The sequence below is a fragment of the Nicotiana attenuata genome, unplaced genomic scaffold (assembly GCF_001879085.1).
Source record: "Nicotiana attenuata strain UT unplaced genomic scaffold, NIATTr2, whole genome shotgun sequence".
In the NCBI taxonomy this organism is placed as follows: Eukaryota; Viridiplantae; Streptophyta; class Magnoliopsida; order Solanales; family Solanaceae; genus Nicotiana; species Nicotiana attenuata.
Window position 1 is genome coordinate 539,049 of NW_017670394.1, and position 72,089 is coordinate 611,137.

General features: G+C 40.0%; 3 protein-coding genes across 3 annotated transcripts; 2 read left to right on the forward strand and 1 right to left on the reverse strand.

The window, feature by feature from the left end:
- Positions 1 to 16,165: 16,165 nt before the first annotated feature.
- LOC109238788 lies at positions 16,166 to 19,974 on the reverse strand. Its single transcript, XM_019405266.1, has 6 exons — positions 19,686 to 19,974; positions 18,466 to 19,182; positions 18,026 to 18,313; positions 17,637 to 17,910; positions 16,631 to 17,549; positions 16,166 to 16,546 (listed from the first exon to the last, which is right to left on the reverse strand). Exons 1-6 carry the CDS (start codon positions 19,972 to 19,974, stop codon positions 16,166 to 16,168), a joined length of 2,868 nt encoding a protein of 955 aa, XP_019260811.1.
- Positions 19,975 to 35,199: 15,225 nt separating this feature from the next.
- On the forward strand, positions 35,200 to 36,330 carry LOC109238789 (uncharacterized mitochondrial protein AtMg00810-like). Its single transcript, XM_019405267.1, has 2 exons — positions 35,200 to 35,298; positions 35,764 to 36,330. Exons 1-2 carry the CDS (start codon positions 35,200 to 35,202, stop codon positions 36,328 to 36,330), a joined length of 666 nt encoding a protein of 221 aa, XP_019260812.1.
- Positions 36,331 to 37,807: 1,477 nt separating this feature from the next.
- On the forward strand, positions 37,808 to 39,148 carry LOC109238790. The gene is made up of 3 exons (XM_019405268.1): positions 37,808 to 37,973; positions 38,769 to 38,897; positions 38,961 to 39,148. Exons 1-3 carry the CDS (start codon positions 37,808 to 37,810, stop codon positions 39,146 to 39,148), a joined length of 483 nt encoding a protein of 160 aa, XP_019260813.1.
- Positions 39,149 to 72,089: the final 32,941 nt, after the last annotated feature.

The following is a 72,089-nucleotide window of genomic DNA, read 5'->3' on the forward strand; positions in this document are numbered from 1 at the left end:
TGGTTACAAGGTTAAGGTAACTTGTACTGGCACCCTTTCCCTCTCTTCTGATATATCTCTTCCAGATGTTTTGCTTATACCTTCGTTTTATTACAATTTGATCTCTCTTTCTGAATTATTGATTCATCTTTAGTAGTTATGCCTTATTCTCTCCTTTTGCTTGCATCTTGTTGCATGAGTCTTTTCTTAAGAAGCCACTGGTTCTTGGTAGACTTCAAAAGGGGTTATACCTCTTGCATTCAGACAATCTTTCACCTATTGATTCCTGTGATTCTTCACTTGTAAATACCATAACTGCCATCATTAATGATTCTAATAAGAGCAGTTTTCAATCTAGTTCTGCCAATTCGTTAATTGATGTTTCTGGAAATGATTTACCTTCTGCTTTATCTTTAATATTAAGTCATATGCCTTTTCCTAAAATGAAATCAGTTCCTTTCCTATCTGATAAGCTACCTAAGAAGCAAACCTTTATGTGCCCAATATGTCCCATGGCAAGGCAGCAGAGGCTACCTTTTTCTGAAAGCAGCATTCGTTCTTCCACTCCTTTCCAACTAGTGCATGTTGATCTTTGGGGACCATACCATACCCATACTTATAATGGATTTAAATACTTTATTACCTTTGTAGATGACATTACCAGGGCAACCTGGACCCATCTTTTATCCTCTAAGGCAAATGCTTTTACTATACTCAAAACTTTCATACATATGGTTTAGACTCAGTTTGGCTGTCCTGTTAAAATTATTAGGTCTGATAATGCCTTTGAGTTGGGCAGTAGTTCTGTAGCCATTTCTTTTTTTTCTTCTCATGGGATATTACACCAAATTTCTTGTCCACACACACCTCAACAAAATAGTGTATTGGAGAGGAATCACAAACACTTATTAGAAACTGCCCGAGTCCAAATTGCCAGTCAAATATTGGTGTGAATGTATCTTAACTGCCACTTGATAAACAGGTTCCCTTCCCCTTTATTGGATAACAGATCCCCTTTTGAGCTCTTATATGGTGTTCCTCCTTCTGTCACTCACTTGAAAACATTTGGATGCTTAGCTTTTGTTGCTGTGCCAAAACCTTATAGAGATAAGTTTAAATCTAGGAACATCTCTTCTGTGTTCATTGGATACAGTCCTGGGAAGAAAGCTTATAAACGCCTTAACCTTTCTTCTTCAGCCATATTTCACTCGAGAGATGTAGTTTTTCATGAACATCTTTTTCCTTTTTCAGATCCATCTTCTGTTCATTTGTTTCCTCCTTCTATCTCTCCCTGGGATATCCCTTCTTCCTATGCTTCTCCCTCTGCTATACCTTCTTCTTCTGTTTCTACTCCTGTCCCTATTTCAAATCATATACCTTGCACCGAGACTCCTTCTTCTGCATCCCTCTCTAATATTTTACCTCCCCTTAGGAAATCCACTGGAGTTCATACCACTCCTGCTTACTTGAAAGACTATGTATGCACCTCTGTGTCTAAGTCTAAGACCTCTCTCTCCTCTGATGACTTTTGTTTGCTAGAACCTCAATTCTATCATCAGGCAGCTTCTAATACCAATTGGCAGGATGTTATGATGAAAGAGTTTCAGGATCTAGAGGCCAATAACACTTGGGACATTGTCCCACTTCCTCCTGGGGAAAAGGCCATCCCTTGAAAATGGGTGTATAAAATCAAACAGAAAGCTAATGGTTCTCTTGAGAGGTATAAAGCTAGGTTGGTCATTAGGGGAGACAGTCAAACAGAGGGTGTTGATTTTACTGAAACATTTTCTCCTGTAGTGAAACTTACCACTATTAGATGTTTACTTTCTGTGGCTATTAAACGAAATTGGATGGTTTTTCAGTTAGATGTTAATAACGCATTCTTGCATGGGGACTTGGATGAGGAGGTCTTCATGAAGATTCCTCAGGGGCTTTCTGTTGCTAGTTCTACTTCTTCCACCTTAGTCTTTAATTTGAATAAGTCTCTTTATGGACTTAGGTAGGCTTCACGTCAGTGGTATGCTAAGTTGTCTTTAGCACTTCAGTCTAAAGATTTTCTTCCTAGCCTAAATGATTACTCTTTGTTTGCAAAATTAGCGAATGGTGTAATTGCTGTTTATATTGACGATATTCTGGTTGCTGGGGATGATTTGGCTGAAATTACTAGTCTTAAACATTTTCTTGATGCTGCATTCAAGATCAAAGATCTTGGGAAAATTCACTACTTTCTTGGTTTGGAAATTGTTCGGCAGTTTTCTGGGTTTTTCATCAGCCAGCATAAATTTAGTTTGGATTTACTTTCTGAGTTTCATTATTCTGATGTTTCTCCTGTGGTAGCACCTCTTGATCCTCATATTAAGTTATCTGTTGATTGGTCACGCCCAACTCTAGTCCTAAAAAGGATAAGCGCTCACTGCAAATATAATCCGGTCTAAAAGTCCGGAGTCGAATCCCATAGAGAACTAAGGCTTAGCTATATCTGTTTAATATCACTAAAAATACAAGCTCGAACAATTCCTAAGTTATAATATTAAGATTTTTATGTCTAACTAATTAACTAACAAATTAAAGAAGTAAACTAAAAACTAGGGATACTAAGGGTTGGAGAAAAGATTAGGAGGTCTAGAGTCATGATTTCCCTAATTGTCAGAATCCTTCCCGCTACGTCTTCTATAATTTCGCCTAAGTATTCTCTACCGATCGTGAGTACTCTGAGTATCGTAGCTCTCTCTCGAGCAACTATCACAATTTACTAGATGTATTCTCTCGAACTATACTAGCTAGCACTAATTCACTGTTCACTATGATCGCACCAAGGTTTCGTTATCTCTAATCCCGCCTTTAAACCCTCCGTATTGATCTCTCAAATACGTTAGGAGTGATGTTATTCAACAACTACCTAAATATGTACTCTCTCTCTAGCAGTACACACTAAATAGGCACAGTCAATCGATGGCCATTTAATCAACAGCAACAAACACGTAGTTAAACAAGTAGAGAAATCCAACGGCTCAATTATATAAAAACATAACAAGAATTCATCCTCCAAAAGGTTCCATCAAAACCCTAGATAACAAATTAGTTATTCATAAAAGTAGATGAAAACACAATACTCAAATTCATAACCAACAATGGAAATAGGAAGAAGGAAATGAAAAACTCGTGGAAGAATTCTCCGCCTTGCTCCTAATGTGTTCTTGCCTCCTTAGGTCGAATCCCGATCTCCTTAGGTCTAAATTATGTCAAAAGTATGTCCAACCCTCTCAAAATACCATTTTTTCATGTATATATACCAAGTAGGGCCGGGCCCAAACAATTATACCTTCTTCTACGCGAAAAAGGACAATTTTTCGGGTCTGGACGCTCGCGGTCGCGGTCCGGGCGCGGTATTTTCACAGTGCACTGCCTCAGTCCGCGTCCAGGTCCGCGGTCTCGGTTTCGACCGCATTTTTCACCCTGTTCCGTTTGAAATTTGAAAAAATGTAAAACATGAAAGTTGTAGCCCTTTGAGTTACTTTCCAACCATATATTGTGGAGCCCAAATGGAGTTCTGAGCAAAAAGTTATGTGTATTTTACTAGACAGTGCGCAATACGCCTACTCGATTCTTCGTTCGTTATAACTATCATCCGTTGATCCCCGAACACGATCCCGGCTTAATTCCTTGAGCTTTTACTCAGACTTCAAATCTCTAAATCAGTTGAATTCATTCCATAGCATCCACATAGATCGGAATCACTCCTACAAGGCATAAAACACACAATTAGTGCAAAATACTAGCGGTGAAAGCTCAAACTCAATTAAAGTGCAGTAAATTAGAGTGTAATAAGCGACTAAAATACGTAATTATAGTCTATCATCACTGATGTGGGTGAGTTGTTACCTGATGCTTCCCTCTACAGAAGACTTGTGGGTAAACTGAACTATCTTCAACGCACTAGGCCTGATTTATCCTACACAGTCCAACACCTAAGACAATTTATGTCTTCTCCTCGAGTTCCTCATTTGGATGCAGCCTTCCATGTGTTGAGGTATCTTTCTGGAACACGTAATTTGGGGTTGTTTCTCTCTGCTAATTCTGATTTTTCTCTGAAAGGCTTTTGTGATTCTGATTGGGCTGGTTGTGCTAATTCGAGGAGGTCTGTTAGTGGGTTTATCCTTTTTCTTGGTGGTTGTCCTGTCTTTTGGAAATCCAAGGAACAACCTACTATTGCTTTGTCCTATGCTGAGGCAGAATATAGGGCATTGTGTCTAGTAGTTGCCGAGATATCCTGGTTGTTAAGACTCCTTGGTGAACTTGGTGTTACTGCCCTTACTCCTATTGATGTTTACTGTGATAACCAAGCAGTTGTCCATATTGCTAAGAACTCGGTGTTCCACGAGCGCACTAAACACATAAAAGTGGATTGCCACTTTGTGAGGAATGCTTTGTCTGCTGGAGTTATTAGTCTTGATTCCATTTCTACCACTGCTCAATTAGCTGATATTCTCACCAAGTCTTTGCTAGGTGTTCAGTTGCAACATTTCATCTCCAAGCTTGGAATGGACTCCCCTTCCAGCTTGAGGGGGGAGCTATTGAATAGAGGTTCAAAGCTGGACGAGCTATTGAATCACCACCATCAATTCCTAATGCATAAATCATACTCTCTATACCATTATATGTTGCAGGAAGGGAGAGTAAATAAATGTATCAGCAAGAACTCCATCCTTAAAAATTATATTGATATCAAAGGGCGATCTAACATATTCTCAAACCAAATTGGTGCTACTTAGGCACACAGCTACATAGCTTGTGCACCTCTTTGAAATCGTAACAAGATTAATCTATCCAACAAGCTATAATAGCTCCATGAACAATGAAATACTTGGTCCTTCAACAAAACCTCTTCCTTGACAAACAAACCAGGATATAGTTGTCACTAATCAACAAGAACAAAAATATTATTTCATTTGTATCTTCTTTTACTTTTTAATTGGTTACTTTATCTATGTTAAGAAAATCCTTGTACCTCACTCAACTCCAGAAGCTTGCTCAGGGGTGAGAATTGCAAAAAAATCATATAAAGAGACAACAGTTTATTGATCTCTCATCATCTCTTGCACGCACATGCCTAGTTAACTGGGGAGTGGACAACATAACATGGGGCCCATCATTCAGTAAACCAAGAAGATAAAAGGGTTTGGCTCAAATATGATGTAAAGAAAAGGACCTCGAGCCTAACTCAATCTAAAAAATAATAGACAAAATAATAGCTCAGGATGCAGCTATCTTGTAATTTTCATGAGGTGAGGATTATCCATGACCATATAATAGACAACAACTCATTCTCTCAACCAATGTGGGAAAATCTAACAATTTACAAATTCTATCACTATCATCATTTGGGCTTTTTTTTTGTGATAAGTAAAGATTTTATTTAACTGGTACCAAGATGGTACAGAAGAAAATTACAAGATAGCTGCAGCTCTTAATTAGTTCATCCTACATATTGCCCCCTAGTAAGTGCAAAATATCTACATACTGATCCATTTTATCCTAAGTTGCTCCGACAAGGCAGTTTAGGTACCGCACCCGTGTCGACATGACACTAGTATGGGTGTGGGTATGGGATCCATACCGAATCTGGTCAAATAATTTTGGATACTTTGACCACGACGGAAGGAAAAATTCAAGACGATATACAATTTGATTCCCGAAATCAGAACCAAAACTAGGGTAAATATGAAGAAAATAACATACCTTACCTAGAAGATTAATCCTTTACTTATCTACAACTTGAGAATAAAAATAAAAATCCACACTCTACAAGCTATACGTAAGTATTTCACAATTTTTCTATAATTTAGAGATATTTTTATTTTTTTGAACTATTTTTAGCCGGATTCCCGCACCCGTAATCGTACTAGGATCCATATCCCCGAATCTTAAAATTTACATATTGAAGGATCCGACCTCTAGATCCGTACCCATGTCAGACGCCGGCACCCTGTGATTGCCATATTTCCAACAAGTTGCATATCTTCTGTGGTAACACCAAATATATGCCCATTATGCTCAAGAAAAGTTTCAAGTATTGCCTTGAGAATATAGTTGGTGGAGCTGTAGAAGGTTGAACTGGACTAGGTGGTGGCACTGGAGCTATAGGTGGTGGAACTGGACTAGGTGGTGGCACTGGACTAGGTGATGGCACTGAAGCTATAGGTGGTGGAGCTGCAACTAGAGTTGTAGGTGGTGGAGCTGCAACTGGAGCTATGGAGGAAGATAAATGGGAGATAGTGACTGAAACTCCAAAAGACGGAAATGGTAGCACCTTAAAAATATCTAAGTGATTACCTGTACCTGTGAAGTATGATTGGGTTTCAAAGAAGGTAACATCAGCAGACATAAGATACCGCTGGAGGTCAGGAGAATAGCATCGATATCCGTTTTGCGTTCTCGAGTAACCCAGAAATATGCACTTAAGAGCACGAGGAGCTAACTTATCTTTTCCTGAAGTAAGGTTATGAACAAAACACGTACTCCCAAAGACACAGGGTGGAAGAGAGAACAAAGGTAAGTGGGGAATCAGGACAGAGAATGGAACTTGATTCTGGATAGCTGAAGATGGCATACGATTAATAAGATAGCAAGATATAAGAACTGCATCCCTCCAAAAACGCAGCGGAACATGAGATTGTATGAGTAGGGTACAAGCAGTTTCAATAATATGTCTATTCTTTCTTTCTGCTACCCATTTTGTTGGAATGTGTATGGACAAGATGTTTAATGAATAATCCCATGGGAGTTCATAAACTGCTGAAATGGGGAAGACAAATACTCTAGGGCATTATCACTACGAAATGTGCGGATAGAAACCCCAAATTGATTTTGAATCTCAGTGTGGAAGGTCTGGGAAATAGAAAACAACTCAGATCAATTTTTTTATCAAAAATATCCAAGTGCACCTGAAATAATCATCAATGAAACTGACAAAGTAGTGGAATCCCAAGGTAGAACTGACCCGACTAGGACCCCAAACATCTGAATGGACTAAAGTAAAAGGTGACTCTGCTCGATTATCAAGACGCCGCGGAAAATGGGAGCGGGTATGCTTATCGAGCTGACATGACTTACACTCTAGAGTGGACAAGTGAGATAAGTCAGGTACCATTTTACAATTCTACATAAATAATACATGTATAAGTTATGAGTCAATCTGTGTATTATTTTATGCGGGGTTGAAGATGGAATAACTAATACATGTATTAGTAATACATGGATAAAATACTAAAATGACAAATTTACCCCTATCAATTTAACACAAATCATTGCCATTTTCTCCGGTAAACTTTTCACTACTGTTTTCTCCAGCAAATAACAATCTTGTGCTATGATGTTTTTGAATTACTAAATAAAGTGTATAACAGTAAGAGCAAAAAATTTAACCAAACCACAAGAAAGAATTATATACACTACAATTAGTATGACCTTTTTTTGTGAATTTCACTTGCATTACTTAAGGACTAATCCCTGCATAACTAATACATGCATAACTAATCCCTCCATTACTTATTCCTGCATAATTAATACCTGCATAACTAATAAATGTATAACTAATAACTAATACCTGCATAATTCTAACCGGCAATAAATTAACGACCCCTAAGTACTGTATATCACATGAGCCACTATTACAATATAATATGCCATCTGGAATTTTCTCTTTTTTATTTTAAGAAATAAAACAAGGAGAAATATAAAATGTTTTGATACAACTCCTTGGGTTAATTGGTCTATGTCGAGTCAGCATATCTTCACTATTACTGTTACAGCAACGCAAAGTTCTTTTGACTATCATCATTATCACTACTGCAACACCGATTTTTACTTTTTCTATGTAAGTAATAACTTAGAAACTTAGCGGACGTTTGGACATAAGAATTGTAAAAATCCAAACAAAAGTGAAAAAAAATTTCAAGTGAAAATGGTATTTAAAAATTAGAGTTGTGTTTGGACATGAATATAATTTTGGGTTGTTTTTGAAGTTTTGTGAGTGATCTAAGTGAAAATTTTGAAAAATAACTTTTTGGAGTTTTTCAAATTTTCGAAAAATTCCAAAATGCATCTTCAAGTGAAAATTGAAAATTTTATGTACAAATGCTGATTTCGAAAAAAAGTGAAGAATTTTCGAAAGAAAGAAAAAATTTTCTTATGTCCAAACGGACTCTTATTTGTACTTGGATAGCAATGGGAAACTTTAATTAATTTGTACATGTATTATGGACTTTCGATTGAGATATGCAAATACAGGTATAATTAATTAAGGTTTTTTTCTTGTGGGTTTATTTATGTTCATCAACTGATTAAACACTGCAGAGGAAATTATGTTCATCAACTAATAATTAAACACTGCATGCAGAGGAAATATATAGTTAGAAAATGGGAACTGTCTTCCCAAACTGAACAGAGAGCAAAAATAGAAAGGGGAAGGAGAAAGGAAGAAAGTGACTTGGGTTGGGTTTGTTTCAGATTATCGGAATAAAATATATTCTGCGAGTGGGACAAATGACGATTGACCCAAGGAAATATCATGTACTAGAACTTTTTTTGAGTTTCTACTTTCTAATTTCAATGAAATGTTTGACATTTATTCTTATTATATGGCACTTACAGTTTGTTCGGAGGGTTGTTACGTATCGTTTTATAATGTATCGTATCATATTGTATTGTACTGTACTATATCGTTTGATGAATACAATGTTTGGATGGATTGTGTCGTTTTGCCATCGTTTCATAGTATCATACACCAGTAATATAATAAATAAACTTGTAATATTATAAGGAAAAATTATGATACGGTATATAAAAAGGTAGGGTAAATGATAAAATAAAATTATACAATAATAATGAAGGGTGAGATTGAGAGAAAAACACAAGGAAACGACGCGACCACACCAAATCGGTCGTTACATAAAGTGGCACATTTCATCGTTACGTAACGACAGATTTAACGATACGATACAATAAAATTTAAGTAAAAATCAAAACAAACATTGTATTTAAAGTAACAATACGACACGATACTGTAGGTAACAATCATCCAAACAAGCTGTAGAATTCTAAGGGGAAACTTATCTATATTATTATCATTAAAGGTGATAGGTTTATATTTAATTAAGTATTTTTTAAATTAATGAATGTAGATTCATATATTATACTACAAAAAGTTAATAAAGAGAAAGATATTATTCGAGTAGGAATAGAGAAATATTTGAGGGTAGTGGAACAGGGATGTATAGATGTTCTAGAAGGAATAATATATACCTGCTTTATTACGATACATTCAGAGAAAATTATTTTGTGTTATTTAGCATAAAAAGGTTGAATATGTGAAAGGGATCAATTTGATGGGGCCATTAGAGAGATGTGTGTGCCCTCTATATTATCTTTTGAAAATCAAAGGACTAATTGAAATTACGAAGCCGTCAAAGAGTAATAGCAAAATGCCATAGTCCTGGTCCTCCTGGATAATAAAGTATAACAAACTCCATATGGTCTTCACTCCTTGCTCTTTTTTCCCCTCAAATTTCTTACGTCTTTTGACAAATGGTGTACAAAAAGAGCTTTTGTGCGTTTGATTATTGTTTATGATTAAGTCTGAAATTGATAACAAATATTTGTATTGATATTCATATACTAATATCTATGAAGGGCAGCCTTGGCATAACTGGTAAAATTGTTACGGGTTTAATCCGTGGAAATTAAACAGGCTCTTGCAGAAATGTAAGGTAAATTGCGTACAATAGACCCTTGTGGCCCGGCTCTTCTCTGGACCCTGCGCATAGCGAACGCTTAGTGCACCAGGCTGCCCATTCAGATAGATTTTTATTGAAAAAGGTTAGTTGAACCATCCCTTTAATTCCTCTGTAACAACAAATTTTCGCGTCGAGAAAAATAAATAATCAAGACTGGAAAATTGCTTAACAAATGTAGTAGTATTTGATTTCAATAAATGAAAGTGTTACAATCTCTATGGTATTCCTCTGATTCTTCAAGAATGTAAAGTATCTTAATGAGCTTGACTTTGATTTGATTCAAGGGCTTGTAAAGCTTGATCTTGAATCTCCTCCTTGAACTTGAATTTGGGTTTGATCGCGAACAAGTAATTTGATCTTGAACGCCTTGGTATTTGATTTGGCTTCGTTCTTGATCTTGAACTTGAACTTGAACTTGTAGCTTGAGTGCTTGAGCTTGTAGCTTGTAGAGAAATTTGCGGTGTTTGATCCACGAGCTCTCTGCTTGCTTCTTGTTATAACTTCTGGTGTCTTCTAGCTTTATGAAGACCTCTATTTATAGTTGTAGGGGGTGGTGTGGCTCTGCGATTTGATTGGTCCGTTTGAACCGACCAATACCATCTTGACATTTGACATGATTTAATTGCCTCATTTATTTGGCTTGGATTGCCACATCACTTGACACATGGCATAATTTCATTGGCTCATTTATTTGGCTTGGATTACCGCATCACTTGACACATGGCATGATTTCATTGGCTCATATATTTGTCTTGGATTGCCACATCACTTGACATGTGGCATGAGCCTGGGCTTTAAGACGGGCTACTAGCCATTTGGACTTTGGGCTAAGGAAGTGGGCTTATCATTTAATTTGTAGTCCAATTAAATGGACTAGCCCAACACATATATTGGCTTTTAATAATTAGCCCAATTTACTAGCCACAATATTTGTTTGGACTAATGTCTTGAATATGATATAACTTGAAGGCTTCTTTTGTAGAATTTGTTTCCAATGGGTTTACTGGCTTTGCTGTGAGAGCCGTAAAAATTGCACGGGGCGCCTTATTTGGGCGCCCCTTTTTAACTTGTAGCCGCTTTGCCTTTTTGTTTGCATCCGTACTCACTTTTTAAAAAACTTCAGCTTCCCTTTATAACTGGGAAACTTCAACTCTAGAGCTGAAGTTTCCGGGTTACTAAACAAAAACTTCAGCTCTAGAGCTGAAGTTTTTATTTTATAACTAGCAAACTTTAGCTCTAGAGCTGAAGTTTTTATTTTATAACTGGCAAACTTCAGCTCTAGAGCTGAAGTTTTTATTTTATAACTTGAAAACTTCAGCTCTAGAGCTGAAGTTTTCGGGTTACTAAACAAAAACTTCAGCTTTAGAGCTGAAGATTTTATTTTTTAACTGGAAAACTTCAGCTGAAGTTTTTATTTTATAACTTGAAAACTTCAGCTCTAGAGCTGAAGTTTTTATTTTTTAACTGGAAAACTTCAGCTCTAAAGCTGAAGTTTTTATTTTATAACTTGAGCTGAAGTTTTCGGGTTACTAAACAAAAACTTCAGCTCTAGAGCTGAAGTTTTTATTTTATAACTAGCAAACTTCAGCTCTAGAGCTGAAGTTTCCCGGTTACTAAACAAAAACTTATAAAATAAAACTTCAGCTCTAGAGCTGAAGTTTTTATTTTATAACTGGCAAACTTCAGCTCTAGAGCTGAAGTTTGCGAGTTAAAAAAAAAACTTCAGCTCTAGAGCTGAACTTCAGGCCCGGCTACTAAATGCTGAAGTTTTGTGTAATTGCCTTTGCTACTTCAGCCCCGTGTGCTGAAGTTATGTGAAAAAGCGGGTACGCTTGCAATTTTTTTTGCAAAGCGGGCACAGGTTAAAATGTGGCACAAAAAGCGAGTATAGATGCAAATGCCCGTGAGAGCCGCATTTCAAAAACCCATGTGATATATAATTTTAAAGAATTTATTTGCAAAGTCCTTATATATTTTAAATGCATAATGTAAAAGTTTCCAAGGCAAATACACTCTAACTTCCTTTTTTTTTTTTTTGGCCCGTAGGAATTAGTAAAATTGTGAGTACTAGACATGGTTATTCGACCAATAAGTTGAGCCTCCATATTTGATGGTAATTTCAAAAAAATTTAAGCATCAAAACTCTCATGGATTGCCACGCTTGATTAAATTTTGATAAACTACAGTAATAACCAAATAAGTAGGACACTTATCCTTAGAGATTGGATAGGAATAGGATTATCACATGCTTATTAGAAAAAGATATTCATCTTAGACTGACCTACTCTATTTGGGATACTGCTACTACCCATGTATGGGCTCTATATAAACAAGAGACATTGGCATCAAAATTCACAATACCGGTACTTTTTGCAAACTGGGGAAGAGTAAGGAGTTCTCTGCATATTTTTTCCAGAAGGTAGTCATCTCCTTTTATATTCTTCATAGCTATGAAGGAACTTGAATATTTCTTGTGTTATTTGCCCAGAAAATAAGTACGATATATTCTTTTTTTCAAGTAAGGAGAAGTACGATCTCGCTTCTTTTGCTCTCGTACTAATCCCTCTCTCTTTTTATAGCATATTTTGCATCGCATAGCTTTATCAATTGCAGACTTCTGTTTTTTTTCTTCTTAATCCATGCACTGATTGCTTGCTTGGGCCATTTATGAACTTATCCATGCATATTTTCAAAAAAAATTCTCACTGCCAATGACTAACGAATTGTAAAATTCACTGCAACTTTTCTTTAATTCAATGTGCTCTTCTTTTCATACATGTGCTACTCGTAGTAACCCAAAGTAGCAGAAGTATTATAAGACCATCAATATTATAAGACTAGTAAATTACTTTTCACATATTTCTCCTGGAGTCTTTAATAGAATTGACTTGATTGTCTTTAGATGAAATACTTTTGCTATGATTCCATCTTTGATCCATGTAATAGCTTTTCACACTAACTTAACCAGTTGCTCTTGAACTTCAAATAGGCTTAGCTTATGTAAGTCATTTTCATGTATTCTCATACTGATTCTCGCAAGTTGTACTCATATTTCACTCAAATGCTTCCTCTCTCTTTTTTTTTTGAGATATATTTTTGTACTTATATAGCTAGAGTCCATCTAAGCCAAAGATTCTCTTTTTTTTTTTTTGAAGACCATTACGCCGTCTAAGCCAAAGATTTTTACTTTGTTTACACCGTCTGAGCCAAAGGTTTTATTTTACCTAAAGCAAAGACCATTACACCGTCTGAGCCAAAGGTTTTATTTTACCTAAAGCAAAGACCATTACACCGTCTGAGCCAAAGGTTTTGTTTTACCTAAAGCAAAGACCATTACACCGTCTGAGCCAAAGACTTTACTTTGTCTGAAGCGAAGACCATTGCACCGTCTGAGCCAAAGATTTACTTTATTTAAACATTTGACTTTAATTTATTCGAGGCGAAGACCATTACACCGTCTAAGCCAAAGATTTTACTTTTATCTGAGGCAAAGTCCATTGCACCATCTGAGCCAAAGATTTCTTTATCTGAGGTGTAGATCATTACACCGTCTGAGGCCAAAATTTACTTTGTCTGAGGTGAAGACCATTACACCGTTTGAGCCAAAGATTTTACTTTGTCTTAGGTGAAGATCATTACACGTCAAGAAATTGACTTTATCTTGTTTGAAGATTTAACTTCATTTTATCTGAGGCATAGACCATTACACCGTCTAAGCCAAAGATTTTACTTTATCTTAGGCAAAGATCATTACACTGTCTAAGCCAAAGATTTATTATCTGAAGCGAGGACCATTACACCGTCTGAGCTAAAGACTTCATTTTATTTGAAGCGAAGACCATTACACCGTCTAAGCTAATGACTTCATCTTGTTTGAAGATTTAACTTCATTTTATCTGAGGCATAGAACATTACACCATCTAAGCCAAAGACTTCATTTTATTTGAAAATTTGACTTCTTTATATATGGCAAAGACCATTACATCATCTAAGACAAAGATTTTACTTTTATCTGAGGCAAAGACCATTACATCGTCTGGGCCAAAGATTTATTTTGTCTGAAGCGAAGACCATTACACCGTCTGAGCTAAAGATTTTATTTTATTTGAAAACTTGACTTTCTTTATCTATGGCAAAAACTATTACATCATCTAAGCCAAAGACTTTACTTTTTATCTGAGGCAAAGACCATTACACTGTCTGAGCCAAAGATTTATTTTGCAAAGGCGAAGACAACCATCCAGGCTGAAGACTTTACTTTGTTCGAGGCTAAGACCATTACACCGTCTAAGCTGAAGACTATACTTTGTCCAAGGCGAAGACAACCCTCTAGGCTGAAGACTTTACTTTGTCCGAGGATAATACCATAACACCATCTAAGCTGAAGACTATAGTTTGTCCAAGACGAAGACCAGCAAAGTCCATTATACAATCTAACTTGAAGATTTTACTTAACCACCAAAAGATTTGACCTTTTGGCGCAAAGGAATGAAAACTCGTCCTCATTTCGAGATACATGAATCAGAGATTGTATGAAGCATGATTTATTTGTTTCAAAAAGCTGACCACCAAGAATATCTCTTCAACTTCAATCTTCACAGGTAATTTTATGATCTCCTTTATATAGATATGTTTCTCCTTTTTTTTTTGCAGGTAGAAGAAGAAATCAATTCCAAAGATACTACTTTAGTAAAGATAACCTCACGGTCGAAGAATCTTTTTTTCTGCAACATAAATCAAGTCGTGCAAGCCAAAATTTCAAATACTTCCAGTTTAAGAGTTGAAGATATATTAAAACCTTCCTTTAAATGATTCAAGATATAAATATTTAAAGATGGTGCAGACTATATCAAAGGCTTTTACCATACACTTGGAGATATACTAAAGCTTCCAACTAAAGAATTGAAGGCTATATCAATTTGAAGACTTCAAGACTATTATGGGGGCTTCTTATTGGCTTTCAATTGAAGAATTGGTGCTCGGAAGAATTAAACTTACACATTTTAACTTGAAGACATGGCAGACTTAAAGGCTTCTACTTGAAGACTTGACAGATTTGAAGACTTAGTGGATTTGAAGACTTTAACTTGATGATTCAGCTTGAAGGTTAAAGTATAATAGTTAAACTTGAAGATGTAGCCACTTTGAAGAATTCAACTTGAAGACGTGGTAGACTTGGATAGTTGAAGACTTAGCGGACGAGAAGAATTTAACTCAACTTCAACTTGAAAATTTAGCATGCAAAGACTTCAAATCAATGATAGAAAATATGAAGAATTCAACTTGGCGACTTGGCAAACTTGAAGAATTCAGCTAAAAGACATGACGGTCTTGAAAATATTGCAGCCTGCTAAAGACTATAATTGTCTTGAAGATACCAATCTCGGTGAAGAGGATCAAGTCATTCTGTAGTTTATAACGAGTGAGCTTCTTTTTTTTTAATACTTTATGGATTTGATGACTTGGCGCACTTGAATACTGCAACTTTAAGACCTAGCAGGCTTGAATACTTCAAATTGATGATGTAATAGACTTGACAAAATCAACTTGACTTAGAATTGGAGCCTTCAACTTGAATATTTAGCCTCTTATTAAAGAAACTACAATCATTCCATCAAAGACCTCAATTTGACATGGAGGGCTTGCCCCCATTGACCCATCAAGATAAGACAGAGAGTTCAAACGAAAGAATACATGTACACCTAATTTTCAAGTGTTAATCAAGTGAATTATATTCCGTCGTACCTCATTTGAATAATGCCTTGGGATATATATATATATAATTTTTTTAACTCATATGACTGAACTTAGAATGAAACTCTAAGCTGCCTACATACCTCGGTGAAGAGGATCAAGTCATTCCGTAGTTTGAAATGGGAGAGTTTTTTTTTTTTGCGTCCTAACTTTTGCCTAGGCCGCCTCTTTCGAGGTTTTCAACCTAGCGGACTTTTTTTTTTGGATGTCCTAACTATTGCCTAAGCCGCCTCTTTCGAGGTTTTCAACCTAGCGGACTTCTTTTTTGGACCGTGCATAGTTTATACTCTTGCGGGCAGGAATAACATGCAGTTTATGCTCATGCGTTAAGGAGCACAGCGACTTGCAATTTAAGCTCGTGTTTTGAGGAGCTTTGCAACTTGAAGATTTTGCTCGAATTTGAAAAACTTTTCGATTTGAAGTCCTTGCCCGACTTTGAAGAGCTTTCGCCTTGAGTCTTTGCTCGAATTTGAAGAGCTTTACGTCTAAAAGATTTAGTTCAAAATTGGGGAGCTTTGGTACATACAATATATACTCATGTGCCGGGAAGCATTATAACTTGCAGTTTAGGCTCGTGCGTTGAGGAGCATTATAACTTGCAGTTTAGGCTCATGCGTTGAGGAGCATATTTGTTTTCTTCAAGGATAGTATCTCTTCATGAATTTCCCGTTGATGGGGCCAATCCGTAAACCTTCCGAGTCAACTATCTTGTAAGCGCCACTTGAGTATACCTCTTGTACGATATATGGTCCATCCCACTTAGCAGAGAATTTGCCGCCAGATCGACGAGAGGTAATAATAGGCCTTTTGACTACAAGAACTTGGTCACCCACTTGGAAAGATCTAAGGCGTACCCTCTTGTTAAAAGATCGAGACAAGCGAGCTTGATAACATTCAAGGCTTTGTTGAGCTTCTAGCCTCTTTTCATCAAGAGCTTCCAATTCTTCAAGGCGTAACCGAGCATTTTCTTCATCAGTAAGTCCTTCTTGAATGGCAAGCCGCAACGATTGGATTTGACGCTCAAGTGGAAGGACCGCTTCAACTCCATAAACAAGTGAATAAGGAGTCGCTTACGTTGGTGTGCGATATGTAGTCCTGTATGCCCAAAGAGCTTCTTCCATCCTTTCATGCCAATCTCTCTTAGACTTAGAAACAACCTTTTTCAACAAGTTGCAGAGTGTCTTGTTAAATGCTTCAGCAAGTCCATTGGCAGCAGCATAATACATGGAGGAATTGCGTTGCTTGAAGCCAAAAAGATCACATATTTTATTCATCAACTTGTTATCAAATGGCTTACCATTGTGCGTCAATATATATCGCGGAATGCCAAATCGATAGATAATATTGACTCGGATGAAGTTAGCCAAAATGTATAGATGTCCACCAGAAGACTTTGGCAATGGACCAACAACATCCAAACCCCAAGCATCAAATGGCCAAGAAGCAACAGTTGGGTGTAATACTTCAGGTGGTTGATGTATGAAGTTAGCATGGAATTGGCAAGCTTTACACCTCCAAGCGTAATCCAAACAATCTTTCACCATGGTTGGCCAATCCCCCGTTCTTTTTATGTGGAAATGAAGTTTTGGCCCAGATTGATGCGCACCACATACTCCAGAGTGTTCTTCTTGCAAGGCTTGAAGGGATTCGTCAGTCCCCAAATAACGTAGGAGCACTCCATCAAATGATCGTCTGTAGAGTGTATTCTTGTAATAAAGAAAACGAGGGGCTCTCCTTCGGATTTCCATTTTCCTTAGAGGATTTTCTGGCAATATACCGTAACAAAGATAATCGATTAATGGTTGTCTCCAGTCTTCAATTTCAACCTCAAGAACGGAAGCAATATGCTCAACTTCGCTTTTTTCTCCCTCATAGTCATTTGGTGGAGGAACTACCCATCTTTGGCAAACAGCGACTTGTGTCTGATCAGGCAAAGATAATGTAGAAGCTAAGGCTGCTAATGCATCAGCTCTCTTATTTTCCTTTCTTGGCACGTGTTGAATAGTTACCTCTCTAAGCCAACTTACCAATCTTTGAGCATATTAGTGATATGGCACCAACTCTGGCTTCTTGACCTCATAGCTACCCAGAATATGATTGATCACTAACTTGGAATCTCCAAAAACTTGTAATTGCAATTGTTTGATATCCATAGCCATTTCAAGCCCAAGTATGAGCGCTTGATATTCAACAACATTATTGGAGCACCGTTGTGTCAGAGTGAAAGAATAGGGCAAAACTTCTCCTTGAGAAGTGATAAACACTATTCCAGTGCCAGCTTCTTCACGATGTGCAGCGCCATCAAAATACATCTTCCAAGGAGGTTGAATTTCTATGACCATTGCATCTTCATCAGGAAATTCATCAGACAACTCCCAATCATCTGGAATAATGGTCAGCTAGGAAGTCTGCTAATACTTGTCCTTTTACTGCCTTTTGAGGAACATACACAATTTCAAATTGTTGAAACTGGAGGTACCACCTCGCTAATCGATCACTTAGGACTGGTTTAGACATGACAAACTTGATAGGGTTCGCTCTTGAGACGAGTCGCACAACGTAAGCTTGGAAGTAATGCTTCAGCTTTTGAATAGAGAAGACAAGTGCCAAACATAACTTCTCAATAGGCGAATACTTGAGCTCATTTGGCGTCATCATCCTACTCAAGTAATAAAGCGCATTTTCTTTGCCTTCATTGTTTCCTTGAGCGAGAAGCGCTCCTACTGACCTTTCCTGTGCTGAAATGTATAATATTAATGGCTTTCCAGGTATGGGGGCTGCCAGTACTGGAGGTTTCATCAGATATGACTTAATGCTTTCAAAAGCATTTCTGCAAGCTTGGTCCCATTCAAAAGGAACCCCTTTCTTCATGAGGCGACTAAATGGTTGGCATCTCCAGCCAAATTCGAAATAAATCTTCTAAGATATCCCAACTTACCCTGCAAGCTTTTTAATTCATGAATATCTTTAGGCTCGGGCATTTTCAAGATAGCATCCACCTTATCTTGATCAATTTCGATACCTCGATGTCGAACAATAAAACCGAGGAACTTCCCAGAGGTAACTCCAAAAGCGCACTTCAACGGATTCATTCTGAGTTGGTATCTCCGAAGCCGTTCAAATACCATCCTCAAATCTTGCAAGTGATCATCTTTCTTCCTTGACTTTACCACCAAGTCGTCAACATAACACTCCACATTTTTATGAAGCATGTCATCAAAAATATTTTGCATGGCACGTTGATATGTAGCACCAGCATTCTTCAAACCAAAAGGCATTACCTTGTAGCAGTATATACCTTTAGGGGTGTGAAAGGCAGTAAGTTCTTCGTCCTTCGGTGACATGCGAATTTGATTATATCTAGATGAACCATCCATGAAAGACATCGCCTCGTATCCAGTTGTTGCATCAATCATGAGCTCAGGGATAGGATGAGGAAATTCATCCTTAGGACAAGCGTTATTTAGGTCCCTAAAGTCAACACAAACTCGGATTTGGCCATTCTTCTTTCTTACAGGGACGATGCTTGAAATCCATGTAGGATATTTAACTTCACGAACAAAACCAGCCTCAATAAGATTGTTAACTTCGGTTTCAATCAAGGGAACCAGTTTAGGTCTGAAGCGACGTTGTACTTGCTTCACAGGACGAGCACCTCATTTGGGAGCAAGATGATGAACAGCCACATTGGGGTCTAAACCTGGCATTTCTTTGTAGCTCCAAGCAAATACGTCTTTGAACTCTTTAAGTAGCTCAATATATTTGCTCTCTTCATCACCAGTTAGAGAGGCACTTACATATGTGGTCTTTGGATCTTAAACTACTCCGAGATTGACTTCTTTTAGTGCATCAACCGTTGTCTTCACCCCTTCTTCAAGCTCTGGTGGTGCATCTTTAGCGTCTTCATCCTCTTGAGGATCACCATCATTGAAAGATATGTGAGGACATACATGAATATCAAGGCACTTTTCCTCGATTTCCGTATAGGGTGAAGCATTTTGTTCATCACGAATGGTGATATGATATAATGACCCCACACTTTCTTCATCTTTTCCTCCCGTTCCTTAGTGTGGACTATAGTATGAGCCTTTGCTTTGAGGACCTCTCCGCATGAAACTACAATTTTTGTCTCTCGCCTCATTCTAGAAGGAATCAGACCTGGGTAGTCTGTGGTCAAAATCTCCCTTTTAAGGGAGAAAGGTGCTCCAATCCTTCCATTACTTCCATGGCGCTTGTTTTCCTTCTTCAGCAATCCCAACCTATCAAAGACTAAGGTCGTTGGTTTCGCAAGTCGGTCAAACACAGAAGGCTTGTAATTAAGCGTCGTAGACACTTCTTTAGCAGTAATGTAGTTACAACGTGCCCTTTTAATGGAGATACGGATTGGCGGGGGTTGTTTGTAACCCAATCCTTCACGTGATTGCTTCAGTGGGTACCCTTTCTCCATCATCATCTTTTGAATAGGGTTTGAAGCTTCAGGCGGGAGCTTTCACGACTTGGATGGTTCGTTGGGATCATATCCAGCTTTTGCTAACAACTTGTAGTCGTTTGGGTCAAAGCCCTCATATGTGCGCTTTGTGGGAAGTGCTAGATTTAGAAGCGAATTGTGGCTTAATGATTTGACAAACCCTTTAAGAAACTTTGTTGATGACTTAATTGCATCCATTCGCTTGATAGGAAGGGTCAAGTCTCCTAACACCTTACCTTGTAGCTCAGAAGATGGATCTTCGACCTTCCTTGCCTTTGGGACATAACGAAGAACAGGAGTCACTTTCTTACTTGAAGATGCCTTATTCATCTTGTTCCTATCATGAAGCACCTGATCTTTTTCAACTGTAATCTTTTCCTTGCTAGTTGTGACATCAACCTTCTTTACAACACTTTTGGTCAACATCACATCATCAACCTTAACCTCCTTTGAGACGTAATTCTTTAAGTAGAATTTTGCATCGGCAAAGTATGATTCAGCCTCGGTAAAGGGCTTATCATCAGCAACTATCTTCTTTTCGACCCCACCTTCGTAGTATTTCGAGCACTGATGGTAGGTGGATGAAACCACTTTGTTTTCATGTATCCATGGCCTTCCTAACAAGATATTATATGAGGTCTTTGCATCAATCACGTGCATCCATGCACTCGAATGCAAATCTCCTATATTTATTTCCAATTTGATAGCCCCTATAGCTCTTTGCCCCCCTTGATTGAATCCTTGAATCATCAAATGACCTTCACATAGTTCATCTATCGGTATGCCCAGCTCTTTGACAGTACGAATTGGGAGAATATTGACACCAGACCCATCATCGATCAAGATTCTACTTATTCTCTGTTCTCGCACAAAGCCAACCATAAATAGGGGGCGATTATGGTATGTTTCACCAAGCAAAAGATCATCATTAGTAAATGTCATTTTTGCATCACAAACGTCCACTTCTTCAGAATTCCCAGTGAGTTTTTCAGGCAAGGGAGGTGGCAGCAACGAGCAAGGGAGGTGGCAACAACGATGGATCCTCCTTCTTTGTCTCTTCTTCATCTATCTTACAACATGAGGCCTTGATATATTCACAGGAAGCTCGCGGGTGTAGCCAGCTTGGCAGGAATTCCTCCAATGTCACTGGAATACGTAGCCTTTGATAGTGATTCTCCGCCATTTTTGCTTTCTTCCAGTTCTTCTTTATCATTTTCTTCTTGGGTCTTTTCACCATTTTTACCCGAGTCAACTGCTTATTTAACTCCCTTTGTGAATTTGTCTTGCAGCGTCTCCGCCGAGTAACAAGAATCCAAACTTCATCATCAGTTTGATCATCACATGATTCACTTTTCTCTTGAGATCTTTCCTCCACTATTAGTTTATACGCCATAGGGAGAAGCAATGGTTTGCTCACATCGATAGGTTCAAACACCAAATTTAATCATATTTGGTGATGATGTAGTTTGGATGTCATCACATTCATGTACTTAGACAAAATTTCAAAGGACAATGGGATCAAGTGAACCAACAACGAAAGAGACTTGATTCGAACTATCTTTCTCATCCTCAAGCAAGATTTTTCCTTCAGCGGCCAAGTCCATGACTTTCTCCTTGAAGACAAAGCACTTTTCAATAGGGTGGCCAATCAACCGATGGTACTTGCAATAATTTGGATCATTAGTCTTTCCAGCTTCGTCTGGCCGCTTCATTTCGGGTAACTCAATGAGTTTCAACTCAAGGTGTTCTTCAAAAATTTCTGGGACATCGGAGTCCAAGAATGGATATTCTTTCGCTTGCATTTCCTTCAGAGTTAAGTTTCGGCCAACTTTATCTTGTAAGGATGTTGTCTTCACACTTTGCTTCTTACTCACTTTTGTAGTGACCTTTAATGGCGAGGCATTATCATTCATTGATTCCTTGCTCTCAGAATTCGGCAAAAACTTACCTCCTTTCTTTATTTCTTGTTTATCCTGCACTTTGCGAGGTTCATAAACAGGTGGCCCTTGATTTCCACTTAAAGACATACTTAGCTCCATATTACGAGCACGTGTAGCCAATTCTTCAAAAGACTTAAGCTTGATACCCTGCAGGATGTAGCGAAGTCCCCAATGCATTCCTTGGATACACATTTCTATTCCAGAAGCTTCACTAAGTCTGTCTTTACAATTGAGGCTCGCATTCCTCCATCGATTGATGAAATCGACAACTGGTTCATCCTTCCATTGACGCGTATTTGTGAGTTCAACCATGCTTACGGTTCGCCTTGTGCTATAGAAGCGGTTGAGAAATTCATGTTCAAGTTGCTTCCAGCTATCGATGAAACCAGCCTCGAGATCAGTATACCAATCAAAAGCATTTCTTTTTAAGGAACAGACAAACTGCTTGACAAGATAATCTCCATAGGTTCCAGCGTTATTACAAGTTTCAACGAAGTGTGCAATGTGTTGCTTCGGATTTCCTTTACCATCAAATTGTTGAAACTTTGGGGGTTGATAACCTGCAGGCATCTTCAAACTATCAATTCTCGCAGTGTATGGCTTTGCATATGCGAGAGAAGACTTGGCAGCAACATCGTACTTATCTTTGATGGTTCCCATAATGAAGTCTTTCAATTGGTCAATGGGAATAACCCCGTCAGATGAAATTTGAAATTCTTTAGGAGTCATTGTCTGCCTTGCAGATGAGTCTCCCTTATCTTGCATGAGCTTTCCAGGTGCATGACTTGAATCTCCCTCCATCATGCTTTCAACTCTATCTGTCAACTTGACAATTTGATTATCTTGATCTTGCATATGCTTCGTTAACCCTTCAATTGCCTTTGTTAAATTTGCGAGTTGTTCTTCAACAGTTGAGGTATTAGTCACCATTGATTGGATAACCGTTGTGGATGGTGGAGCAAAGCACGAATTTTCTCTTACACCATACTTTGAGTGGAATAACTCACGTGGAGTGCTTGGAGCAAATCCAGTGATCAAGACATCATGATCACCCTGTGTGATGATGTTCTTAGATCTAGAAGGGCTAAGTAGAGCTAATGTCTTTTCAACAATTTCAGCAATGTTCGCTCCTTCTTCCAATTCAGTTGGAAAGGATATTGCCCCCTTTGAGGATTGAAAATCAAAGATAGGAACCGATGCAGACGGCATTTGAAATGCTTTTTGTCCCAGCAAGTTTGCTTTATTCCTAGTGACAGGTCATACGCTTTCCACAGTAGCATCCAGCAAGTTTTCCACATCAGATGAAAACTTGGAATCCGTAGCCTTAGCAGTAGTGAGTTTGAAGTTGATCTTCTTAGGAGCCATTTCTGTGTTCTCGAAATTTGGTAATTTGAAGAGATGAGAGGTAGAGATGGTCCCACTGGGCGTGCCAGAAATTTGTAACAACAAATTTTCGAGTCGAGAAAAATAAATAATCAAGACTGGAAAATTGCGTAACAAATGTAGTATTTGATTTCAATAAATAAAAGTGTTACAATCTCTATGGTATTCCTCTGATTATTCAAGAATGTAAAGTATCTTAATGAGCTTGACTTTGATTTGATTCAATGGCTTGTAAAGCTTGATCTTGAATCTCCTCCTTGAACTTGAATTTGGGTTTGATCACGAACAAGTAATTTGATCTTGAACGCCTTGGTATTTGATTTGGCTTCGTTCTTGATCTTGAACTTGAACTTGAACTTGTAGCTTGAGTGCTTTAGCTTGTAGCTTGTAGAGAAATCTGCAGTGTTTGATCCACGAGCTCTCTGCTTGCTTCTTGTTATAACTTCTGGTGTCTTCTAGCTTTATGAAGACCTCTATTTATAGTTGTAGGGGATGGTGTGGCTCTGTGATTTGATTGGTCCGTTTGAACCGACCAATACCATCTTGACATTTGGCATGATTTAATTGCCTCATTTATTTGGCTTGAATTGCCACATCACTTGACACATGGCATAATTTCATTGGATTGGATTGCCACATCACTTGACACATGGCATGATTTCATTGGCTCATTTATTTGTCTTGGATTGCCACGTCACTTGACATGTGGCATGAGCTTGGGCTTTAAGACGGGCTACTAGCTATTTGGACTTTGGGCTAAGGAAGTGGGCTTATCATTTAATTTATAATCCAATTAAATGGACTAGCCCAATACATATATTGGCTTTTAATTATTAGCCCAATTTACTAGCCACAATATTTGTTTGGACTAATGTCTTGAATTTAATATAGTCCGAACATTTGTGATTTAAAATTTGCATGCTTACATCCTCAAACCCCCTTTGTTCTTCACTGTAGTTGTAGAGCTTAATCGAATTGTTCCTTGCCCATAACACGTATTACGTGGATGGTATACATATAGCGTGAGCAGTGGCGGAGCCACGTTATATGAAGGGGTGTCAAATGACACCCTTTTGCAGGAAAAATACACTGTATAGGTAGGTAAAAAAAATTTATATGTATATATACTATGTATTGGCTCCTCTTAATTTCCCGATATATTTACTTTTATATATTTTGATACCCCTTAACGAAAATTATGGCTCCGCCGCTGAGTGTGAGATTAATGGTACGGTTAAGCTTATCCCTTATTGATCCAAATTTTGCTGAAGCGACAACAAAGTCATTAGCCATTAAAAGATTCTGGAATATTTTTATTAGTTTTTTGTAATTAAATAGTGCTAATTAAGTACTTCATTCGGTCCATAATAAATGACTTTTTAGCTTTTGGCACAGCCTTAAGAAAATACTAACTCCTAGAGAAAAAATAAGGTATATTGACTAAGTTACCCTTAATTAAAATTTGCATATTGTTTCTTTAACACATTGAGATATGTAAATGAGGGCAAATTTTGAAAAAAATAAAATTAATTCCTTCTTGATTACGTAAAATGACACTTATTTTGGAGCAAAATAGAATGGCCGAAAGGTCACTTATTATAAACCGGAGGGAGTATTATTGATATGGCAGTTGGAAGCTCTATTATCGCCCGTGACGAATGTAAAGTATAGTTACTGGGTTCCCGAGAACTCAATAACTTTTGTAGAGACCCTATATTTTTATTAAATTTTTTATTAAATATCTATAAATATATAACTGTGAACCCAGTTATTATTTTATATTAATTTGAGATTACAATAGGAATTGAGCTTGTTATGTGGATCTGTAGAGTTAGTGCTTAGCCAGTAAGTTATAAGTCCAGAAACCTTTTCTTTTTCTTTTAAAAGTTATAATCTATCCCAATATGTGTAATTAGAACAGGTTGACTGTTTTGGTTACCTTTCAAAGAAGTAATGAGCAACAACAACAACGACAATTCCGTATAATTTTACCAGTAGGGTCTGGGGAGGGTAGTGTATACGCAAACTTTACCCCTACTCTGGGTAAGAATACCCCATCTTACTTTTGGGATAACTCAAACTCACAACCTCTTAGTTAGAAGTGGAGGGTGTTCACCACTAGAGCAGTACGTAATATCGTAAAACAAATAAGAACATGACTACACTAATGTGTGTTTAATGTAACAAAAGTAGTACCCAAAACAGTCACATAAGCTTAATATATACTTACAGTGATGTCAAGAGATGAATTAGGGTTGTGCCAGTTCCAATCAGAATCAAGAGTGAGATCACAGCAGTTCTCTATACCAGCATCAAATTGAAGCAAATACTTTTTTGCGTCTCCGTAGTATTTTTTCTGCTAAAGCCATGGCTTCCACTTCCTGGGGTCGTAATCTCCTCCACTACTATCATCCTCAGATTCATCCTCTTCATCATCCTCATTTTCTTCCTCTTCATCTTCAGTTTGATCTTCTCCTCCATCTCCAGATTCATCATCTTCATTTTCTTCTTCCCATCCGATCCTTCGTTTTCTACTTTCTCTTCATCATCCGCATTTTCTCCTCCTCCTCCTCCACTTTCATCCTTATTTTCTTCTTCATTATACCCTTCTCGAGAGTATTCTACTTCGCCAGATTCAGTAGAATACTCATACTCACTGTCAGAGTTTGAAGACATAGTGCTGCTGCTGGGTTCTGTGAGTGAGTTATATGGGTGGTGATGTTCTCTGGCGAGCTAGAGAGTTCCATTTTATAGGAGGAAATACCCTCCCCCTCCCAAAAGACTTCGAATCCATAGTCAGAAAATGGCAACTGTATCCCCAAAACTGATCGGAGAGCAAAAATAGAAAGGCAAGAGGAAAGGAAGAAAGGGATGTTGGGTTGGACCACTATGAACTGATCCGGTTGATGTTACTTGGTACGAATCAGAAGAAGAAAATATATACTGTGAATGGGACATCGACGATAGACCGGAGAAATCAACAAAGGCTTTAGAGAGAGATAGTACTTAATTAAATGCAGAGAGAATAATGATGACGAAGACAGTATATCTCTTTCGGATGGGGTGAAATATTTTGGACTTAGGAGACGGCAAAATATTTCAACTTTGTTAATAATTACTCCCTCCTGTCTGCGCCTTTGACACATCTAAGGAAATACGAACACTAAAAAAGAAGACTGTGTTTATTAAATTAATCTTAATTAATTATTATCTTGATATATTAAAATATATATAACAATAAATTAAAAAAATAAAATTAATTCTTTTTTGATTATGCAAATAAATACTTATTTTGGATCAAAATAAAAAAGTAAAATGGTCAATTATTATAGACCTAAGAGAGTAATAGAAGTAATATCTTTTGGTAATTTCTATGAACTTCTTTACTTAGGAGTATTTCTTATTCCAATGTCATTTTTTGTGGTTTTGTTAGTTATAGCTATGTACATAATGTAGTTGTCCCACATTGTAATATGAGTAATATGCCCTTGTATAGTATAGCTATAAATTAGGACCTTTTGTATTGTATTGAACACTAATATCAATATCATATTTTCTCTCGTGCCTTCTCACATGGTATCAGAGCAATCGTGAGAGATTTATCGCTGTGCATAAATTCCAGCGACTCCGGGAAGAAAAATCAGTCGACCGGAAGTCTTTTTCCGGCAGGTCTGCAGCAAGTAAAAAAGCCACTTTTCGTCAGTGTTGTACAAAAAAACAACACCACCACGAAGTAGATCGGGCTCCGGCGACCAACCCATTAAAAAATCTCCGTCAGAAGACCCTCCACGCGCCGCCACTCGCCGCCAGAAGAAAATTTTCCAACGAAGTTCCGACGTCGCGTGGGCCACCTTCCGGCCATTTTGTGGCGACGACTCTTCAAGACAGATTGTTCTCCGTGTAATTTCGAGTCTATCCATCCAGGTTACACCAAATTCCGATCACTTTTATATTTTTTCGGCGTGAACAGTGATTTTAGAAATGGACTTCCGGCCATTTTTTGAAAAAGTTTCTTCAGAACAGTTGGGTCATCTGGTAATTCCGATCCTACTCCTACTGTTTTTATTTCATTCCGACCACCTTGAATTTTTTTCGACTGCTACAGTGATATTCCGACTGCTACAGTAATATTCCGACAGCTACAGTATTTTATTCTATTTCAAGTGTTCCTTACTCTATTTCAGTGGATTACAGTTGATTATTTCTCTTATTTGGTAATAATTTGCAACGATGTCTTTGGGAATTGATGTTTTTGGGCCTAAAAACATGAGTTATGGAAGCTCTAGTGTTATGATTACCTCAGAACCTTTAATGGGAGGTTCAAACTACTTAGCTTGGGCTACATCTGTCGAGTTGTGGTGTAAGGTCAAGGTGTTCAAGATCATCTAATCAAACAATCTAGCGAAGGAGATAAAAAGGCGATAGCGCTTTGGGCAAAGATTGACGCTCAATTATGTAGCATCTTGTGACGTTCTATTGATTCCAAGTTGATGCCTTTATTTCGTCCATTCCAGACATGTTATTTGGTTTGGGCAAAGGCTCGTACCTTATACACTAATGACATATCTCGCTTCTATGATGTGATATCACGGATGACAAACTTAAAGAAGCAAGAATTAGATATGTCTACTTACTTGGGTCAAGTACAGGCAGTCATGGAGGAATTTGAGACATTGATGCCAGTTTCTGCTAGTGTGGCAAAACAACAAGAGCAGCGACAAAAGATGTTTCTAGTTCTTACACTTGCTAGACTTCCTAATGATCTTGATTCAGTACGAGACCAGATTTTGGCTAGTCCGACTGTCCCCGCAGTTGATGAATTATTCTCTCGATTACTCCGCCTTGCTGCAGCACCAAGTCACGTAGTGATCTAATCAAAGATACTTGATTTCGTTGTTCTCGCATCCCAAAAAGTGGATGTTCGGGCGTCTCAAAGTATGGAGAATAGACGAGGAGGAGGTCGTTTTGGAGGATCTAGACCCAAGTGTTCTTATTGTTACAAACTTGGACGCACTCGTGAAATGTGCTATTCCTTACATGGTCGTCCACCTAAAAATGATTACGTTGCTCAGACCGAGACTATAGGTAACCAGGGTTTTTCTGTATCTAAAGAAGAATATAATGAGCTCCTTCAGTATCGAGCAAGTAAGCAGACATCTCCACAAGTAGCCTCAGTTTCCCAGACTGATACTTCTGTTGCTGGTAATTCTTTTGCTTGTGTTTCCCAGTCTAGCACTCTTGGACCATGGGTCATGGACTCAGGCACTTCCGATCACATCTCTGGTAATAAATCACTTTTGTCGAATATTGTATATTCACAGTCTCTTCCCACTGTTACTTTAGCCAATGGGTGTCAAACTAAGGCACAAAGAGTTGGACAAGCTAACCCCTTGTCTTCTATCACTCTAGATTCTGTTCTTTATGTCTCTGGCTGTCCTTTTAGTTTGCATCTATTAGTCATTTGACTCGTGCCCTCCATTGTGGTATATATTTTATTGATGACTCTTTTATTATGCTGGACCGTAGTACGGGACGGACAATTGGTACAGGACGTGAATCAGAAGGCCTTTACTACCTTAACTCACTCAGTCCTTCCACAACATGTCTAGTTACAGATCCTCCAGACCTAATCCATAGACGTTTAGGACATCCGAGTTTATCCAAACTTCGGAAGATGGTGCCTAGTTTATCCAATTTGTCTACATTAGATTGTGAGTCGTGTTAGCTTGGGAAACATACCCGAGCTTCCTTTTTGCGTAGTGTTGAGAGTCATGCAGGTCTATTTTCTCCTTGGTTCATTCTGATATATGGGGTCCTAGTAGAGTCAGTTCAACCTTGGGATTTCGTTATTTGTTAGTTTTATTGATGATTACTCAAGATGTACTTGGCTCTTCTTAATGAAAGATCGTTCTGAGTTATTCTCTATATCCCAGAGTTTTTGTGCTGAAATCAAAAACCAATTTGGTGTCTCTATTCGCATTTTTCGCAGTGATAATGCCTTAGAATGTGTATCTTCTCAGTTTCAGCAGTTTATGACTTCTCATGGAATTATTCATCAAACATCTTGTCCATATACCCCTCAGCAAAATGGGGTTGCATAGAGAAAGAATAGGCACCTTATTGAGACTGCTCGTACACTTCGAATTGAATTTCGTGTTCCATTACGTTTTGGGGCGATGCAGTTCTCACGGCTTGTTATTTGATTAATAGGATGCCTTCATCTCCCATCAAGGATCAAATTCCGCATTCAGTATTGTTTCCCCAATCAGCCTTATACCCTCTTCCACCTCGTGTTTTTGGGAGCACGTGTTTTATTCATAACTTAGCCCCTAGGAAAGATAAGTTAGCTCCTTGTGCTCTCAAGTGTGTCTTCCTTGGTTATTCTCGTGTTCAGAAGGGATATCGTTGTTATTCACCCGATCTTCATAGGTACCTTATGTCAGCTGACATCACATTTTTTGAGTCTAAACCTTTCTTTACTTCTGCTGGCCACCATGATATATCTGAGGTCTTACCTATACCGACTTTTGAGGAGTTTACTATAGCTCCTCCTCCACCTTCGAACACAGAGGTTCCAGCCATACCAACCATTAAGGAGTCTAGTGTTGTTCCTCCTAGTTCCCCAGCCACAGGAACACCACTCTTGACTTATCATCGTCGTCCGCACCCTACATCAGGCCCAACTGGTTCTCGTCCTGCACCTGACCCTGCTCTTACTGCGGACCCTGCTCCTAGTACACCAATTGCACTTCGGAAAGGTATACGGACCACACTTAACCCTAATCCTCATTATGTCGGTTTGAGTTAACATTGTCTGTCATCTCCCCATTATGCTTTTATATCTTCTTTGTCCTCGGTTTCCATCCCTAAGACTACAGGTGAAGCGTTGTCTCATCTAGGATGGAGACAGGCTATGAGTAACGAGATGTATGCTTTACATACAAATGGTACGTGGGAGCTTGTTCCTCTTCCTTCAGGTAAATCTACTATTGGTTGTCGTTGGGTTTATGCAGTCAAAGTTGCTCCCGATGGCCAGATTGATCGACTTAAGGCCCGTCTTGTTGCCAAAGGATATACTGAGATATTTGGCCTCGATTACAGTGGTACCTTCTCTCCCGTGGCTAAAGTGGCAGCAATCCGCCCTTTTCTATCCATGGCTGCGGTTCGTCATTGGCCACTCTATCAGCTGGACATTAAGAATTCCTTTCTTCACGCTGATCTTGAGGATGAGGTTTATATGGAGCAACCACCTAGTTTTGTTGCTCAGGGGGAGTCTCGTGACCTTGTATGTCGCTTGCGTCGGTCACTTTATGGTCTAAAGCAGTCTCCTCGATCCTGGTTTGGTAAGTTCAGCACGGTTATCCAGGAGTTTGGCATGACTCGTAGTGAAGCTGATCACTCTGTGTTTTATCGGCACTCTGCTTCAAGTCTATGTATTTATCTAGCAGTCTATGTTGATGATATTGTTATTACTAGCAATGATCAGGATGGTATTACTAATCTAAAATAGCATCTCTTCCAGCATTTCCAAACTAAAGATCTAGGCAGATCGAAGTACTTTTTAGGTACTGAGGTTGTGCAGTCTAGCTCAGGTTTTGTTATTTCTGAAAGAAAATATGCTTTAGACATTCTTGAGGAGACAAGGATGATAGGTTGCAGACCTGTTGACACTCCGATGGATCAAAATTCTAAACTTCTGCCAGGACAGGGGGAGCCGCTTAGCGATCCTGCAAGCTATAAGCGGCTGGTTGGTAAATTAAACTATTTCACTGTGACTAGACCCGACATTTCTTATCCTATGAGTGTTGTAAGTCAGTTCATGAATCCTCCCTGTGATAGTCATTGGGATGAGTTATCCGCATTATTCGGTATATAAAATCGGCTCCAGGAAAAGGGTTACTGTTTGAGGATCGAGGTCATGAGCAGATCGTTGGGTACTCAGATGCTGATTGGGCAGGATCACCTTCTGATAGACGTTCTATGTCTGGATATTGTATTTTAGTAGGAGGCAATTTGGTGTCCTGGAAGAGCAAGAAACAGAATGTAGTTGCTCGGTCTAGTGCAGAAGCAGAATATCGAGCAATGGCTATGGCAACATGTGAGCTAGTCTGGACCAATCAGTTGCTCAAGGAGTTGAAATTTGGTGAAATCAGTCAGATGGAACTTGTGTGAGATAATCAAGCTGCCATTCATATTGCATCAAATCTGATGTTCCATAATAGAACTAAACACATTGAGATTGATTGTCACTTCGTCAGAGAGAAGATACTTTCAAGAGAGATTACTATAAAGTTTGTGAGGTCAAATGATCAACTTGCAGATATTTTCACCAAGTCTCTCACTGGACCTCGTATTGGTTATATATGTAACAAGCTCGGTACGTATGATTTGTATGCAGCGGTTTGAGGGGGAGTGTTAGTTATAGCTATGTACATAATGTAGTTGTCCCACATTGGAATAGGAGTAGTATGCCCTTGTATAGTATAGCTATAAATTAGGACCTCTTGTATTGTATTGAACACAAAATATCAATATCAATATCAATATCATATTTTCTCCCATGCCTTCTCACAGTTTTATTTATTTTCATCAACTTAAACACTGCAAAGGAAACTATTACATTACTATTAAGGCAGTTAGGAAATGAGCACGCGACAATTGTGTGTGTTAGTTAGTTAGAGAGTTTTTAATTATTGTTAGAAAGTTGTTAGATTAGTAATGAGTGTTAGTTAGATGGTTAGTAGGTGTTTTAGCTCAATTATAAATATTGTATATTGTACAACTTTTCAGTTAGTGCAATGAGAAACACTGATTCTCTCTCTCGTCTCCTTCCTCTATTATCATTCTTCCATAGCTGAAACTCAAAACTCAGCTTGCATGGCTGTTTAGCACAACTTTCTTCATGGTATCAGAGCAGAGAGGCCATTAATATGGACATAAGCTCATCGATCTTAGCTTAGTTTCCGCGATTCATTTTTTATTTTGTTTTCATCTTCTCTTCTGCGAATCTAGGACACGAATTGAAGAGATCCTAAAATGGCGACTGTTGATAATACATTGCCAGAAAATCTAAGTCACAATCATCCTCTATTTCTACACTCGACAGACAATTTAGGAGCTGTTCTGATTTCACTGCAATTGACAAGATCGGATAATTACTCCGTGTGGAGCAGAGCAATGCATATTGCGATATTAGGTCGCAACAAAATAGGATTCATTGAAGGCACCTGTAAGAAGGAAGATTACGGTACGAATTTGACAGATCTGTGGGAGAGATGCAATGCGATTGTTCTCTCGTGGATAATGAATTGTGTATCGAGTGATTTGTTGAGTGGAATTGTGTATTCCTCAAATGCATGTGCTATTTAGAAGGACTTGAAAGAGAGATTTGATAAAGTCAATGGTTCTAGAATTCTCCAGTTACATAGGGCTATAGCTACTGCGAGTCAAGCAACAAGCTCAATTGCAACTTATTTCTCAAAGTTGCGTGAACTTTGGGCTGAGTTTGACTGTTTGGCACCAGCTCCTGGTTGTGATTGTCCAAAGTCAAGTGAGTATGAGGTTTTTATGCGTAGGCAGAAGCTATTGCAGTTCCTTATGGGGCTCAATGAGACATATGAACAAGCACGTGAGCAGATCATGATGATGGATCCACTTCCAACTATGAATAAAGCCTATTCTATGTTGATGGAAAGAGAAATCCAAAGAAGTATGGCAAATGCAGTAGTTCCTAGTGACAATGCTGAGATGACAACCTTGTTGACAACAAAAGGATTCAATAATCAGAAGCCTAGGAAGAATTATAATATGTTTTGTGATTACTGCAAAATGAAAGGGCATACTAGAGAAGGATGCTACAAATTGGTTGGGTTTCCTGATGATTTCAAGTTCAAAAAGAAGTTTGGAGGTAATACAACTCACAATGCAATGGCAGGGGAACTTAAGCCACAAGCTGCAGCAGGAAGAGGTCAAGATATTTTCAAAGTTCCTCAGATTCCACATTTCACACCAGAACAGTATAACCAAATTCTCAGGTTGCTCAATAAGGAGAATGCGCCAGAAGCCTCAACTAATATGGCAGGTAGTATTAGTGCTTTTTTTGTTGATGATAATAATCATGAATGAGATTGTAGATACTGGGGCTACAAATCACATGACTTCTAATTTGGACATGTTAGAAAACAAATAAGAAGTGGCTGGAATCCATACAAAGAAAGTACACTTGCCTAATGGAGAAGTATCAAATGTGACTCATATGGGATCATGTAATATAGAAAATGTAGGGAGAATTGACAATGTGTTATACTTACCCTGAGTTCAAGTACAGTTTGTTGTCAGTATCTAAGATCACAAAGGAGTTAAATTGCTGTGCAGATTTTTATCCTGATTTCTATCTACTTCAGGACCTTTGCAGTGGGAAGGTGAAGGTGATTGGTAAGAAGAAGAGTGTCCTCTACCTATTGCCACAAACTACTACTAGGAATAATAAAGGAATAATTCAAGGTTTGGCCGCAAAGAAGGCAGACCTGGACATTGGACTCTGGCATAGAAGGCTTGGATATGCTTCAGCAGGAGCACTGAAGTAACTTTTTTCATTAGTCTATGATGACTGTAAAGGAAACATAGACAGTTGTAATGTGTGTCCTTTAGCTAAATATTGTCGGCTGCCATTTAGCATAAGTAGTAATAGAGTTGAAGATGTGTTTCACTTGTTACATAATGATGTATGGGGACCATATGCTGTGCAAACCTTTGATGGTAATAAACTGTTTTTGACAATTATTGATGATCATTCAAGAATGACTTGGGTTTACTTGTTCAAATTGAAAAGTGATGTGTTGATTTTATTGAGAAGTTTTTTAAAGTTAGTTTAGACTCAGTTCAATAGACAAGTCAAAGTGATTAGAACTGATAATGGGACAGAATTTGTAAATGAGGCATGTAGCAAGTTGTTCCAATCGAATGGAATCATTCACCAAAGGACATGTGTTTATACACCTCAGCAGAATGGAATTGCTGAAAGAAAGCACAGACATATGCTGGAGATAGCAAGAGCCATGAGGTTTCAAGGACACATACCTCTAAGATTTTGGGGACACTATGTGTTGGCAGCAGTATATGTCATTAATAGATTACCATCAAGTGTATTAGCAGGGAAAAGTCTTTTTGAAGTGTTTCACAAGAGGAAGCCAAACATTGAACATATAAGGACTATTGGTTGTCTATGTTTTGCAAAGAGAATGAATATGCATGACAAGTTTGAAGCTACAGCAACAACAGTAGTTTTAATGGGCTATTCAGAAGTCACAAAGGGTTATATCTTGTATGATTTATCTAAGCAATGTTTCTTTGTAAATAGGGATGTTGTCTTTAAGGAGTCCTTGTTTCCTTTCAAGTATAAGAGACAAGAGAAGAAACATCTATTTGTAGACATGGAATTTGCAGCACATGATGCAACAACCAACCCACCACTTGATATAACAGTCCATTCACCAGCTCTCAATATTGAGGAGCAGGCTGTTCTTGATGATATTCCAGGAGTAACTGACGAGGAAGAAAGCATGACCCTAACAGATCATGTTCATCACCAACATTCCACTGATGAGGAGACAGAACAAATGACTAATGAAGTACCAGGACATGATATAGAGGGCACTAGGAAGTCCACCCGAGACAAACGAGTACCAGTTTGGATGACTGACCATGTGACTGCAGCTGCACTAGATCAGTCACCTAAACATTATTCCATTTGCAGCTAGCCAGCTATGTTTGCTATGATGGATTGAAGCCAGCTTATCAGAACTATTTGGGAGCTTTCTCAGCTGTTGTTGAACCTAAGACATTCCATGAAGCATCCAAAGACAAGAGGCGGATTGAAGCCATGAAGGCAGAAATTCAAGCATTAGAAGACAACAAGACATGGGAATTGGTGGCATTACCAGCAGGGAAAACTCCAATAGGTTGCAGATGGGTTTACAAGGTAAAGTACAAAGCCAATAGGGATATGAGAGGTTCAAGGCACGCTTGGTAGCTAAGGGATATCGCCAGAAAGAAGGTTTGGATTACCATGAAACATTTTCTCCAGTTGTGAAAATGTTTACTGTCCGAGCAGTGATTTCTGTTGCAGCTACTAAAGGGTGGCATATCCATCAAATGGATGTATATAATACCTTCCTTTAAGGGGACCTCTATGATGAAGTATACATGAAGCTACCTGAGGGATTTGTCAGCCAGGGAGAGAATGAAGGAAAGGTGTGTAGGCTTGTCAAATCCCTATATGGGCTAAAACAAGCAAGTAGGCAGCGGGATGTCAAATTAACTGAGTCACTGATTCATCAAGGATTTGTGCAAAGTTCCCTAGATTATTCCTTGTTTACAAAGAAGCAAGACAGAAAAATAGTGGCCATCCTTGTATACGTGGATGACATGCTAATTACTGGTAAAGATCTGGTGCTCGGAAGAAACCAAGAAGCAATTACATCAGTCCTTCAAGCTTAAGGATTTGGCTGAGTTGAAGTATTTCTTAGGCATTGAGCTCTTTAGATCTCACAAAGGAATCATGATGAACCAAAGAAAGTATAGCCTGGAGCTGATATCAGAAATAGGGTTGAGTACAGCTAAGCCAAGCTCGACACCTTTGGATTGCAATCAAAAACTCACAACTACTGAACTGGATGAAGTTGCAGGATCAGGTAATGAACCACTGGAAGACAAGGGACAATATCGAAGGTTGATTGGGAAGTTGTTGTATCTAACCTTGACCGGGCTGGACATTGCCTTTGCTGTTCAGACACTTAGTCAATTTATGCAAAATCTCAAAAGGTCACATTGGGAAGCATCCATAAAGGCAGTTAAATATGTGAAGAGGGAACCAGGATTAGGCATCATGATTAGCAGCAACAAGAAGAACACCTTGACTGCATTTGTGATGCCGATTAGGCATCTTGTCCCAAACAGAAGAAAATCTATAACAGATTTTATCGTGAAACATGGAGATTCATTAGTTGCATAGAAGTCAAAAAAGCAAAGTACAATGTCCAAGAGCGCAGCAGAAGCAGAGTACAGAAGCATGGCTTCAGTGGTTTCAGAGTTGATATGGTTAATAGGGGTGTTCAAGGAGCTGGGAGCAGAAGTAGAATTGCCAGTTTTGCTGCACTGTGATAGTAAAGCTGCATTGCAGATAGCAGTAAACCCAATATATCATGAGAGAACAAAATATATTGAGATAGATTGCCATTTCATTAGAGAAAAAATTCAAAAGGGGATGATTAGAATAGTACATGTAGGATCAAGAGATCAACTAGCAGATATACTCACTAAAGGGCTTGCAAGACTACACCATGAATTCTTGATTCCAAGCTGGGAGTGCTCAACATCTTCGCACCTACCAGCTTGAGGGGGAGTATTGAGGCAGTTAGGAAATGAGCACGTAATAGTTGTGTGTATTAGTTAGTTAGGGAGTTTTTAATTATTGTTAGAAAGTTGTTAGTGTTTACCCTGAAATTCGAGTAACAATTAAACTTGTATATGGTTTTAAGAATACGTAATTTCGCTTAATACCAATTGATTAATTTAAAGATAATTGATGAAATTGACAAGAATATAAAATAAACCAGTGCTTGGACCGCCCTCAAGCTGATGGACCCTCGAGAGCAGTGGAATAATATCAGTTAAAGAACAATAATTGAAGAACATTAGTAAAAGAGCAGTAAGTTGATGAGCAGAAGAAAGAAATATTATATTGCCTTGATCTGTATGAATGTAAAAAAGATGGTTTACAAATGATGGGGACCCCTCTTTATATACTAGAGGAATCCTAATTGTAGTACAATTCTAATTACGGAAGTACATCCCATGATTGATACAAATAACCGCCCTCGATTTGATTTGTTCCGAGATTTTCGCTGTGATTTTTGACTGGTTACGGATATTTGGTCTTTCCGTTATTGCGTTCCGCTCGAGGCTGGTCATATTCGGTCTCGATCGTTGGGGACCTCGATCTCGACGGGTTCCTCGATCCCCAAACTCGACACCTTACCTCCGTGTTCAAGCCTGAGCCATTACGAGGCTGACCCTCGTTCTTTGAACACGAAATAATGATAAAATTAGGCAAACCCGATTTTACCCGTATAAGATAGTCCCCTCGTTTCTTGGAGTGTAACAAGAAGAAATGAACTGAGTCTTCGATTTAGTAACTCAACCAATTATGACATCATCCTCGTGACGTAAGCGATGGAGGCGACCGAAACGTCGCGTCGCACAATTCTCAAAATCATTAATTAGCGTCAGTTGACCATCAGCCACTGATGCCTTTGAACCGTCATTGCTATATTATAAATAGACCATATTCATAACTCTTTCAAACTTTACTTCCAAAATCTCTTCTAAGTTTGAGAGCACTTCAAGTTTTTCAATTTTTCAACTCCCGCTTGCCAAACTTCTCTTCTAATAACCAGTTTTATCTTCTTCTCTCTTTGAACTCATATAAAATGGCGAAGACATCAAAAATCGTTCCTAAGAAGGAAAAAGCTTCTTCTTCGCGGCCGGCCGGCGATAAAAAGCTGGTGGAGCCACGCATCGAAGAGTGTGTTCCTGGGAAGCGTGACCTCACCTCTGACTTCAAGGTCGATAAACCCTCATCGGTGCCTGGTCACTGTGAGCCAATGTCGAGGTATATATGCTCGATAACTGAGGATGACCTTGATCGGGTGAAAAAAGTTTGTCACTAGGAAAATAAAGAGGTGGTGATTCCGACCCCCGAAGAAGACATCACCACTTATGTAGAAGGGTTCCTTAGTGTTTACACTTACCCTTTTACACTGGGTCCCGTTGACCCGGTTATTCTCGACTTCTGCCGCCAGTATCAAATAACACTTGGCCAGATTCATCCTTCTTTCTAGCGTATCGTCATTTTGCTTCTATTCTTTTCAAGCAAGGTTGAAGGGATGCCCTGCACCCTCGACCATCTTATAAGATTATACGGCCCTCGATTGTATCGAGGGGGTTAATAAAACTCCAACACCGGGCTACCAAGGTATTGTTCTCGTGCATAGACAAGGACAAAGACCGAAGATGTATGGGCCAGTTCGTGCGAGTGAAGACCTCTGACCTCATTCCGGTCGAGAAGATGCCATTCCCAGAGGAATGGAATATGACGCGTAAGTATAATTTCGCCCATGGTTTTTACTTATTGCTTCGTTTCCCTTTGTTTCACCTCATTGATATCCTCTTTTATGATATAGCGACTTCTTGGGTGCCCGGCGCAATCCCTGACCTCAACGGTTGGGTTTGAAAATTAGCCTCGACCTTGGCGTATGCCGAGCGCTCATGGCGTGATTTGGCACAGGGCCGATGGGAGGCCAAAAATCATGGTAAGCTTATTTTCGTGTATTTTGATAATCTTTTTCCGAGGTGCTTTCTTCCATAATTTCTCGATTTATTTTCATATAGGCCTCGTAGATACTTCCGTCTTGAGGCCGCCCCCACCTGGGGAAGAGGAGGCCCCGAAACCGGCTAAGGATAAGAAGAGAAAAAGGGTTTCGATCTTCGAAACTCTGAAACCAAAGAAAAGCAAGGCTCGTTAGTCGAAGAACGACGCCGCTGTCCTATCTGTGGATGTAGCTCAACGGCTATGAGATGAAGAAGAAGAAGACGACAAAGACGGCGATTTCAGGCTGGTGGCTCGAAGGAAGAGCGTCGAAGTCCCAAAGGCCGCTGAGCCGGCTGTGACCGAAGAAGTTCAGCCTCGGGCTGAGGAGGGCTTGGAAAATGCCCCGAGCAGAGTCCCCCAGTCAGCGAGGGCTGATGTTGCTTCCCACCGAGATGCGTAATCGGTGGACGTATCCGAAGGGGCCAGTTTTGAGGCCCTTCGAAATGAAGAGAATGCCTCAAGTGACTTGCTTGGGGAAATAGACATAGGTGATTCACCGCTCCTCCCCTCATTCTCCGAGGGGCAGATTCAAGAAGCTCGGGCCATGGGGCCCCTCGATGCGGGAACGACCCACGGAGGGGAGGACCTTTTACGAGGTTACTTCACGGGGGTCGAAGATGCTCCTGATTTGGATGCACCGAGCATCCTCGACGAGGCTCATCGACTCCTGAGTCAGGTAAGACTTAGCTCCATTTATCAATATCATTTTTGTTTTTCTCATGTCTGACTTTCCTTTCTTATTTCATAAGCCTTGACGCTCCATCGGGAAGCGTTTTCTAAATCCCAGGAGGAGCTGGACCGGTGTGAGGCCGAGCTCAAAAGGCTCACTGAGGAGAGAGAGGCCCTCAAACTTCTCAATGGGCAAAGAGAAGAAGAGATCAAGGGCGTCCGAGCTGAATTGGCAACAGCTCACAAAGAACAAACTGACTTGATTGAGCAGGTAATAAGAAATGTTTATAGTTTTTATGTGCCTATTCGAGGATAATGACTCACACTTTCAATTTTGCAGGTTAAGCAGAGAGCCGAGAAGATCGAGCAACTCCTCGAGGCAGCCAAGATGAAGGAGGCGGAGACTTTAGGGTGGAAGCAGAACATGGACCGCCTTGCCTATGAGAAGAATGCTGCTCGGGCCCAGCTATCTTCGGCCGAGCGTCAACTCCTGAGCATGAAGGAATAAAACTTGGTCCGAACCAAGAAAATTGAGGAGCTTGAGGCTCGATTGGCCACCAAACTTGCAAATGTTAAGACCGATGCAAAGAAGGTCATGGCTGTCTACCGAGCTGATGCTGAAGCTGCTCATGCTCGAGCAAAGGAGATCTCCGATTCTGCTCAGACTCGAGCACTTCGAGTTGCCGAGCATGCCAAGTGCCAATCTCGGAGAGAGGCTCTCAAGGAGATCCACGCTCGTGGCTTTGACCTCGCTGTCGAGATTGAGAAAGCGAAGGAGCTAGAACCCGAAGCTGAAACTTTGCTCTCTGATAGTGGTGACTCCGAGAGCGCGAGTGGATCCGAGAGCGGAGAAGATGAAGACTAGGCACTTAGAATTTTTTCTTTCTTTTTTGGATTTTTGTGTAAGTCCCTTTCCGGTCCCTTGTACATATTTTTATTTATATAAAGAAATTTCTCTTTCGAATGCCTTTTCAAACTTTGTCTTCAATCATGTTTCGTGCCTTGCAAAGTTTTAGCACATTTTTATACTTTGAACGATATGTTCGAGACTTTGGTTTTAAATGACTTGATCGAAGTCATAATATTACTGCTTTTATAGCCGGGTTCGAGTGAAACCCGACTTCGGAGCAAAAGATAATGGATCTGTAGTCGAGTAGGTTCTTATTCGAGTCCGAGATAGCGGGACCCTTAGGTTCGAATCGAGTGAGAACATGTTCTCGAACTCAAAGTGTGTTGGCCCCTAGGCTCTTCAAATTGGGCCGATATGGCCTCAAAAGAGTGGCTTTTTCCCTTTTCGGCTTGAAAAAGTTTAATTATATAAAAATTTATTATGCCTTAGCATGAGTTTGTTCGGGAGTTCGAACAATTTAGTACCCCTTAAGGTTTTCGAGAGTTGATATTATCGAAACCCTTTGTAATTTTGCCGAGGGTAGCCTTGTTTAACCGTTTTTGTGAAAATATTTGAAGGCCTGTTAGATTACAAAATTCGGACGTCTCCGATCCGTGTTAGTTTGGTCGTAGCCTTTAACTTGATATTTGCCCATTGGGCTTGTTTCTCGATTATACTTCAGACTTGTTTGAAGTATCAGTCCCCGAGTGGGGCGGCCGTGGCCTATGAAATCGAGGATTGCCTTTGTAAGGTCTTAGAATTTCGAAGTTTAATAATTCGAGCATGTCGATTTTCGGACGGCAGTCCCCGAGAACGGGGTTGATTGCTCGAGCTTTAGTTGCGATTGGCTCTTGAGTCGGTTTTCGCAATATATCGTAAGTATGAAATTTTAAAATAGAAATTTCACTAAGACATGGAACGTCAGATAAGGAAAAAGTATTTCTTTCAATAGATCATACATGCGTACATGTTTTGTCCTTAGGGCTCGGGCAATCTACATGGGCACGTTTCTTTTGACCGTTTGGATTTTTAAAAAATTTTCCTATTGAAACCCCGTTGATTTGAAACATCTTCTTTGAAAACATAACATCCGAGGGTGATGCCCTCCCAGTATTCGAGGTTGATTGTAACGCAGTCTCGGATACTGTCAAATTGTCCCCAGGTAGCACATATAATTGTTTCCTCGTTAAAAACCTTGTCGGAAAACCCATTTGAGATAAAAACCGATCTAAGGAAAAAAGAGTGCAACGCGTGCTTTAAAACCTAAGGTCTTCGTATTAAAGAGCTTCTCGATCGAACTCCTGCAGTAAGTTAGTATCAAATACAAATGAACAGGGAGAAAGTCATACCTTAACAATAATATCGTTTGAGGAGTGATATGTTCCAATTGTTTGGCAATTGTTCGCCCTCCATTGTGCCAAGCTTGTAAGATCCCTTTCCGATGACATCGAGGACTTGATATGGTCCTTCCCAATTTGGGCCGAGCTTCCCTTCGTTTGGGTATCGAGTATTGAGGGTGACTTTCCTTAGAACTAAGTCCCCTATTTTGAAGTGTCGAAGATTGGCTCTTTGATTATAATATCTTTCGATTCGCTGTTTCTTGGTGGCCATTCGAACGAGGGCGGTCTCCCTTTTTTTGTCTAACAATTCGATGCTCGTGCTCATAGCCTCGTGATTTGATTCTTCTGTTGTGTATCGAAACCTCATGCTTGGTTCCCCGACTTCGACCGGGATCAGAGCTTCAGCGCCATATACTAAGGAGAACGGCATTGCCCCGATACTAGATTTTGTCATTTTCTGATATGCCCAAAGGAATTCGGGCAAAATTTCTCTCTATTTTCCCTTAGCATTGTTCAACCTTTTCTTTAGGTTTTGAATGATGGTCTTGTTCGTTGATTCGGCCTGTCCATTCCCACTGGGATGATACAGCATCGATAATATCCTCTTTATTTTGTGATCTTCAAGGAACTTTGTCACTTTGCTGACAATAAATTATTTTCCATTGTCGCACACTATCTCGGCGGGTATCCCGAATCGGCATAAGATGTGGTCCCATATGAAGTCTATAACTTCTTTCTCTCTGACTTTCTTGAAAGCATGTGCTTTAACCCATTTAGAGAAATAGTCAGTCATAAATAAAATGAACTTAGCTTTACCTGGAGATGATGGCAGAGGGCTGGCGATATCCATTCCCCATTTCATGAATGGCAATGGGGATAGGACCGAATGAAGTTGTTCTCCGGTCTGATGGATCATTGGTGCATGCCTTTCGCATTTATCACATTTTTGAACAAAGTCCTTAGTGTCTTTTTCCATACTATCCCAATAGTATCCTGCCCTGATGGTTTTGTGAACTAGTGATTCGGCACCGGAGTGGTTCCCACAAGTACCTTCATGGATTTCCCGTAGAACATAATCGGTGTCCCCCGTCCTAAACATACCGCTAATGGTCCATCGAACGTTCTTCTGTACAATGTTTCATCTTCATCCAATGTGAATCGAGCAGCTTTTGTTCATAAGGCCCTCGATTCTTTAGGGTCCGATGGGAGCTTTCCGTTCTTCAAGTGCTCGATATATTTATTCCTCCAATCCCAAGTTAGGCTCGTGGAGTTTATTTCTGCGTGGCCTTCTTCGACTACCAATTTTGAAAGCTGTACAACAGTCCTCGAGCTAATTTCATCATCCTCGACTGATGACCCTAATTTTGCGAGGGCATCGGCCTCACCATTCTGTTCTCGAGGTACATGATGTAGGGTCCATTCTTTGAACCGGTTAAGGTTACCTGCAATTTATCCAAGTATCTCTCCATTCTATCTTCTAGAACTTCGAAGGTTTTGTTGACCTGGTTAACCACGAGCTGGGAATCACATTTGGCCTCGATGACCTCAGCTCCCAAACTTTTAGCCAGCTCGAGACCTGCAATCATAGCCTCATACTCGGCCTCATTGTTAGTCAACTTAGGGGTTTTGATAGATTGTCTAATCGTATTGCCTGTGGGTGGATTCAGAACGATGCCTAGCCCGGACCCCTTCACATTCGAAGCGCTGTCTGTGAAAAGGGTCCACACCCCCGATGATGTAGCCGATTTTAACAAAAGTTCCTTCTCGACTTTGGATACGAGGGTTGGCGTGAAATCGGCCACGAAGTCTGCTAAAATTTTAGACTTGATGGCCGTTCGGGGTTGATATTCGATATCGTACCCACTGAGTTCGACGGCCCATTTAGCCAATCGGCCCGACAGTTTGGGCTTATGCAGAATATTTCGAAGCGGGTAAGTGGTTAATACACATATGGGGTGACACTAAAAATACGGTTTTAGCTTTCTAGAGGCGCTTATCAGTGGAAGTGTCGATTTCTCTAAGTATGGATATCTCGTTTCTCCTTCTCCTAGAGATCGACTTAGCTTTCTCTTCTCGAACCAGGACACCACTTACCGCGATCTCTGAGACTGCCAAGTACAAGTAGAGTTTTTCATCTGCCTTTGGAGTATGAAGCAATGGTGGGATTGAGAGATATCGCTTCAATTCCTGTCGCGCCCCCTTTTTCCTCGCGGAAGTCCGGGTTTCGACATTCATTTGGAATAACTCATTTCCTTTTGGGAATTGGGTATTTGATTTAGAGAGTCGCCACCTAACGAATTTATGGTACGTTAGGGCACCTAGAGCGAATAACTCATGAAACCGGTTTGCATTACCAGAGAATTGGGTAAGGGCTCGAAATAACCTTGAGGGGAAGGTGTTAGGCATCCCTCGCGGTCCATAACGGTGGGTCCCGGCCGAACTCAAATTATGCGAATTAGTCATTTAACAGATAGGCAGTCTAAGCACATATAAGATAAAGGAGATTTAACAGATAAGCAGTCTAAGCACAAATATGCAAATAAGATGAGGGAAGTCCTAGGTTGGTTAGCCTATAGTATCACATCTGTACAATACCCGGTAAGCCTTCCTTAATTAGAGGGGTTACACGTGGCATTAGCGCACAGGTCATCATATCCTTTACTACCCAATTATCCTCCCCTTTCATAGCCTAAAGTGTTCTAGCAACCTTAAGGTGTATCCTATGCGTGCACTACCCGTCCCTTTACTTATATAGTCCTGGAAGTATTTAGGACTTCTAGTTAAGGTAGATCTAGACTCTCCTACAGTAATTAAAAGGAGAAAACTCTAGGGGACAAACAAAACACTTAGGACTGGACCAAGGATAGAGCAGTTAAAGGATCACACTTTACCTCCGCAAATAGATCAAGTAAGTGCACGTCTCAAACAACAGATTTCAGATATTTCAAAAAGGTCCTAGAACAGGATATCTAGGTGAGCATGACAAGCAGAGAATATGCAACATTGTTAAGGCGCAGCGACAGAGACCTAATCAATTTGCCTACTGATTTTTTAGAACCTGTTGGATCTGGGCAGTCACAAATAAGCAAAGCATAATTTCACAGTTTTTATTAGACCTTGGTCACCTATAGGCTTGCCTAGGCATGAATCTGTAACACCTTGTAAACATGTTGTCTAAATGCAATCAGAACCCTGAGAATCAGTTAAAACGGTTAGAGTTTATTAAGTCCTATAGGCATGTTGCCTAGGTATAATAACTGATTTCGAACTTATAGATACTGGCAAGCTAAATGCAGAAATTGGTTTTAGAATCCTATAGGCAGGGTATCTAAATGCAACGATCAATTTTAAAAAAAATGCGGATGACTGATTTAAACCTTGTTAGTATGCAGAAGCTGATTCTTTTCAAACTTACAAGCAGGGCGGATTAATTTTTAAAACCCCCTATAGGCATGATATCTAGATAAACAATATTGTAATAACCTCTAGACATGGTATCTAAGCAAGCACCGCAGCAAACTTACGAACATGTTATCTAGAATGCAGGATCAATTTTTGAACCCTATAGGCATGATGTCTAAATGAACAAACATTGTAACAATTTATAGGCATGGTATCTACATGAACAAATATTGTAACAACCTATAGGCATGGTATCTACGTGAACAAATATTGTAACAACCTATAGGCATGGTATCTACCCTTTCCCAACAGGCTATGCATAAGAATCCCTCCCTTTTACTAATTTCCCCAATATCTGTTTACAAGAAATTGTTATTACAGACCGACATTAACGATGAATTACAGAAGTGAGATTGCTACAACTATAGGGAGCCTGAATATAGGCCCAAAGGATAAACCCGGCAAACCAGGCCTTCAACCAGTCCAAAAATGCCATAACCTCATAGTGCCTCCAATAGTATCCTGGTGTGTCAAAGTTCCCAAGGGCCTCAGGGACCCCGGGCAATGCTCACACCAGGAAACTTTCAAAGTAACCCTTTGAGCAAGTTTGGAAAGCCAACTCCAGTGTGTTAAAGTTCAGAGGAGTCTCATGGACTCCTAAGCAATGCTCACACTAGAGGGGCAAGACCCTAGGTGTTCTAAGAATAAGAGTTGAAAACAGGAGATAGTTTTTAAGAAAATAGTTTAGAAGTAAACAATTTAGGAGTGAAAATAGTTTAAAAGTGAAAACAGTTTAGAAGTGAAACAGATTCATTGCAGCACTCCGAAGCAAAGGCTTTAGCAACCAAACAACAAACAGAAACATGGTCATAAAGTTTCAAAGCAAAGATTCCCATTGCCCAGATTTAGCTTAGTTCATTAGTTAACAGTAGGTGGCATATAGCATGTTGGGAACAAACAATAGCACAAAGAAGGGAGCAGAGGTTAGGAATATAGGAATCCTGCATCAGGAACACATAAAACAGGGTGAGAAGCATGCTGATTAATACCAAGAAACTTGGCATATTATAACAGCCAGATTACATAGCACTCAATTAAACTTAATGGAGCTGATTAGAAGCAATAGACAGCAAACACATAAGTTAAAAAAAAAAAAGCCAGATTACATAGAACTGGGTAGGGCATAGCAACATGAGTAATCATGCTGACTTAAAACAGTAGTCAGGGGAGGTATAGAAGTCTAGCCTCATAGAAGTATTCATGTTACTTAAGGTCAATAGACAAGAAAGGCAGGATCTTGGCTACACATAGGCGATTGTGCTAATTAAGGAAGACAAAAGTTTAAATCACAAAACTAAACATACTAATTGAAAGCAATAAACAGGAAAACATAGAGGTTTAGATGCAGGAGAAAACATACTGCTTTAAAGCAATAACAGGGAAGCAGAAGTTTAAATACAGAAGTAAACATGCTGATTAAAACAATAAACATGAATATCAGAAGTTTAAAGATAGAAGTAAACATGTTAATTGAGATCAACGAACAAGAGAAAGCATGTACTTGGCTACACAGAAATAGTCAGGGCAATGAATAGGAAAACACACAGGTATAGCTTCATGCATGTGAAAGGATATTAAGAGGGGAGACATGCCAGTTAAAGACAACAAACAGAAGATGAGAATGTGCATAACTCAATGGTCTAGCCTTGGCTTTCAGCCGGCTAGACAATGTAGTAAATACAAGTAGCAGCAAGATGAGAGCAAAGTGTGTGTGTGAGTGAGAGTTTCTTTATGAATTGTCCGTGTCTGAAGAATCAGAATAGGAGTGTATATATAGCACTTAGTGTTGTAAAATAAAATAGGTAAAGCGGGAATCACAGTTCATAAAATAAGGATAATCAAATAAATCCATCAGCCAATTAGCGAGTCAATTTATATAGAAGAATCCGGAAGAGACCCCTTAGAATAAGGAGAGTCGATTAACGGTACAAAACTAGGGCTCAAATAAGGCAAGAAATCATTCTCATACCATATAGGAATCAATCAAATCCCTAAATCAGATTGATAGTTCAAATAAGGCAAGTATCACTAATTAACATCACAAATAAGGAAATAGGTAAAAATCACAGAGATATACTGATCTTAACAGGAAAATATGATTCGAATCCCAAATAAAAAAATCAATCAGTATATTAGATTGACAGAAATAAACAAATAAAGCGAAAAATCACTGAAATAACTTGTGCGGGAAACAGAAAGACCTAGGGTTTAAGCATGTACACAAAAATTAATCACCAGTAAAGAATAGTCAGATTCAACACTTGGAAGTTTGAAAATCGTTTGAAGAGAACTTAGGATGAACCCTAGTTCTTAGAAATCACTGAAATCAAATAATGATAAGAGAAATAGAAATTTTTTCGTAGAAAAATACCGAATAATACTCAGATCGTTTCAGATCTACAAGGATCTGAACAGACCCACGTAGTCATAAAACTAGGGTCTTGAAAATGACAGAGACGAAAGGAAATCAGTCTAAACCCATAGATTCGATCCAAAAAATAGGAAGAAAACAGCACTCACAAACGAAAATGGCCATAGACAGGCCTGTGAAAACGTTCCGAGCAAAACCAGGTTGAATCTCCTTGAGATTCTTTTAAGGATCCAAGTAATCAAACAGCCAGGAGGCATAACATTCTAGTAATGATCGGAGAATGCACGAAAGCTCCATAGATAGGAACTTCTCGCTGATGACGGTGATTAGGGTTATAGGCGATTTGAGAGAGAGTTGGAGAGATTAGGGAACGAAGGGCGGCGGAGCCTAACCAAATGAGCTAGGTTAGAGGTTCGTTTGAGTTAAAAAAGGTAAGGTTGATTGTGGACCGTTGATCTAAAAGATCAACGGCCACGATTAAACGGATTATTGGGTCGGGCAGGTATATTTTGGGCCTGGGGGAAGACTGGGCTGGTTTTAAAAGGTTTGGGTTAATATTTAGGGGTTAGGTCCGAAAACTTATGAAATTAAAGAGGTTATTTGTTAAATACCCAATTAATTAATAAATAATTTATATAAATAGCTAATTAAATGATAAAAAAATGATTTTTATGCATGAAGATGATTTAGAATAATCACTTAACATTACAAAAATATAGAAAGTCATTTTCTGTATATGTAATGTAATCATGCATATATAGGGGCTATTTTTGCAAGAGTATGCAATTATAGTCTCAAAAAATGCAAATGTAATTATAAAAAATATAATAAAAATACTTGAACACCCATATAAACATAGGTGATGAATTTAGATGGTGAAATAATCAAACAATAATATAAGAGATAGTTTTGAACAATTTTGTAATTAAAAATGCAGAAATAAATGAATTTAGGGCCTTTAAAAATTGTAGAAAAAATTGTAAAACACTTGTGCATGTTTGTAAATGCATGTACAATATTTTGAAAGTGTGTATGCACATTTAAAAATATATGAGGAAAAAATTGTGTATCAACAGCTGCCCCTCTTTACCCGGGAAGGATGAAAGAGTTTTCGGGTAAAGAAATGATGACCGATTTTGATCGAATGGGTGTTTTGAAAAATATAGGCCGAACCCTGGTCTTTGAGCTGCCTACATATCCCTGGTTTTACAGGAATCAGGCCATGTGTAGTTCTGGACCCACCGGTGAATGAAGCCGATGGAGTTGTTATAGGAATGGTAGCCAGTTCCGGCAAATGTTCTTTTGTGAAGGGTGATGTCAGATAGAGTTCTGATTATGAGTCTGGAGTGTAACGGAAGGATTATAGGGCAGCTATCCGGACATCACAGAGTAAGGTGGGTAATTGATGGGAATCGGTTATAATGGTAAAGTGGAAATGGTATGGGCGGAAACCGGAGCGAAGAGTGCTCCCGTTTGAAGAATGGTTACCTCCTGGATTACCTGCAAAACTTAAAGTACGATGCATGCAAGTATATAGGTGACTGCGAGAATTTAAACGTGATGCAGATTCCCTTTGGACCATGAAAGATTGTCTTTGGACAGTGCAGATGACGTCTTTAGACTATGATGTCCTGGGCCATGAATTGTATAATAAGAGATTCTCGGGCCATGAAATGGTGTTCTTAGGCCATGAAGATGATGTCGTTGAACTATGACGCCTTTGAATAATGATGTGCAAATTTGAGAGATCCTCAGGCCATGGCATGGTGTCTTCCTGCTATGAGGATGATGCCTTTAGACAATGACGCCCTTGGACAAGTTGGCGATATTTCAGCCCATGAGATGCAATAATATGATGCTAAAATCAGCAAGACAAGGCTTAGTCTTGTGAGGTTGAGGGCAGAGCTTAGCCCAAAAGAGGAGCAAATAGATAGTGCCGGGGAGACAGTGCTTAGTCTCGGCAAATAAAGGCGATGATTGGCCTTATGCAAATAGAGGCAGAGCTTAGCCTCATGCAAGATTCGGGATAGGGCTTAGTCCCATGTGAATGGAAGGCAGTGCTTAGCCTTATGCAAATATGGAGGCATGGCTTAGCCTCGTGCAAAGATTTGAGACAGGGCTTAGTCTCATGCAGAGAGAAGGCAATGCTTAGCCTTATGCAGATATGGAGGCAGGCTTAGCCTCATGCAGATGGAGACAGAGCTTAGTCTCATGCAAGATTCGGGACATGGCTTAGTCCCATGCAAATGGAAGGCAGTGCTTAGCCTTATGCAAATATGGAGGCAGGGCTTAGCCTTATGCAAAGATTTGAGACAGGTCTTAGTCTCATGCAGAGAGAAGGCAATGCTTAGCCTTATGCAAATGGGAAGGCAGGGCTTAGCCTCATGCAAGATTTTGAGACAGAGCATAGTCTCATGCAAAGAGAAGGCAGTGCTTAGCCTTATGCAGTGAACAAGTAGCAAATAGGAGTAAAATGTGTCTTAGTTGGAGATATATTTGGTGTCTGGTGGCCCGATTGATAGTGATTTTGCTGCGTGTATATACTTGCAAATGCTACTGTTACGTCAGGTGTCCCTGCGTTTAAAGAAAAAATTGTAAGTTTTGTAAGGGGAGGTTGGTTCGCGCCTTTGTCTGATGGCTGTACTTTGCTCCGTTCTGGAGGCCTTGTTTGAGTTACCCTGGGTAACACCTGGCTGTCACGGAAATAGAGTTTTCGAAATATACACTTATTGATGAAAGTAGAGTTACTCTAGAAAACATAGTGAAATATCAAGTAATTTTTAGATGAACTAGTGACTGTAACACATTTCGGAGACATTGCAGCCTTCTTGCACTAGAATTTTGAGGGTCCTCCTCAAAATTCTGCCCCAGTTTGGTAAATGATCCTTCAGCCGTTTGCGTGTGACGAGACTTGCTGAACCTTCTCCGGAATTTTGAGATCCCTCTCAAAATTTTGCCCCAGTTTCTCAACCAATTTCTGACAGTCTGGCATACGATGGCGTTGGCTGGACTTGCTCCCAAATTTTGAGGGTCCTCCTCCAGTTTCTGGTTCTGGGGGAAATGAAAATTTTATTATGATATGACTGAACCCACAGGGCTGCCTACGTATCACCTCTTAAACGAGAATCAGGTCAAGCGTAGTTCAATTACATCAGATGAAAAAATGTAAATAGTCTAAACATAGTATCTCCTGATTGCGTCTGAATTGATTGGTTTTGGCCAGACTTCTCCGTCCATTTCTGCAAGTATGAGTGCTCCTCCTGTTAGCACCCTGTGAACCATGTAGGGACCTTGCCAGTTAGGAGAGAATTTCCCTTTGGCTTCATCTTGATGCGGGAAGATCTTCTTCAGTACCAACTGTCCCGGTGCGAATTGTCTTGGTTTGACCCTTTTGTTGAAAGCTCTGGACATTCTGTTCTGATGAAGCTGACCGTGACATACTGCGTTCATTCTTTTTCTGTCTATAAGGGCCAGTTGCTCATAGCGGCTCTTTATCCATTCTGCATCACCGAGTTCGGCTTCCTGTATGATTCTTAAAGAAGGGATATCTACCTCGGCTGGAACGACAGCTTCGGTACCATAAACCAGTAAATAGGGAGGTGCCCCAGTTGATGTGCGAACTGTAGTGCGGTACCCCAATAGAGCAAAGGGTAGCTTTTCGTGCCATTGTTTGTGGTTTTCTACCATCCTCCTTAGTATCTTCTTGATATTCTTGTTAGCAGCCTCCACAACTTCATTTGAGGCTTGTATGCTGTAGAGTTTTTGTGTTTGATTTTAAAGGTTTCACACATGGCTTTCATCAGGTCACTGTTGAGATTAGCGGCATTATCAGTAATAATGGACTTGGGAACTCAGAATCGGTAAACAATATGATCCTTGACAAAGTCTGCGATGACTTTCTTGGTTACAACTTTGTAGGATGCAGCCTCTACCCATTTCAATGGCCACTAAAATGAACATGTGCCCGTTTGAAGCAGTGGGCTCGATCGGACCGATGACATCCATTCCCCAACCAGCAAAAGGCCAAGGTGCACTTGTTGCGTTGAGCTCATTAGGTGGTACCCTTATCATGTCTGCATGTACCTGACATTGGTGGCATTTCTGTACGTACCAGATGCAATCCGTCTCCATGGGCATCCAAAAAAATCCAGCTCTGAGTATTTTCTTGGCTAGAACAAAACCATTCATATATGGTCCACAAGTTCCGGCATGTATTTCTTCGAGCATCTGAAAGCTTCCTTTGCGTCAACACACCTTAACAACCCTAGATTAGGGGTTCTTCTATACATGATCCCTCCACTTTGGAAGAAGTGATTGGATAGCCTCCGCAGCATGCGTTTTTGAGTGTGGTTTTGCCTGCTTTGGATATTCTCCTCTGGCCAAATATTCCTTGATGTAGTGGAACTAAGGTTTTCCATCCGTTTCTTCTTCAACATGAGCATAGTAAGCCGGTTGGTTGTAGATCCTCACCGGGATGGGATCGATGAAACTCTTGTCTGGATAATGTATCATTGATGACAAAGTGGCCAGTGCATCTGCAAATTCATTCTGAATTCTGGGAACATGTTTGAATTCTATCTTCGTGAACCTCTTTATCAGCTCTTGCACATGATACAAGTACAGCAGTATCTTGGTGTTTTTCGTAGCCCATTCTCCTTGAACCTGATGTACCAGAAGATCCGAATCTTCAATAACGAGTAACTCCTGTATATTCATATCGATGGCCAGATTGATCCCCATGATGCAATCCTCATATTCCGCCATGTTGTTGGTGCATGGAAACCTAAGCTTGCAGATACAAGGTAGTGTTGACCTGTTTCTGATACCAAAACCGCTCCAATGCCCACTTCTTTGAAGTTTGTAGCTCCATCGAAGAACATCCTCCAACCGTCGTAAGCTTCAGTAATGTCCTCTCCCACGAATGATACTTCTTTGTCGGGAAAATATGTTTTCAAGGGTTCGTATTCTCCTCCCACAGGATTTTCAGCAAGATGGTCTGCCAATGCTTGTCCTTTGACCGCCTTCTGAGTTACATAGACGATGTCGAACTCACTTAACAGTATCTGCCACTTGGCTAATTTTCCGGTCGGCATAGGCTTTTGAAAGATGTACTTCAGAGGGTCCATCCTGGATATGAGGTATGTGGTATAGGCACAGAAGTAATGCCTCAATTTCTGAGCTGTCCAGGTCAAAGCACAGCAAGTGCGCTCCAGCAGAGAGTATCGGGCTTCATAGGGTGTGAACTTCTTACTCAAGTAGTATATGGCTAGCTCCTTTCTTCCTGTCTCGTCATGTTGTCCCAAAACACATCCGAAAGCTCCATCTAGCACTGCAAGGTAGAGTAGCAGTGTTCTGCCTGGATCTGGCGGGACCAGGACTGGTGTTGTTGATAAGTACTCTTTGATTTTGTCAAGGCCCTTTGACAATCCTCGGTTCAACTGGTTTCGGCGTCCTTCTTCAGCATCTTGAAGATCGGCTCACATATTACTGTGGATTGCGCTATGAAACGGCTGATGTAGTTGAGGCGTCCCAGGAAACTCATCACATCTTTCTTACTCTTTGGCGGTGGTAACTCCTGGATGGCTTTTACCTTTGACGGATCCAATTCGATTCCCCGGCGGCTGACAATGAACCAATGAACCCCAATAACTTTCCTGCAGGAACCCCGAATGCACATTTTGCGGGATTCAGTTTTAGGTTGTACCTCCTAAACCTGTCAAAGAACTTTCTCAAGTCTGCTATGTGATCTGTGGCCCTCTTGGATTTGATAATGACGTCGTCAACATATACCTCTATTTCTTTGTGTATCATATCATGTAAGATGGTTGTCATGGCTCTCATGTAAGTAGCCCCAGCATTCTTTAGATCGAATGGTATCATCTTGTAGCAGTACACTCCCCACGGTGTAATGAAAGCTGTTTTCTCTGCATCTTCTTCATCCATCTAGATCTGGTGATAAACGGCGAAGCAATCTACAAAGGATTGGAGTTCATGCTTGGCACAATTGTCGATCAGGATGTGTATATTTGGCAGTGGAAAGTCGTCCTTAGGACTTGCTCTATTTAAGTCTGGATAGTCAACACATACTCTGACTTTCCCATCTTTCTTCGGAACTGGTACAATGTTGGCTAGCCAGGTTGGGTATTCGACTATGAGGACTTTGGCTTTGATCTGCTTAGTAACCTCCTCTTTGATTTTGAGGCTCATGTCTCGTTTGAACTTTCTGAGTTTCTGTTTTACTGGCGGACACATTGGATTGGTAGGCAACTTGTGAGCCACTATATATGTGCTTAATCTGGTCATATCATCGTATGACCATGCAAAGATGTCCTCATACTCTTACAAGAACTGAGTGTACTCCCTTTTCTCCGACGGCGACAAGTGAATGCTGATGCGGGTCTCCTTGACGATTTCAGTGTCTCCCAAATTTATTGCTTTGATCTCGTCCAGGTTGGACTTAGGTTTATTCTCAAAGTTCTCAACCTCCATGACAATTTTCTCAGGTATTTCATCCTCTTCTTCCGAGTCACTATCCTTATGTTGCGTTGTCTCATTACATGTCACAGTCATTGGTTCATCAGAAAAAGTAATAATAACGCTGTAGAAAGAAAATGTGAAAGATAACAATGAATAATAAATAGCAATGCATTGATTAAATTTTGAAAATATCCAAAACAAGTATGGCTCGATAAATCGAGCAGTTTATTTGAAACAAAACGCGTCTTTAAAAAAGAATTACTGAAAAACATCTGAAATGCCTAGCATGGCTATAGAAATAAATTAGGCTAAATGCCAAGCTACCCAGGGACTCGGCGGGCCCGGGATGGTGTGGCGGTCTAGTTCCTGAGAATAGCTCCCTTCTCCACAGTCTGAATGGTGAGGCCTTCTCCCCCCCCCCCCCAATTATCGCACTACAATCCATGTCTTCGTCCTCTAGGAACAAATTCCTCAGCCCAGCTAAAGCTTCTTCCTCTATCGTTCCCCATATTGTATCAGCCTGGTGAAAAGTTTGACCCAGATGTGGCACTGGTTGCTCGAGAGGGTAATATGGTCCACGCCATGGTGGTGACCAATCATCGTACTCTTGCCATGTATACTGGTATCCAAGCCCGAAGGTAGTACCATGACGTTTCAGCTGTATAGGTTTAGTAATAGCCTGGAGATTCTTCCCAAGCCCTTTACCGAGTTCATACCCAGACCATGCCAGTATGCTCTCTCTTTTGTTACTCCACCACTTGTCCTTTTCAATCGCGTTGACACGCTCAACGTGATGATAAGTTTCTCTACCCAATCTCCTTCTACTTTCAATAAACGGGACGGTTTGACTGGTATAGATGGGGTTGCTCCCATCTCCGTGAATGATCACCTCTTGATGGTTCCATTCGAACTTCACGGCCTGGTGTAGCGTAAAAGCCACGGCTCCAGCAGCATGTATCCAAGGTCGTCCTAATAGCAGATTGTAGAAGGCAGATATATCTAGCACCTGAAATTCAACGTCAAACCAAGTCGGGCCCATCTGCAGGCAGAGGCTAATTTCCCCAATTGTGGCCCTTTGAGACCCATCGAATGCCTTCACATTCATGCTCCCTGCTTGTATCTCGTGGAAACCTTTGCCCAACCTGTTCAGAGTGGTCAATGGGCAAATGTTGAGGCTTGGACCCCCATCCATCAAAACCCTGGAGACGAATTTGTCTTCAAACTGCATTGTGATATGCAATGCCCTGTTGTGGCTTAGTCCTTCAGGTGGCAGTTCATCTTCGTGGAAGGTGATCTTGTGACTTTCCAGTACCTGCCCTACCATGTTGGCCATTTCTCCGCTGGTGATGTTGTTGGGTACATAAGCTTCATTTAGCACTTTTATTAGGGCACTCCTGTGCGCCTCAGAATTTTGCAATAGCGACAGGATGGATATCTGAGCGGGAGTCTTGTTCAGATGATCGATGACAGAGTATTCTCTCGCCTGTACTTTCCTCCAAAGGTCATCGGGACCAGTTTCAATGACAGGCTGTCTGGTAGTGGTCTCCTTGCTCGATCCGCCCAAATTTTCGGGCGTATAGATCCTTCCAGTTCTGGTCATTCCCTGTGCAGCATCAGATTCTTCCATCTTTGCTTTTCCCTTCCTCCTGGCTTTAGCAAGATAATCCCATGGTATAGCGTTGGACTGGAAAGGAGGTGTGGTTGCTACTGTCACTGTGAAAGGTTTGGCCACTTCTACCTCAAATGGAACATGTGTGTTGTAGGTGGTGTCACTTCTACCTCGAATGGGACCGAAGCGGTTACCTCGACCTCAACTAGTGGTTGTATCTGCACCACAATAGGATTGAGCGTGACTGCAGGCTTAGGATCGTCACCCTCTTTGATGAATCCAATTGATCCCTCGGGATCCCATTCTTCGTCAGTTTCTATTACATGTACCCCGTCACCCCTATGATTTGGGAGAGGATTGTTGCGGATGTTGGGTGTAGCTTCCTTCGCCATTATGACCTTGTTATCAATCAACGTCTGAATTTTATCTTTCAATGTTCGGCACACATCAATGGTGTGCCCCTTCATACCGGAATGATATGCACAGGTTTTGTTTGGGTTGACCCACTGAGATGAGTTCTCCACTGCCATAGCAGGAATATGAGTGACATAACCAGCGGCCTTTAACCTTTCGTACAACTGGTCGATGGGTTCAGCAATAGCGGTGTATTGTTTGGGTGGTTTGCGATCAAAGTTGGGTTGGGGTTTCTGGTAATTTAGATGAGTTGGAGGTGAATGATAGTAGGCCGGATGGCTGTTATAAGTATGGTAGGCAGTGGCGGGTTGAGGATATCTGGGAGATGAGGGTTGGTATGTGGGTGGAGGTGTTTGGTATGTGGGTGGAGGTGTTTGGTATGTGAGTGGAGATTTTGGGCCTTGAGCCACCATTACTGCCCCCACGTCTTTCTTCTTTGATATGCCGCCTGATTGCAATGCTTTGTTCGTGGACTGTAGTGCCTCGAAATTGGTCACCATCCCGCTTTTGATACCTTCTTCAATCTTTTCCCCGAGTTTGATGATATCGGAGAACTTGTGATTCTCAATGACCATTAGCCTCTCGTAATACTGTGGATCCTGTGCCCTGACGAAGAACTTGTTCATTTGTTCTTCTTCTAGTGCTGGTCTGACCTTGGCTACTTATGACCTCCATCAGGTAGCATACTCGTGGAAAGTCTCAGTTGGCTTCTTCTTTAAATTCTAGATGTAGAAGACTTACAGCGCATTCTCCGTGTTGAACCTGAACTGGTCCACAAATTCTGATGCCATACTCACCCAATTGGCCCACTTCTTAGGGTTCTGGCTTATGTACCTGGACAGGGCATCTCCAGTAAGACTTCTCATGAAGAGCTTCATTCGGATCCTTTCATCTTTTCCGACCCCCACAAGCTAGTCACAATAAGTTCTCAAGTGAACCTTGGGGTCGCCCGTTCCGTCAAACATCTCGAACTTAGGAGGTTTGTAACCCTCCGGCAACTCTACATCTAGTTGTATGCATAAATCCTCGCAGTTCAAACCTTCTATCCCCTTGCCTCCTTCAACACCCTAAACTCGACTCGTCAGCTTCTTGAGTTCCTCGGCCATGTTCTGGATGAACAGGTCCTTCTCAGTGGATTCTGGTGTATATGAGAGTGGTTGAGTGGAGTAAGGTAGGGTTTCCACGTATATGGGGTTGTTTTGGTAAGTGCCAGAGATTTGGGTGTAGCGGTAGTCTTTGATTGAGTTTTGAGGATCGGGGATAGGTTGTGGTGTGTTCTGATGAGTGTGATAGGTAGTTGTTTGTGTGTACTGGATTGGTTGATGATGGTGTTGTGGTGGAGTTGGTATTGGTAAAGGATTGGGATTTTGAGGTGGAGTTGCATATTGATGTGGTGCGGGAGGATTTTGTGGATGCTGGTTTGGTGTGTTTTGACGAGGTGCTGGGTTTTGAATATTTTGTTGATTAACGTCTGGGACGTTCAGAGTGAGGGAGAGGTTTGCTATGTTGTGGACCTACTCAAGTTCTCCTTGTAACTCCAGTATCTTTTGTTCTAACCGTAAGACCAAGTCACTTTGTGTCGGAGTATTCCGACCATCTGACTTTTCTGCATTCTCGTTGTCTCTTCTGTTATCGTCCATTCTTGCCTTTCCCTTGCCTTTTGGATTACTCGAAGGAGGAGGAGGTGGAGGGCCTCTGGATCTGGTGTGATATGCTGATGATGCCAGTATGTGCGAACCAACCCTAGGGGATGGGAATAACAATAAAATAAGGAAAACAAAAGGTAGACAAGTTAGTAAGGGTTCTAAAAAGTTTGCGGTATTTAAACACATATTGCGGGAATGTAAATTTGCGTCCTAATTTGGGAGCCACGTTGTGCCCGAGGTTGGCCTAGCGATAGATAGATTTGGAGAAATTCAGTGCCAATAATTGCCTCATTTCATTAATGTTAAAAATAGATGACCCAAAACGACACTAAATAAGATAAGTCACTAATGGCTCTCGGCCTTATTACATTTTAAAAAAGCAAGTAAACCTAATCTACTTGGTCCCAGAAGGACCCTCTCCAGACTGGATGCTCTTGTCGATCAGTTCCCCCAGTTCGCGCAGGTTCAGCACTAAGAATGCCCTTGCCAAAAGTCCTCCTTCGTTTCCCTCAGCGTTCTGGCAATCGGTGACTCTCTTTCTCATTTTCCCCTCCAATTCCATCAAACTGTACTCCAGATATTCCAGCCTTTCGCTGGATTTAACAGCTCTCTCTTTCCACTCATTGATCATTTCCATGTCGGCCTTATGCTGCTCCATATGCTCAGCTTCAGACTCACGAATTCTTTTGCGCAACTTGTTATACTTCACCTGTGCTTTGACAACCTCGTCTATAACCCTGTTTCCTGGACCAACCCTTGGCTCGAAGATTCCTGATATGTTATCATCCAACCATGAGGAGTAGAAGTATGTGTGACCCGCATGATATCGATCCGGCTCGATGGTATCCTTTTCCACGATAATCTTCAAGTTCCACATGTGTTGTGCTTCATTCTTATATGGGATGGCGTCACCCTAAAAATCAGCTATGAAGTGACTCGTTTTAGCGACTCGTGGTATGACCTGTCTCCTGCCTGCCTGTCTCATAACCCTGAGGGGAACATAGGGGTATATGCCCCTTAGCCCAATCAATACCAAGTGTGGAACATCCCTGGATCTAATGATGAACTCGTCGATAGGGAACCACTCGAACATCCATTGAACCTGGTCCTCAGTTAAATTGTTGAAAAACTGCACCCATCCTACAGCATCCTTAGGTTGAGAAAACATGTCTAGAATATAGGTCATTCTCTTGGGATGATGGAAGGCTATGTGATCATTCCACGGCCTTCGTGGAAATTCCTGACGGTATTGACCCTTTTGGAGATGTTCTAGCAGCCAAACTTGCAGCACCAAATTGCAACCCTCGAAGAATCTGAACCCCTTCTGACAGCGCTCCAAGGCTCGGTACATATCTGCAATGATCATAGGGACAATGGTATATGTCTGTCCCTCGATCCTGTCCATCAAAGTTTTGGCCACCATGGCCAACCTGGTGTGGATTCTGTCCCCTTGGATCGGGAACACTAGCATGCCCAAGAAACACACAATGAACACAAAGGCCCTACGATGAATCCAACCCAAGGAGGTGATTGAGAACTCATCATCAAAAATACGGTAAGAGCTACTGTGACCGTATCGTTCATAGAGGAAGTCAAAAGGTATGTAGGAGGTTTTCAGGCACTCCAAGTCATCATTTTTCTTCAGCCCCATCATCTTAAGGAATCCTCTAGTGGTGCGATTTTTAGGTGCTAATAAACCAGGGCTATCCCAAGGCAACCCAGCAAATCCCCCTATTTCTTCCAGAAGAGGGGTCATTCTATGTCCCCAAAGCAGAACACAGCCCTCTCTTTGTCCCAAAACATGGTGGCAACCTCGATCGGCATTTTGTTTGGCTGAAGATCCAACAGAGAAAGCAAATTTCCTAAGACTCGCTTCACATGATTTTGGTCACTTGAAGGAAGATCCCTCTACTAATCTAGCATAAGTGAAGGTATGCTACCGACTATGCCGAACCTGGGGACTTCGTGCCTCATTTTCTACAAAACAAAATATAGGTTAGGCCCTTTCCCCCTCCAGGTTCATCTATTTATACAACAATGATTAGCATATTGACACTTATTCCTCCAAAATTAATGCACACAATCGTGATTGCGTCCGTTGGGATTATGGAAAACCCGATGGACTTTTGGGTGAGGCCTGTCTTAAAGGGTTATTATGTGGACAACATACTAACCCGTCTAGGTTTGACCATGATGCATGCACAATTGATCAGAGTAAGGTTGCTATAGAGGTCTAGACTGGGACCCTTAAGCAGACAACTTGAGGGGGAAAGGCACGGAACCGTCGAACGCACCGCTGATCGACTAGTTTTACCGCAAATACGCCTTTCCGAATTTAAAAGGGTGATATATGGGAAGAGCGCAAACACTCATAAAGCGTTGCTATAGGATTGATTACGCACGAGTAGAATATGATGTTGAGCATGATTTATTCAACAATAAATAGCATGTTGTCAAGTATTTGCACGTTTAAAAAAAATGATAAATGCGATATTTAAATAATTGAAAGGCAGTTACAAAAAAAGAAAACAAAGAGACAAGTCAGTTTCAGGAAAAAAAGGAAATCGTAAATGCTTGAGAAATAAGCAATTAAATCCAAATAAAGGGAAAATGGGAAGGGTGCACATGTGTTTAACAGAAATAAGCATGCTTAAGACTAATTCACAAAAAACAAGTTCGTTATGGTAAGAGCCTAAAACATCCCCAGCAGAGTCGCCATGCTGTCGCGCCCCCTTTTTTCTCGCGAAAGTCCGGGTTTCGACATTTATTGGGAACAACTCATTTCCTTTTGGGAATTAGGTATTTGAATTGGAGAGTCGCCACCTAACGGATTTAACGTGATTTAGGGCACCTAGAGCGAATAACTCATGAAACCGGTTTGCATTACCAGAGACTTGGGTAAGGGCTCGAAATAACCTTGAGGGGAAGGTGTTAGGCACCCCTCGCGGTCCACAACGGTAGGTCCCGACCGAACTCAAATTATGTGAATTAGTCATTTAACAGATAGGCAGTCTAAGCACATATAAGATAAAGGAGATCTAACAGATAAGCAGTCTGAGCACACATATGCAAATAAGATGAGGGAAGTCCTAGGTTGGTTAGCCTATAGGATCACATCTGTACAATACCCGATAAGCCTTCCTCAATTAGAGGGGTTACACGTGGCATTAGCGCACAGGTCATCATATCCTTTACTACCCAATTACCTCCCCTTGGTCATAGCCTAAAGCGTTCTAGCAACCTTAAGGTGTATCCTATGTGTGCACTACCCGTCCCTTTACTTATATAGTCCCGGAGGTATTTAGGACTTCTAGTTAAGGTAGATCTAGACTCTTCTACAGTAATTAAAAGGAGAAAACTCTAGGCGACAAACAAAACACGTAGGACTGGACCAAGGATAGAGCAGTTAAAGGCTCACACTTTACCTCCGCAAATAGAGCAAGTAAGTGCACGTCTCAAACAACAGATTTCAGATATTTCAAAAAGGTCCTAGAACAGGATATCTAGGTGAGCATGACAAGCAGAGAATATGCAGTATTGTTAAGGCGCAGCGACAGAGACCTAATCAATTTGCTTACTGATTTTTTAGAACCTGTTGGATCTGGAGTCACAAATAAGCAAATCATAATTTCACAGTTTTTATTAGACCTTGGTCACCTATAGGCTTGCCTAGGCGTGAATCTGTAACACCTTGTAAACATGTTGTCTAAATGCAATCAGAACCCTGGGAATCAGTTTAAAACAGTTTGAGTTTATTAAGTCCTATAGGCATGCTACCTAGGTGTAATAACTGATTTCGGACTTATAGATACTGGCAAGCTAAATGCAGAAATTGGTTTTAGAATCTTATAGGCAGGGCATCTAAATGCAGCGATCAGTTTTTAAAAAAAATGCGGATGACTGATTTAAACCTTGTGAGTATGCAGAAGCTGATTCTTTTCAAACTTACAAGCATGACGGATTAACTTTTAAAACCCCCTATAGGCATGATATCTAGATAAACAATATTGTAACAACCTATAGGCATGGTATCTAAGCAAGCACCGCAGCAAACTTACAAACATGTTATCTAGAATGCAGGATTGATTTTTGAACCCTATAAGCATGATGTCTAAATGAACAAACATTGTAACAATTTATACGCATGGTATCTACATGAACAAATATTGTAACAACCTATAGGCATGGTATCTACGTGAACAAATATTGTAACAACCTATAGGCATGGTATCTACCCTTCCCAACAGGCTATGCATAAGAATCCCTCCCTTTTACTAATTTCACCAATATCTGTTTACAAGAAATTATAATTACAGACCGACATTAACGATGAATTACAGAAGTGAGATTGCTACAACTATAGGGAGCCTGAATATAGGCCCAAAGGATAAACCCGGCAAACCAGGCCTTCAACCAGTCCAAAAATGCCATAACCTCATAGTGCCTCCAATAGTATCCTGGTGTGTCAAAGTTCCCAAGGGCCTCAGGGACCTGAGGCAATGCTCACACCAGGAAACTTTCAAAGTAACCCTTTGAGCAAGTTTGGAAAGCCAACTCCAGTGTATCAAAGTTCAGAGGAGTCTCATGGACTCCTAAACAATGCTCACACTAGAGGGGCAAAACCCTAGGTGTTCTAAGAATAAGAGTTGAAAACAGGAGATAGTTTTTAAGAAAATAGTTTAGAAGTAAACAGTTTAGGAGTGAAAATAGTTTAAAAGTGAAAACAGTTTAGAAGTGAAACAAATTCATTGCAGCACTCCGAAGCAAAGGCTTTAGCAACCAAACAGCAAACAGAAACATGGTCATAAAGTTTCAAAGCAAAGATTCCCATTGCCTAGATTTAGCTTAGTTCATTAGTTAACATTAGGTGGCATATAGCATGTTGGGAACAAACAATTGCACAAAGAAGGGAGCAGGGGTTGGGAATATAGGAATCCTGCATCAAGAACACATAAAACAGGGTGAGAAGCATGTTGATTAATACCAAGAAAGTTGGCATATTATAACAGCCAGATTCCATAGCACTCAATAAGACTTAATGGTGCTGATTAGAAGCAATAGACAGCAAACACATAAGTTAAAAAAAAGCCAGATTACATAGCACTGGGTAGGGTATAGCAACATGAGTAATCATGCTGACTTAAAACAGTAGACATGGGAGGTATAGAAGTCTAGCCTCATAGAAGTATTCATGTTACTTAAGGTCAATAGACAAGAAAGGCAGGATCTTGACTACACAGAGGCGATTGTGCTAATTAAGGAAGACAAAAGTTTAAATCACAGAACTAAACATACTAATTGAAAGCAATAAACAGGAAAATGTAAAGGTTTAGATGCAGGAGAAAACATACTGCTTTAAAGCAATAACAGGGAAGCAGAAGTTTAAATACAGAAGTAAACATGCTGATTAAAATAATAAACAGGAAAAGCAGAAGTTTAAAGATATAAGTAAACATGTTAATTGAGATTAACAAACAAGAGAAAGCATGTACTTGGCTACACAGAAATAGTCAGGGCAATGAATAGGAAAACACACAGGTATAGCTTCAATGCATGTGAAAGGATATTAAGAGGGGAGACATACCAGTTAAAGACAACAAATAGAAGATGAGCATGTTCAGAACTCAATGGTCTAGACTTGGCTTTCAGCCGGCTAGACAATGTAGTAAATACAAGTAGCAGCAAGATGAGAGCAAAGTATGTATGTGAGTGAGAGTTTCTTTATGAATTGTCCGTGTCTGAAGAATCAGAATGAGAGAGTATATATAGCACTTAGTGTGGTAAAATAAATAAGGTAAAGAGGGAATCACAGTTCATAAAATAAGGACAATCAAATAAATCCATCAGCCAATTAGCGAGTCAATTCATATAGAAGAATCCGGAAGAGACCCCTTAGAATAAGGAGAGTCAATTAACGGTACAAAACTAGGGCTCAAAATAAGGCAAGAAATCATTCTCATACCAGATAGGAATCAATCAAATCCCTAAATCAGACTGATAGTTCAAATAAGGCAAGTATCACTAATTAAATTCACAAATAAGGAAATAGGTAAAAATCACAGAGAAATCTTGATCTTAACAGGAAAATATAATTCGAATCCCAAATAAAAAAAATCAATCAGTATATTGGATTGACAGAAATAAACAAATAAAGGGAAAAATCACTGAAATAACTAGTGCCGAAAACAGAAAGACCTAGGGTTTAAGCATGTACACAAAAATTAATCACCGGTAAAGAATAGTTAGATTAAACACTTGGAAGTTTGAAAATCGTTTGAAGAGAACTTAGGACGAACCCTAGTTCTTAGAAATCACTGAAATCAAATAATGATAAGAGAAATAGAAAGTTTTTCGTAGAAAAATACCGAATAATATTCAGAACGTTTCAGATCTACAAGGATCTAAACAGACCCAAGTAGTCATAAGACTAGGGTTTTGAAAATGACAGAGACGAAAGGAAATCAATCTAAACCCATAGATTCGAACCAAAAATAGGAAGAAAACATCAGTCACAAACGAAAATGGCCATAAACAGGCCTGTGAAAAAGTTTCGAGCAAAACCAGGTTGAATCTCCTTGAGATTCTTTTAAGGATCCAAGTAATCAAACAGCCAGGAGGCATAGCAGGCTAGTAATGATCGGAGAATGCACGAAAGCTCCATAGATAGGAGCTTCTCACTGATGACGGTGATTAGTGTTATAGGCGATTTGAGAGAGAGTTGGAGAGGTTAGGGAACGAAGGGCGGCGGAGCGTAACCAAATGAGCTAGGTTAGAGGGTCGTCTGAGTTAAAAAAGGTAAGGTTGATTGTGGACCGTTGATCTAAAAGATCAACGACCACGATTAAACAGGTTATTGGGCCGGGCAGGTATATGTTGGGCCTAGGGGGTCGACTGGGCTGGTTTCAAAAGATTTGGGTTAATATTTAGGGGTTAGGTCCGAAAAATTAAGAAATTAAAGAGCCTATTTGTTAAATACCCAATTAATTAATAAATAATTTATAAAAATAGCTAATTAAATGATAAAAATGATTTTTATGAATGAAGATGATTTAGAATAATCACTTAACATTATAAAAATATAGAAAGTCATTTTCTGTATATGTAATGTAATCATGCATATATAGGGGCTATTTTTGCAAGAATATGCAATTATAGTCTCAAAAAATGCAAATGTAATTATAAAAAATATAATAAAAATATTTGAACACCCATGTAAACATAAATGATGAATTTAGATGGTTAAATTATTATACAATAATATAAGGGATAGTTTTGAACAATTATGCAATTAAAAATGCAGAAATAAATGAATTTAGGGCCTTTAAAAATTGTAGAAAAAATTGTAAAACACTTGTGCATGTTTGTAAATGCATGTACAATATTTTGAAAGTGTGTATGCACATTTTAAAAATATATGAGGGAAAAATTAGGTATAAACAATTCCTCTAATGCCTATTGGCATTCCGGGGTCCAGGCGAAATCGTTCTTCTTTTTGAGTAGAGAGAAGAATTTATGACTCTGATCCGACGATCTCGAGATGAATTGGCCAAAGGCAGCTATCCACTGCGTTAGCCTTTGCACGACCTTAACGTTGTCCATGACGGTGATGTCTTCGATAACCTTGATTTTTTCGGGGTTGATCTCGATTCCCCGATTCGACACCATGAAGCCGAGGAACTTTCCTGAATCGACCCCGAAAACGCATTTCTCGGGATTGAGCTTCATGTTGTATTTTCTCAGTATCTTGAATATTTCCTGCAAATGCGTCAAATGGTCCTCTGCGCACAGGGACTTAACTAACATGTCATCAATATATACTTCAATTGACTTACCTATCTGTTCTTCGACCATTTTATTTACTAGGTGTTGGTAGGTAGCTCCTCCGTTTTTTAGACCGAAGGGCATCACATTATAACAATATGTTGCATATTTGGTGATAAATGAAGTCTTTTCTTGGTTTTACAGGTTCATTTGAATTTGGTTGTACCCGGAATAGGCATCGAGAAAGCTAAGGATCTCATGGCCGGTCGTGGCGTTGATCATGCGATCGATGTTAGGCAATGGAAAGGAGTCTTTGGGACATGCCTTGTTTAAATCCTTATAATCTACACACATTCTTAATTTGTTCCCCTTTTTAGGAACTACGACTACATTGGCTAACCATTTGGGATACTTCACTTCCCGAATGGACCCTATTTTAAGAAGTTTAGTTACCTCGTCCTTGATGAAAGCGTGATTTACCTCGGACTGGGGCCTTCTCTTTTGTTTCACCGTTCTGAACTTTGGGTCTAGGCTTAGTCGATGTGTTGTTATCTCCGGTGGTATCCCTGTCATGTCTAAGTGGGACCAAGCAAAACAATCTCTGTTATCAATAAGAAATTGAATAAGTTTTTTCCTGAGTTCAGGATTTAACCCCGTTCCCAGGTATACCTTTCGCTGGGGCAGGTACTCAATCAATATAACCTATTCCGGCTCTTCGACCGTTGATTTTGTAGCATCAGAATCATCGGGTATCACGAAGGTTCGAGGTATCATACAATCATCATCCTCGATATCTTCCTGCTGCTCCGATCTGGTCAAGGCCGGCGACTGTGGTTGCTATTTAACCTCTTGTTTTCCCTTCGATTCCAATTCCATTGACAATGTCGATATTGGTATCACCTCATCGATTGCAAACATCTCTTTGGTTGCGGGTTGTTTGCCGTACAACGTTTTGACCCCTTCCGGTGTTGGGAATCTCAGTACTTGATGAAGTGTTGAAAATACTACTCTCATATTATGGATCCAAGGCCTTCCGAGCAGTGCATTATACCTCATATCTCCTTCGTTTACATGGAACTTTGTCTCTTGGATAGTTTCGGCCACGTTTACTGGAAACATGATTTCCCCTTTGGTGGTTTCACTCGCCATGTTGAAACCGTTGAGCACTCGAGCTGCGGGCACGATCTGACCCTGAAGGCTGAGTTGCTCCACGACCTTCGATCGAATAATATTCGCCGAGCTACCTGGATCAACCAACACACGTTTAACTTGAATTTTATTCATAAGGATAAAAATTACCAGTGCGTCGTTGTGAGGCTGTTCGATCCCTTCTGCATCCTCATCGTTGAAAGACAAGGTATCTTCTGGTAAGTGGTCCCGTGTACGTTTCTCCCTTGTGATTGTGACTTTGGTGCATTTAAATACTGGGCCCTGAGGAACATCGACCCCACCAACGATCATATGAATCACGTGTTGCGGTTCCTCCTGTTCGTTTTTCCTGTTTGCATCCCTTTCTCTGAAGTGATTTTTAGCTCGGTCACTCAAGAACTCTCGAAGGTGACCTTCGTTGAACAATCAAGCTACCTCCTCTCGTAATTGCCTGCAGTCTTTGGTTTTGTGACCATGGGTTCCATGGTATTTGCATATTTGATTGGGGTTTCTTTGGGCCGGAACGGACTGAAGGGGTCTAGGCCACCTAGTATCATTGATTCGTCCAATGGCCGATACAATACCTGATGCATCGATGCTGAAGTTGTACTCCAATAATCGTGGTGCTTCCTTGGGCTCGACATGTTTGTCGAAGCCGCTCTTACTCATGAGCCCTCGGGAGCTTTGTCCTCGATCATTCCTTCGATCATTCTGAATGGGGTTGCGTCCGGGTCCGTTATTCCTTCGATCTGCACTATATGGTTGGTATCGATCTCTGTTCGATCGGGGCTCTCTATCGATGTCCCTTTGAACCCTGCCTTCGGACTTGTTTGTGTAAATGGAACCGGATGGAGCTCCCAACTGGTCATCCTCGACTCTGATCTTTGATTGGTATTGATTATGCACATCGGCCCAAGTCACAGCTGGATATTCAATTAAATTCTGGTTCAGTTGACGTGATGTTATCGAACTTCGCTCGTTCAAACCTTGAGTGAAGGCTTGGACAGCCCAATCATCAGTGACTGGTGGTAGGTCCATGCGTTCCATCTGGAACCGAGATACAAATTCCCTTAGCATTTCGTTGTCCCTTTGTCTCACTTTGAAGAAGTCCGATTTCCTAGTTGCGACCTTTATTGCTCATGCTTGTGCTTTTACAAACGAATCGGCAAGCATGGCGAAAGAATCGATGGAATTAGGTGGCAAATTATGGTACCATATCATTACCCCCTTTGATAGAGTTTCTCCAAACTTCTTCAACAGAACGAATTCAGTTTCATCATCTTCTAAATTATTTTCTTTTATTGCGCACGTGTAAGAAGTGACATGCTCATTAGGATCAGTGCTTCTATTGTACTTGGGAATTTCCGGCATGCGAAACTTTTTTGGAATGGGATTTGGAGCCGCACTTGGTGGGAAAGGCTTCTGCACGAGCTTCTTCGAATCTAAACCTTTTAGAATCGGAGGTGCCTTGGTATTTGGTCAACCCGTGAGTTGTATGTCTCTACCTTTTCATCATTAGCCTCGATTTTCTTTTCTCCTGATTCGATTCGCTTGGTGAGTTTCTCGAGCATCTTCATGATGTCGGGATCTGTTCCCGATCCATTATCGTTCGATTTCTCTGGTACGACCCTATGAATCACTTCCTGTGATGTATCGAGCTCGATTCTGCTTGGTGCTCGATTCTGATTTTGCAGTTGTGCTATCACGGTTTGCTGAGTTTGCAACATTTCAAATATCAGAAGGCTAATTCCGCCTTCTTCGCCACTTTGTGCGTTCTGATCAACCGCTCGAACATCTCTTCGAACGCTATTTTCGGGATCGACTCCCAAGTTTCCGTCGACGGCGGCACGGGAACCATCGTCAATTGGGTTAACGACTTGTGGTACATCGGGGTTGACTGGAGGTACTCCATTCCCCGGGGCGGCCACATTCTCGTTGTCGCCCATAAGACCGAGGCAGTTGTTTGGTGCTACTTGAGAATTTGACATGTTGATTCCTAAAATCAAAGATACTTACAAGAACAAGCGTAAAAGCAATGTGTATTATGAGAATTAATATTAAGCAATCACTATTATCATTAGCCCCACGGTGGGCACCAAATTGTTTACCCTGAAATTCGAGTAACAATTAAACTTGTAATGTGATTTTAAGGATACGTGATTTCGCTTAATACCAATTGATTAATTTAAAGATAATTAATGAAATTGACAAGAATATAAAACAAACCAGTGCTTGGACCGTGCCCTCAAGCTGATGGACCTTCGAGAGCAGTGGAATAATAACAGTTAAAGAACGATAATTGAAGAACAGTAGTAAAAGAGCAGTAAGATGATGATCAGAAGAAAGAAATATTATATTGCATTGATCTGTATGAATATAAAAAAGATGGTTTACAAATGATGGGGACCCCTCTTTATATACTAGAGGAATCCTAATTGTAGTACAATTCTAATTACGAAAGTAAATCCCATGATTGATATAATAACCGCCCTCGATTTGATCTGTTCCGAGATTTCCGCCGTGATCTCCATCCGGTTAAGGATATTTTGCCTTTCCGTTATTGCATTCCGTTCGAGGCTGGTCATATCCGGTCTCGTTCGTCGAGGACCTCGATCTTGATGGGTGCCTCGATCCCCGAAACTCGGCACCTTGCCTCCGTGTTCAAGCCTGATCCATTACAAGGCTGACCCTCGATGCAGTTCTCTGAACTCGAAATAATGATAAAATTAGGGAAGCCCGATTTTACCTGTATACAGGTAGATTAGTAATGAGTGTTAGTTAGATAGTTAGTAGGTGTTTTAGCTCAAGTATAAATATTGTATATTGTACAGCTTTTCAGTTAGTGCAATGAGAACAACTGATTCTCTCTCTCGTCTCCTTCCTCTGTTATCATTCTTTTATAGCTGAAGCTCAAAACTCAGCTTGCATGGCTGTTTAGCACAACTTTCTTCAATTACTGCAACAAAGAGAAAAACATGGTTTACTTTTTTTAATAATTATTTTAGCCTTTATTTGGTTACGTTCATATAGGAATGGCAGACGGTGCGTGGTGGTGCGGGTGCGGGGCAGTTTCTGTCTTAACCTGCAAAATTTCAACCCGCTCCACCCCGCCCCGCATAACACTTAAACACGTCCACCCGCCCCACACTCACACCCGCGTCCACCTGCCCCGCCCCGCCCCGCCCTGCCCAGCAAATTTTTTTAAAAAAAAAACTTGTCTCTCCCTTTTCTTTTGGCCAGTAGTTGCAATCATAATTCATGGTACCAGAACTTGGTTTATAAAAAGATATATTTATTTTAGTTTTGCTTCCTATTGGTACATTCAGAAGGATGCTTGTATCTCACAAAGAAAGAATCTGCTCAAAATATATATAAACTGAAAAGCAATGTCAGAACTTATATTAAGAAATGAAAGAAGAAGAAGAAAAAGAAGAAGAAGAAAAAGAATAGGAAAAAAGACACAGGTTTTGCAACTTGTTTAGGTAATTATTAATGACAAAATCACATTACTCAAGGGAAACCCAACAGTTAAAAGAAGATTGAATGTTTTAGGTTTAGTTCAAAAAATTAAAATCTCAACCCGTGCCCCGCCCCGCCTTAATTTTTTTTATAAAAAATTAGAAAACCACCACCCCCTGGCAAACGCTGAAACCCGCCCCGCCCCGCGAATGCTGAAACCCGCCCTGCCCTGCAATCGCCCCGCCGCATTGCCATCCCTAATTGTAAGAAGATAAAAGGAAGGAAAAAAATTGAAAAATAGGCTACTTGAAATGTTTGTATGCTTGTTTTTATTTTAATTCTCATTATAAAACTATTTTACAAATCTATTAATTTTCATTGGTCCAATACTGTAATAATTATATTTGTATGCAATATTACTTGTGATATTATTTACAGATTTTTTATGGTATATGTATTCTTGATGTGCCAAGGGGAACAGCTATCATTCAGAAAATGGAACCTGTGTCCCAGTGCTGAACGCATAGTAGCAGAAGAAGAAAGAGAATGGGAAAGGAAAAGGAAAAAGGATAGACCACGACATTAAGCTAGGTTTGGCCATACATTTTCAAATTTGTTTTGAAAAATCTGATTGGGTGAAGTTTAGTTTGAAGATGAAAATGTGTTTGGACACACATTTTCAAAACATATTTTCCAAATTTATTTTGGAAAGGCAAAATACATAAGTTAGCACCTCAACTATGGACCAAATCCCTGTTACACACTTTTTGTGGACGAAAATAACTTTACACACTCAACCTTTCCAGAATGTGTCTACTACACACTACTTTTGCTACGTGGCATGTGCGTGTTTAACAAAAATTATAAGCGCATTAAACTGTAGAAATTTTTATCCCAATTCTTACTTAAAGGACACGTGTCAAAGTTTTAAATTTTTGCCTTTTAAAATTATTTTGTTTCCCTTCACTTTAACCCACCCCTACCTGTTCTTCTTCCCCGGAACCCCGCCCCTATCAGTTTGTTGCTGACCTTCCCCCTTTTCCCATTTTCGTCTTCTTCCCCACCCCTTTTCCCATCTTCTCTGTCCACCATTTTAAGAATAACAATAATATAAAAAGGTTTTGGAAGAAATTGATAAATAAAGTTAAAAGAATTCTATAAATCTGGGTTTGAATCGTAATTTAGTAGTAACAATTTAAGTATACAAATTTAATGTGGTAGAATATTAATTTGGTGTTGAGGGATATCGGAGATGAGCCAAAAGATGCTGAGAATTAACTAACTCTATTTGTTATTTACGGGCCGTTTTTATAAAGTTGTTCTTTGTTGCTCGCGCTTTCATCACTTTGGTTGCTTATTTGCACTAAATAATGCCACAGATTCTGGCCATAATCAACTGTCAAAATACCTAATTTTTTTTAATCAGAGAAGATGACCGTGAATCGAGCGACCATGGATTTGGCCATAACCAACTTTAATGGAGTTTTGAGTTTTGCATCATATTTCTTGTGTTAGATTTGAATCCGGACTCACAAACTTGTGATTAATGTACTTGAGTTCCTAATTTTGCTTTATAATCGGAAGGTGATAATTGTGGATTTTTTGTGGTTTTGGCGTCAATGGAGATTAGGTGGAGAAGAGAAAGGGATGGAAGGGAGAATAGTTTAGAGGTATATCTGTAATTTCACAATAATTTATTTTATTTTAAAATTAATGACACGTGGTACTATATTATTGGTGCGTGACATACCTCACTTTTTCTGAAATGCTTAAATATAAAAGTAGTGTGTATTTGACACACTCTGAAAATGTTGGGTGTGTAAAGTTATTTTTGTCCGCAAATAGTGTGTAACAGGGATTTGGTCCATAACTAAGGTGTTAACTTATGTATTCTGCCTTTTGGAAAAACATGTATATTATTAGTGTTTGTAAATATTTTGGCCCAAAACTGGCTATTGAGACCAACTATTGAGCTGGTTTTGGGATTTGGAATTTTGCCAAAATATAGGCAAAATCTATGGCCAAACATGTATTTGCCAAATAAAATCCAAGTTTATTTTGGCAAAATTTATGGCCAAACGGGTCCTAAGATTTT

Bases quoted from the DNA above. Each gene is read 5' to 3' on its own strand.
- LOC109238788 (XM_019405266.1), bottom strand. From the start codon at position 19,974: ATGGAGAAAGGGTACCCACTGAAGCAATCACGTGAAGGATTGGGTTAC. The intron at 18,314-18,465 runs GTAAGTTGGGAT...TGAAACCTCCAG, and splicing joins TGAATTAAAAAGCTTGCAGG to TACTGGCAGCCCCCATACCT. The intron at 17,911-18,025 runs GTGATCGATTAG...CCATTATTCCAG, and splicing joins CATGTCTAAACCAGTCCTAA to ATGATTGGGAGTTGTCTGAT.
- LOC109238789 (XM_019405267.1), top strand. From the start codon at position 35,200: ATGAAGGCAGAAATTCAAGCATTAGAAGACAACAAGACATGGGAATTG. The intron at 35,299-35,763 runs GTAAAGTACAAA...TTACTGGTAAAG, and splicing joins GTTGCAGATGGGTTTACAAG to ATCTGGTGCTCGGAAGAAAC.
- LOC109238790 (XM_019405268.1), top strand. From the start codon at position 37,808: ATGGCGAAGACATCAAAAATCGTTCCTAAGAAGGAAAAAGCTTCTTCT. The intron at 37,974-38,768 runs GTGAGCCAATGT...ATTTTCATATAG, and splicing joins CTCATCGGTGCCTGGTCACT to GCCTCGTAGATACTTCCGTC. The intron at 38,898-38,960 runs GTTAGTCGAAGA...TATGAGATGAAG, and splicing joins ACCAAAGAAAAGCAAGGCTC to AAGAAGAAGACGACAAAGAC.